Here is a 60704-nt window from a genome sequence, read left to right as displayed (position 1 = left end):
TTAGTATTAGTGCATATTAGTATTGCAGTTATTAGATTTCAAGCGACTCTGGTACATTAATCGTCCCTCTCTAGGTTGGACTTGAATAATTCATTTGCTTGCCGGCGAAAAGCAGCCTGGTGATCAACAGCTCTGCTTCTGCTGAGAGCTGCACCCCATTCCTTCCATCAAGCTCCATATAGTGCTAAACTTGAGTTGCAATCTCAGCCTCCAGAGGCCTTTGTGTGGCGTTCTGTGCCGCCTGGATTAAATGTCTCAGCTCTTTGTGTGCAGCCGCTTATTAAACAGGGCAGGTTTGTGTCCCTGGCCAGGGAGTGCAGGGACTGGGGGCACAGTGGGCTGTCACTCACGTTCCAGGCTATCCGGTGGGTCAGCCATAGGGTCTGTGTGAAGTGGATAAAATGTCTTGAGTGGGATATGGTTTCAAGGATGTTGTTAGCATGATGATCTTTTCTCAAAAAACTTCGACAGACTCCTTCCGTCCCTTATTATCCCCATAATGACAATGCCTTTATCTACCGCTGTAAAACTTAATACGCTACGTTTACGTGGTATGCAAAAGGGTTTTTTTGCATACCGATTTTGAACCCGCTCTTTGAAGGGTACTAAAGATGTATAAATATTCTCAGCGGAATAATATATTGTATAGTAATGCAAAATATACAGAACATATTTTACTGTCAAAAGTTTGTTGGCCTGAAAATACTCTGTTTTGCGTAATCTGTAGAAATGAGGGTCAAAGTGAGGTTATCAATGAATGAACCTTTTTTACATTTTGATTTTTATCAACTGCTTATCCTGTGCAGGGCTGCAGTGGTCCAGAACCCCTCACTCAAGCATGGCATGTAAGGGTTAGGGTACAAATATTCCACTTTGGATATGTTAACATGACTACGAAAGCTCTTGACGTATCTAAACTAGTAAGAAATTTTACTAAAGGTATGAAAAGTAACCAGTGCAATGCAAAATTTAAATATTCAGCATAAATGTGAGATTATTAAATTGTGCTCAGCCATTTTAACAGTCACAAGATATGGCACAGTTATGGGTAGAGCAGCATTATTTAATTTTTTTTGTTTTTCATGTTCTCATTTTACACCACTAATACACACACATTTTCTGAACCGCTTGTCCCATTCGGGGTCGCGGGGAGCCAGAGCCTAACCCGGTAACACAGGGCGTAAGGCCGGAGGGGGAGGGGACACACCCAGGACAAGGCACCCCAAGCGGGACTCGAACCCCAGACCCACCGGAGAGCAGGACCCGCTCCAACCCACCGCGCCCCCCTACACCACTAATAATGGATTATAAATGAATATGTGTGTTCGGAACTTAAAGATGGGAATACTAAGATAAAAACTGGGTAATAAGTCATATATAAATGTTTAGCAAAGAATGGTTGCTCAAATGAGACAACGAATGGATGTGCTAAGTTCCTAGCAGTGTGAAATATTTGAAGGCGAACAGAACACATTCCCATACACAGCGCTGGACACATCTTACACCCTCAGGACCCGTGAAATATCGGCGCAGTATTTACAGTGATATCCAGCTTTCCACAATCACTCATTTGTAATGTAAATCCTGTCTGTTTGCAAAGTGACCTTTCATTGAGTCACTGTAAATACAAACAGCAAAGGGCCCTTTTGTCCCTCAGAGCACCACAAAGCCTTCAGAAGTATCTGCAGCGTCAAAAGCGTAGTGCAGTCTGAACTCGGAGCCGGCTGCTTTCACCAACAATTAGTATCGTTTTTCAAAATTCAGGCAACACTGATGGCTGCGAGATCCTATTGTATTGTGTCTTTTAGCAGGCTGCACTAGGGGAAATGTTGTTTCTTTGTACTGTTGCTGGGAGCCTGCAGGAAAGTTCCAGAATTCCTTGATGAATCATAGCACATCTTGTCTAGCGCCGTACAAACCACAGCAAAAAAAAGTGTTGCATGTCAAAAAATGTGTCGGGACATCGGAAGGTAGTCGGGAGAAGACTCATTAATTCAGCAGCCGTTGGTTATTTAACACTTTCTGTCATCGCCAATGACAATCATGAAAATTCATATGTAGCAGAAATAATGGTCCCGGCTTGAGGACGACTGATGGAATGTGATAACGCGGTAAATATGTGGTGACTGGTGCCTTGTGTCAGTAAAGCATGACCGTGCTGAATGGAAGCACAGGTCAGAATGCAATCCAAGTATCACTGAACCATTTTCGTCACCTGTTACCCACAACATCTTCCTGACGGAAGAAAAGTTAAAATAGTGACAAAAAAGTTTTGTTTTAGGGATTCCAAGCTCTTGCTTAAGAAGAGATCATGTTTTAACTTGGAAATTGATGGCTGTCTTGTCCCTCCATCCTTTTAACCCCAAATGAGCGTATTATGTGACATCTCATCGAACTCCTGCACAAAAATTTGTACCAGTAAGTCCTTTTTTCCACTGGCAGAACGTTTCAGAGCTCAGGCTCACTTGCAAATGTCACCGTTGAGAATCTTACATAGGCCTGTGTCCCTCATGCTTTCATTGTCTCCTTTGCATTTTGTCTGTGCCCAACTGGCCACCTTAATGAGCTCTAATGCAGTATGTGGAGCAATGAGATTTGACAGTCCTCCCCATGTCCCTCACATCTGTACACACGTTTAGAAAATAACACTTACAGAGGGACACAGTAGGAAACACAGCAGGAAACAGTAGGAAACATGGTAAGAAACACAGTAGGAAACACAGCAGGAAATAGTAGGAAAGACAGTAGGAAACACGGTAGGAAACACAGTAAGAAAGAGTAGGAAACACAGCAGGAAACAGTAGGAAACACAGTAGGAAACTAAGAAAAAGTAGGAAACACAGTAGGAAACGGTAGAAAACACAGTAGGAAACACGGTAGGAAACAACAAGAAACAGTAGGAAACAGTAAGAAACAGTAGGAAACACAGTAGGAAACAATAGGAAACGGTAGGGAACACAGTAGAAAACACAGCAGGAAACACAGTAATAAACACAGTAGAAAGCAATAATAAACAGTAGGAAACACAAACAACTGTAACTGTTTCCAGTAACACGTAACCACAGCTAAGTTTAACTCAATGGGCGACATTAACATCCCCCCTCCTCCCCGTTTCTAAACTGCTGCAGTGGAGCAGCCAGTGAAGAATATTAAACGAATTTTCAGACCATCATTATGCAGCCAGAACATCGAAGTCAACAGAAAGAGCAGGTGGCTACAATGAAACTTGACATATTTGTACCACGCTATTATAACATCTGCTACCCGAATATTTTCTCTTTCAGTTCCACTGTACTTTTTTACACCCATTGTTCATTAAAAAACAAACTGATAATATTAATTTCCTTTGTTTTATGAATCTTAAAATTGAATTATGCGATTAACCAAATCGTCCAGCGAAGGCGGACAACAAACTAACCATCCGGCACACTAACCCACAGCTTTGTAGGTGACCAGATTCCATCAGCTCGGTAACATGAGTAGGTACAAGTCAGCATTTGTCACTCGATGCATGAAAGTGCTGCCTGTTTTAGAAAGACACGCTCATTTAGCCCTGAACAGAGTTGAGCAGCCAGAGCTGCCTAACGTGTTATTTTCACATATTTAACCACCGTTCATTGTTTTATCCATTCATCAGTTTTGAAAACCCACTTGTCCAGTGCAGGGGACACCTTGGACAGGATGCACCTGGAGGAACCCACAGAGACATGGGGAGAACATGCAAACTAGAATTCAAATGTACGTCTGTGGTGCAGCAGCACTCCCCGCTTTGTCACCGTGCCACCATAAACTACAGCGGTTTAACTGGGGCACGGTGACACAGCAAGTCGCGCTGCTGTCTCGCAGCGCCTGGGTGGTGAGAGAGGATGTGGGTTTGATCTCCATTCAGTCTGGCTGGAGTTTGCATGTTGTCTGCGTGGGTTTCCTCTGGGTGCTCTGGTTTCCTCCCACACTCTCCGAAGACATGCTGTTCAGGTTCACCCATAGTATGTGAGTGACAGAGAGAGAGTGTGTGTGTTCCACTGATGTATGGATGAGTGACCCAATGTAAGTAGCGTATCTAGCAGTGTAAGTCACCGCAGTGAAGAAGGAGTGTGGGCTGATGACGCTACATAGTATCCATTGTAAGTCGCTTTGGAGAAAAGTGTCTGATAAATAAATAAATGTAGTTATAAGTTATGGTTCGTGATGATGAATCTATTTCATACATTCATAGTTGTATCGTAGCACATTTGGCTAAATTCTCAAACACTCTCAAAAACATTAAGTGTGAGGGTAAAGTACACAAATGTATGAATTTTAAAGTGACTTGTACATTTGTGGTTTTTGAACGTGTGAGTGCAGCATTTTCATCACGTTGCCACCATCTAAGCCCATTTCTCTGTGTGAATTCGTCACGTCTTTATCCTCTGGCTGGAGGAAACACCTGAGCTGTGCTAAGAGGTCAGGTACGTGCCGTAGGATGTCAGCAGCTTTTCTTCCTTTAGACTGAGCGAGGTTTCACCACGGTTCACCACAATTCAGTGCAGACGTGACATTTCAAGAATAATAACACAGAGAGATTTTAGACAAGATTATATATCTGACTAAAATCAACTGCGGGTACTTGTTTTGATACAAAGGAATAAATCCAATAAGCTATGGTCAACTACATTTTTGAGAAATTTGTCATATTTTAGGATTTCCTCTGATGTGGGTTTCATTTTTCTCTGTGGATGTCACCCTTTAATCTCTGCATAATGGGTTTTTCTAGTGCGTTTGTAGAACTATTCTCAGAAATTAATGCGCGCGGAATATGACTGCCTGCATAATGGGGATCCACAGCTGAAAAGTTACATTTTTACTGTTATAAGAGCCACTGTGGTCTGTCGCAACCCCAGGGGGTGAAGTCCCCCGATGTCCAGCAGAGGCGCCACTCTAGATCGACGCGACTACGCCAACGCACCCGGCTTCTATTGACCGCATGAGCAGCGTGCCGACCAACCGGTCCGTAAAAGGACTGAAGACGCGGCACCGGTGTGTGGACTCTTGACCAGCTCTTCGCTGACCTGCTTCCGAAGTTCCCTTCTCAGCGTGCCGTCTGCACCAGTCCTTCGCGATCCTGTCCAGGTCCCCCGTTCCAAGCCTGTCTACGTCACACCTCGGTTCTATTAGCTCCGGTCACGTAACCCTGCTCGCTCGCTCCAAGAACACTGTGTGCATCTCTTTGTTCCATGTTCATCGTGTCACCTCTGCGCTTCCTGGTTCACACTGCGCACTTGAACACACACTAGTCTGCATCTGAGATCACCGCGCTTTATGTCCGCGTCTGGAGGTTGCAGGAAAACGGGATCCGTGTCACGTCCGACGTCCGACGTCGTCTTCTTTTCTTACTCTACGGTTTCATCTTGGCCAGGTTTCTCAAAAAAACTCTGCAGAAACATGCAGCACGTAAGTGCACCGCATTGACACGCGCTTTTGTGCAAGGCCTCCCGTGTGATTCGTTAAAAAATGAATCAGAATTACGTTGTTTACTGCAAAGCAACAAATTGTTCTACCGACGGAGGGGGGTATCAAGCGAGAGGCTGCCTCGTAACCGCGTGTCATACTGTGTCGGGAGCTGGCGGAAGGGCCGCTGGAATGCGGCGGGAGTCACATCGCTCCACCCGTCCCTCGCTTCCCCGACACCCTGAAGGAGAAAGCGGATTGACGAAGACATCAAGCGGAGGAACACAGGTGCTGTCCTTTCTTTCCTGATACGTACCGCAGTGCTGCGAAGAGCTCGATCACGGCGATAACAAGAGCGCTGCGGCTACAATTATGCCGCAGTCGGGCTAAAGATCAAAAACATGGAAGACTATTTTTATACCGCCACGCACGCGCGCGGAAATCCTGGGAGAAATGGGGCACATCGGTCCTTGTAGAATAATAATAAAAAGTAGATAAGCAGTAATTATTCCCCCCACACACTGCTCTTAAGCGCTTCATATTTATGAACGCTGACGCTTTATTGCTGGAGGCAGTGATACGGATGAACGTTTCGCCTTGTGACGGGCCATCTCCGTATGGTAGCATTCACCCGCTTTGTCTGTTCCTTCAGTTCTCCTGCAACGTGGCGCGAGTCGGCGCGATCATCCGACTCGTCTCACGAAGCACTGAAAGTTTTGCCGATGTTATTTTGGATGACGGGTTGGATCAAGCGGTGAACTCTCAAAACGTAGAGCCCACGTTACGCGGGGGACTCGTTTGCTGCAGCCTCGCTGTTTACGGAAAAGAGCGATACCACCGACAATACGCACCAATGATGTGCGTAACCTTTAATTAGGAATCAATAACGAAAGCCGACATTTTTGCTCTCTAACGGAACGAATGATCCGACATGTAAATCAAAGGCCAAGGACCATCACGAAGTTACGGCGGGAAGAGCGATAACCGGCCTGCGATGACATTCTGTCTAATCCCCAGTACGGAAACACCCACCTCCTCCTCGCAGCCGACCTGTGGACAGACACACCGAAGCCCCCCTTTCCTCATCTAGCCGCTCCCCCCTTATGTGGTCTCTCCGCCTCCCACCACGGACCCACGTGTGCTCCCTGGCGCCGCGTGCAAATCCCAGCCGTGATCAGCTTAGAGTTGACGGGGCAGACATAGCAGCGGCCTCTAATCCCACACCAATTTGAAGAGATCTGCAAATGAAATGGACGAGGGCTCCGGGGCGGGCGAAGCGGTATTATCATCACCGATCTTCGTAGTGGGTCTGTGGCACAGTTCTTCCCCTGGATAAAGACCGCAATTACTTAATCTTCACATAAACGGCACACACACACACACACACACACACACACACAATTAAATAAACACCTGCACTGTGTGCTGATGAGCTTGGAGCCTTTACATGAGCTAGTGACACCAACTTGTTTAACCGTTATATATTCTTCACATAGCAAGGTTCATTCATTCCTTGAAATCACCCCATTAGGCCAATTCCTACCACCAGCGGGTCAAATCACATATTTCATAAAGAAGGAAAAATAATATCACGTACCCTGGTAGGGCAGTGAGTAGCACTCAGATAGACTCAGACAATTTGGCACAATGGTGTTCACGATATCTAGAGATGCCCGTGTCTTCCACGGCGCGAAGCACAGGGACACCGTGCTGCTCGAGCGGCTGTTGTCTTCTGTATAAGACAAACCTGGACTTATTGCAGGGACCAGCCCTTCCGACAGTCCCCGGCGCTGCGGGTGGGTGGTCCCGACCCTCCGAAACTACCGCCTGGGGGGTTCCGCCTCGGCACGCCCGACACCGCCTCCCGCTCTTCTGACCAGCTGCTTCGAGCGTCTCTGCCGATGGTTCTCGAACGGTGGCAGCTGGTCCTGAACCCATCAAATAAATACAATATTAAAAAGCAACAGCGGGCTAGTTAAGCAGCTTATTAGTGACATTCTATGAACTTGACTGACCCACACGGTGTGGCTCATCTGACACTCATCCAGGCAGGCAGCGGTTCTTTCGGCACATCGCATTCGGACAGTGGGAATCTCTGGCTTGAAAACAAGTCACACGGCTGCTTTATTGCCGATGGCTGAACGTTGTCTCCCAGCCCCTGAAATATTCTCATTATGAATGTTGACGCTAAAATTCTAGTGAAAAAACAAGCTGAGCTTGTTAAGGAGAGGAGCAACAACTTACTGTTACTTAAAGAAACGTTTTTTCGACTGGATGAGAAATCGGAGCACTCCGAATTTCATATCCTCGGGCACACAAAGATGACAGCGCATGTCTGATGTGTAGGCGGCCGTGTGGCCAGTAAACCCTCTGGGGTTTGGGCAAATGTGCAGTCAGTTTGCCGTTTAGGGTTAGAATAGAATAGATCTGTTGCTGGTTTACCTTTTAGGCTGAATAGGTCACACAGAACCAGAATGATGGTTCTTTCAGATGGTAGTGGTGTGTTACAACAAGGAAGAAGAGATTTAAAGTGGGTAAAAAAAACTAGCCAGCTTCACCAGCAATTATGGAAACATTGATGAACGTGTATTCAAAAGTTTCATTGAACATTAAATTGCAATAAATGGCAAAGGAGTTCACGTTGTTATTCAAACCATTTGCTGCAACATCACTGTACTTTGTCATAACACTTGCGTGACATGGTTACTATTAATAGTCTGTAGTGTGTGCGTGTGAGAGAGAGAGAGAGAGAGACACATTTCCATCATTTTTCTCACAGGATGTTGCCTGGACTCAAGGTTTGCTGAACTGAATACACACACACACGCAGAGTCTGAAACCACTTGCCCCAAGCAGGGTCATGGCGGACCGGGGCCAAGCCCGATGGCACAAGGCGCACGGCTGGAGGGGGAGGGGGCACACCCAGGACGAGACGCCAGTCCGTCACAAGGCACCCCAAGCGGGACTCGAACCCCAGACCCACCAGAGAGCAGGCTGCGGCCAAGCCCACTGCACCACTGTGCCCCCCCACCTCCCTGAACTGAATAGCAGACTCATATTGCAAGAACGAAGGACTGGAACGCGGTCAAGGAAAAGACAGAAAAATAAGGGCACGAGAAGAAAACTGCACAGAACTGATCCAGATCTGAACCCATGTCCAAATGTACAGCCCAGCATTGAGCCCAAAATGAATGGGCTGCTGGACTATCTTCGTACGGCTCATTATTGTTTGACCCTTGACCTTTTAAATCGCCAATGCCAAACGCTTATGGAGCAGACCCTGAATCTACTCTCTGCACAGACATTATTATTTAGAGAAGCAACGGACTGCGGCATTTCATCCCAGGTCACTGAAGTTGCTGACCTGGGCCAGATACACAGCAAACCAGCCAAGTGTGTCATTGCAGGTCCATGTCTGGAGTTCCTCTTGGGCAGCGGCCAGGTTTGCCCGTCAGGTGGGTTCTCCCGACCGTCTGAAACTACTACCTGGGGGGGGGTCCACCTCGGTATCAAACAACTTTGTTGGGTGCACAGCGTGAAGGGCATCAACGCTCAGATTGCGCCTTCGCATCGGGTTCTGCAGGCTTTTCGAGTTCAGGAGGTCCGTAAAGCGAAGGGCTGAGCTCGTCCTACCTTGGTGGGCGGAGCACATTTCATGTATGGAAGAGTGAGCCATTGTAAGTCGTGTATCTAGCAGCGTAAGTCACCACGGTGAATAAGGTGTGTGGGCTGACGACACCACATCGAGTTCGTTGGAAGTCGCTTTGGAGAAATGGTCTTCTAAGTAAATAAAAATGTAAATGTAAATTTGAGCAGGTCGTCTCATCTGATTTCTGGAAGAGTGCAAGTGTAACCGTTCATTACCATAATCAAACATCCACTTGCTGCTGCTCTCAGATGCCTATTTAAACCCCCGGTTCTCAGTGAGAAGAGGCTGACTGATCGAGAGAGAGCAACAAAATACCAGCGTTCCGAAATTCGCAGATCACGGGCGAAAATAAACACGTTGCGCGCGCTGCCACTTGCGGGAGAAAGTTTTGGCTCTTTTTTCTTGTGTTACGTTCAGTGATGCTTATTGTTTTATGCAGGAGTTGTGATTATCGATCATTTTATTGGACTCATGGTTTACTGAATTATTCTTAATTTTTACTTTTTTAAAAGATCCACAGCTGACAGCGTCTGTTGCCTGTTTGACTCTCTTCTGTCCTTTTACCAGAACACGTTGCAGTCTTATGTTCTCACAAATGAACCCTGGATTTGGGCACAGCAAACCTGGGCCCAAGCGTCATCCTGGAAGAAGTGTCACGACCTGTAATGTAACTTCTCGGCAGGTTTCCTGCAGATGCGTACAGCAGCTAGTCTGATGTGCACTTTTTAGAAATTAGAACCTTTTGGGATTCGCTTTTGAAACTTGTAAAAAAAAAAAATTCTATGAGGTTTTTTTTACGTAGGGGGTGCCGTGGCGCAGTGGGTTGGGCCGCAGTCCTACTCTCCGGTGGGTCTGGGGTTCGAGTCCCGCTTGGGGTGCCTTGCGATGGACTGGCGTCCCGTCCTGGGTGTGTCCCCTCCCCCTCTGGCCTTACGCCCTGTGTTGCCGGGTTCGGCTCCGGTTCCCCGTGACCCCCTATGGGACAAGCGGTTCTGAAAATGTGTGTGTGTGTGTGTGTGTGTGTGTGTGTGTGTGTGTGTGTGTGTGTTTTTTTTACGTCTTTGCGGGTTTACATTTCGTGCAAAAAATGTTGTTCAAAAATCCTTTACAACCTCCAAACACTTTTGAACATTGTGTTTCCTGCCATCAATATATTGTAACTCCATTAACAACCCAATAAATCATACCTGTTTCTTTACAAATGTCCACAAATAGTAGTGAAAGGTATTGCTGTCAGAAAAGTATCATTTCTCCAGAAATGTGCTCAATGAATGGAGTAAACGTAACTCACGAGTACCCACCTGCTCAGTGTGGCCTCTCGACTTTATCTTAATAATTTCAGCGTTATTTCTTGATGTGAACATGACTTGTAGCTTAATAAATGAGACTCAAAATGCTGCACTGGTGAAGTGTCGAACCCAGACCTTACTTCAGTGCTGGATGTGAATACGGAGCGATTCCAGCAGGGGGCACTAGCTAATAACTCACTCTAGTCCATTTACCCTGTTTTACACGTAGCTGGCACTTCTCTCCAAAGTGACTTACAGTGTTAAGGTACTTAGCTATTTACCTGGTTATACGGCTGGATAACTTTACCGGGGTAATTTAGTGTAAGTACCTTGGTGACAAGTACAAAGGCTGGAGGAGGGATTCAAACTTGCAACTTCTGGATCCGAAGACAGCAGCTGTAGGCAGTGCCAGCTGACCGACACGCACGCAACAATCGTTAGGACAAGAAACATTCCTGCGGTCGGACGAACCCCGTTCCTCACGGACCCGCACCTCCGGCCAGCATCTCGGAGCCGCGCGCAAGCGCTCCCCCGTTCACATCCCTCGCAGGCCCGTCTGCGGTTGCACAATTATTTTACTTCTCCCAGCAACCCCTGCTCACAACAACTACTGCCAATGAGTGTGTTCCCACTGCAGTATTAATACACTCGTTCCAGGCGTCTTCAGAATGTCAGGACCGCCCAGCTCTCCTTTTTTTAGGTGGAACCCGACACCCCGAGCGGCGTGTCAGGCTCAGATGCTTTTTTTGGTGGGGGGTGTCGTCACGTGTCGCCCCGAGAGCAGGAAAAGTGGCCCGGCTGGGCGGCACTTGGGCCGGTGGAAGCAGCGTCGCCCGTGTGGAAGCGAGCGGAGCCGGGGCTTCATTGTCACTGTCGAGCGCCTGGAGCGACCGTGCGGAGGGGCTCAGCCTTCACCACTCTGCCGTTCTATGTCCTACTGACACGCACCGTCAGTCACCTTTGCAGAATTTATTCACTTTCGTCGTCGAGGGGATATTAGAGTCCCGAAGGAGGCAAGACCATGACGGCCGTCGAGAGTCAAGTGCAGTACACGACCACGTACGTGACGACCACCACGGAGGAGTACATGACCCAGGAGGATGACTGGGACCGCGACCTGCTGCTGGACCCTGCCTGGGAGAAGCAGCAGAGGAAGGTACGCAGTCACAGTAACAGCACGGTAACAGCACGGTGACAGCACGGTAACGGGGTAACGCAGCTGCTCGGTTGGACCCCTGTAAAGAGCCGCACTCATAACCGTTTGGGCAGGGGGGTTCTATCAAACTAAAGGCAAGTTCCCAAAGTGGCTCTACCTTCCTGCATGAGCTTTATAACTAACCCCGTCTGTGATTTACCTGTTTTTTGCTGCTTATTTATTGGTTTGGTTGGCTGTGACCTCACCTGCCCACTGCGTCATGTAGTTGAAACAAAACTGATGGACCAGGAAGCAACGGGGAGGAGGTTTGTTCGTGGCCCGAGGGTAAAACTCGCGCAGCGTGTGAACCTGGTCTGTTGGGTCCATGAAGAAGCGTCCCGGGTCGGAATGAACGAGGACCGGCGGTGATGGAGCCCTGGTGAGCGCCGGTCTCCAGTTTGCTGCGGCTGACAGGCGGGTTCTCGTCCCCGACCGCGGTCCTTCGGGGAACCGACAGCAGTGAGGAGCCGCGACAGATGGCGGCTGTGTGTGTTGTGTGCGTGTGAGGGAGAGAGAATGAGAGCCAGTGCGTGGCGGGTTTCAAACCTCCCAAGACGTCTGTCCTAAAAATACTCCCGTGCTTCTCGAAAGTCCATCTCTTGCAGCTCGGCTCACCCATCAGTCACGGTGGCCCTCGCACCTGCTTTGCTCCACACCTCATTGTGCGTGTGCCGTACGTGTGAACCTATTATGCCTCTTACACGCATTGCAACCCTGTTTGCCCATGTTTTCACCCTGTGCGCTCTTCACGAGCACATCGACAGTAGCTGAAGGAGATGATGTCATTCAGTAAGTATAGACGCTTCCCCATTTGTGGTGAACGGAGTATCAAGTCATTCTGCACCTGTCCTCTGGACGTCCTTAGGAAACCCACTGAGATCAGTGGTCGGAGCTGCGGCGCTGGAGCAGTTGTCGCACTGTAGCCTATGACCTAATGTTTTTAAAGACATTGATCCCGATGATTTGCTGAAAGCACCACATTTAGTAAGTGGGGACGTACGGATCATAACGGCACGGTACACGAGCGCAGACGATAGCGTTTCCGAGAAGATTACAGAGCACCGGCGGGTTTTTTTTTATCAACGGCGCACAGGACAGTGTATTAATCCAAAAAAAACAGTAAACGCTCGACTGTATCCTTCCTGGATGTACAGTACACCTTGAAATTTGTCACGGCTGCTCAAACTTGTTAAAGTGGCGCTGAGCACATTGTCATCGAGAGGCAGCATTTCTTTTGCAATGACAGGCCAACTGACACTGGATACTGGCTGAACTTTGAATTGAAATGTAGCCCGAGGTCCAGTTGAACATAATGAGACCCATTCAGAAGAGCTTAAGGCTAAACGGTGAGCAGGACCAGGACAGGAGCCGTGACTCCTCGGTCGGCTGTCATTCCCTCCCACCCCTTGGCCTCAGTGACACCTGTGGTGAGCTGGTCACCTACTGGGCCACAGGTGACACCTGGCTAACAGTTCTCTCCACTAACTGTGTTACCTCATACGGTGGAGGGCACAGTGGGCACATCTCAGACGGTTGTGTTTGTCGTCACTCCCCCAAACTGGCGCAGGTGTCTTGCTTCAAGGGGTAGGCAAAATAATGAAGTAACAACATAGATTTATATCAGTGTGGATTACTCTGTTCTAGAGTATTCTGCACTCTATTATTCTGTTATTATCACAGTGTAGTAGAGTCACATTCCAGCTGTTTTCATTGGACTAGCAAACTGTTGGCGATCAAGGAAAGAGTCACTTTTCATCAGCACATTTCCTGTCAAATTTTGGTTCTGCTTCTTTGAAACCATTTCTTTTGCTGGGGTGCATTTTATTAAGACAGTCTTGAAACAAAGTAATTGCCATTTTACCAGATGTTACCAGTGTACTGTACTCTCATTACGTACCAAAGTATTTCGATCAAATTCAAGCCCTCTTTCAGAATTTTTCCTCTTCTTGTATATCTTGTTCATGTTTTTAAATTGCTGCAGTCACCAGTTCAGAAATACAGTAATTAGAGGGGTTTTGATTTGCACTGATTTTTACATTTTTTTTAAAACCCTAACCCATATTGGCAAATGAATGCTGTTCGGACTCAAGTCACAGGGGAAATACGTTGTGCTTTTTCAAACAATTCACCAGACAGCTTTAACGTTTCATTTCCATTGTGCAATACTCCTGTACTGCTGGCTGAAGTGTTGGGGTCCTGCCCTTTACCGCCCTCATCCAATATTCATTTGTTCAGCTGGGTCCGTCAAGCGGTGTCACTGCGGTGATCACTCATGTTTACGTTATACCTTAATTCTTTGCACAACTGTGGAATCATCTACATTGTCGGTCTCAATTTTCAGTCGATCTGTTGTTAAAAATGTTCTCTTACAAATTAATTCATTTTAATTAAGCACCTGTTTTATTTCTACCTATATCTATTGTTCTATTTATATTCATATAAACAGTTACATATATGTGCTCACGCATCACTGTATATTTTTTCACATTGAAATAGTTCTTTTGTTCTTTCTTGAAGTGTGTTAATTTTAGCAGTATGGGTTTTTAATCATCTCTCCAAAACTAAGATGCACAGTTCCAGTGTACATGTACAGTGTACTATGTAACATGTTGTCCATGGGGGGTCTAATGGCAGGACGACACGTCTGGTGAGCTACACCTGAAAGATGGATGTTAGTATCAGTCTATGAGCAACATATGTAACCTTTGTGATTTTGATTTTCTTTTTTTAATCGCCTTCCTCCGGACCGTATTACGTTTGCGCCATGAGTTCCTCTGGACTTGTTATGCGTAATAGCGATTGGCGCTCGGCCTTCGAGTGTCGTTGGTGATCCGAGCGTTCATCCCGGGGGGGTGGGGGCGGCGGTGCGGGTGGGGGGGTTCCGTTCCGTTTCGTTCATTAAGTCCCATCAGCTGTCTCTTCTGACCTTCAGTGGTCGCTAATTAAACGGAAAGTGTAACTTCAGCCAGAAGTGTGAGTTTGGGAGAAAGTGCAGTGGCCATGAGTACAGTGTGTGTTCTCATACGTCCTCGGTCACGCGCCACCGAGATACACTTAATCAGCCACTTAATTTTTGCACTTCACGAGGAAAACCTCCCTGTGTTCTCCATCAGGCTACTTCATCCTCCATGCAGTTATTTAAACGTGAAAACAATGAACTTCTGCAGAAATGCGGAGAGACGGAACCCTAAAGGCACACACCCAAAAGTGCCATTATTACAATTCAGAAACTGCTTTTCCAAACATGTAGTGATGAACCAACGAAATGCAGACGCGGCCTTTCAGCTGAAGAGAATCCCTTCCTCCCTTGTCAACGACACAAATTGTCATCCCAAATAAGCGAGCGAAGTGTGAATTATGGTAAAGAAAACTGACGAGTAATTTGTTACTTTTCTGCGTTAAAATTTTTTTTTCTGTGAATTAATGGCAGCAGAGGGTTCGATACAGATCAGTGTTTGTTTATAGTGTGCGGCGCAGCGTAACTGTGGCCCCGACACGACTTCTGGGTGTAAGATGACTGAAGGATGAATTGCTACTATAAGTGCTTTATTTTTTGTGGTAGGACAGTGTGCAGCCATAAGGGTAATTTATTTTTAAACTAGGAGTGTCAACTATTGGACAAGAGCAGCACTCCACCGAAAAGACTCAAGTTGACACCTCGATGCCGTCGTTTCGCACCCTTGTCCTTCAGGGCAACATCATCTGTTCTGTCCTTCAGGAAACAAAGTATCTGCAGGGGGGATTCCGCCGTTTTGCAAATTATTAACATTAACTATTAGTTTGCTGGGGGTGCGGTGGCGCAGTGGGTTGGACCGCAGTCCTGCTCTCTGGTGGGTCTGGGGTTCAAATCCCACTTGGGGTGCCTTGCGGCGGACTGGCGTCCCGTCCTGGGTGTGTCCCCTTCCCCCTCCGGCCTTACGCCCTGTGTTGCCGGGAAGGCTCCGGTTCCCCGTGACCCTGTAAGGGACAAGCGGTTCTGAAAATGTGTGTGTGTGTGTGTATTAGTTTGCTTTAGACTGGAATTTAGCATCTTCCGGAGATGCTAAATTCCAGTCTAACGACAAGGGCCGCGGAAGCCTACGTGACTTGATATTAGTTTGCTTATTTTTTATACACGTCGGTTTAAACATATCGACCCATTAAGTGATTTATGTTACTGTATCTGATGGATTTTTAAAGAACAACCTTGAAAAGATTGTTTTGTGACAAATAAGTACAGGAACATTTGTAACTGATGATCACCCATCACACGTCACATAAATGTGTGACATATTTCTGCAGATCGTCTGCATGTGCTGTAACATAAGGGAGGAACAGAATTTTGCCTTTTTGTTGCATTTTGTCGATATCCTCGTACCGCTGCATCATTCCACCGTGTGCAAAGCGCCGCCCTTCACTTTTCATTCATCGCACGGTGTCGTATCTGCGGGACGCACTCGGCTTGTGTTGGGCATCTCCCAGCAAAATGCTACTTGTCAGGCATAAAGTGAGACTAAAAAGGTGTGTAAGGGCGCAGAGCGCAGGTGCGCTGTGCGAGGGGAAGACACAGCGTAGAGGAGAGAGGGGCAGCGAGGGGGACAAGCCCGATCAAGTGGCAGTTGCTATTCCAGAAGCCGTGTCCATGTAGGGCAGAGTCTATAAACTGCACTGTGAGAGCAGCGAGAGGTGAGAGGCCGTAGGGGGGATGGAAGTTGCGGGCGCCTGTCAAGATGGGAGGTCACGCAGGTATTTGAGGACCTTAACTTGGATATGATTAGGTAAGGGGGAACCGGTAGCGTCAGTCCTGGGAGAGCGCGGCGGCGGCAGCGGCGGCGATCACATTGTAACACGTGTGCAAGAGATTTCTGCAGTGCTCCCAATCTGGTCCTTCCGCCACGTACTGGTTGCGTGGTTTCTCCTGCCTTTGGGAGACGTGACTCGGGGGGTTGGTGAGGATGATGAGGATAAAGTCAGCAGCGAATGACACCCTGACCTCATCCAAAAACCCGTCTTCGCGAGTAGGAAACATCCCCGATCCAAGAGCAAAGGGGCGATCGCTCGTGTCCAGCGTCACGGGGCCACCTGTGCTCCCTGCCGAACGTGTACCGAAAGTACCGAAAGAAACACGGGTGTCGTTCAGAGCTCATCGGATGTCCACTGGATACTGGGGGACGCATCCTGCGGCGGCACGGCTGTCAATGTGACACGGTGTCACGGGCCCGGATCCTCCCCAGCAGGGAGTACAGGGAAGGAGGGCTCTTCTTCTGGACGCCTGAAATCGAACCCCGGGCTCTCAAAATACACCAGTTGGGCCGTCATAAATCCTCCCTTCCTTCCTCAATGGCTTTTTCTCCCCAAACTCGCTGCTGCGCCACGGCGGTGCCAATCGTTGCATGTTTGTTTTTTTTTGTCCTTTAAATTTACTGCGCTTTGCCCAGAATTTGAATTTCTTACACAAAGAATTTGTTCTCAAAAACAAAAACGTGCCAAACTCGGTTTCAGGTTTATGACACTGACTTCAACAGCCTGGAATTGCAGGTCTGGTATCTTCATATCAGTATGAATGTTTCCACATGGAAAGCAACACTTTGCACCGGCACTAGGGACCGATGACATAACTACGGCATCGGATTCATGTTTCCTGTTGGCTGGGTGCCGTCGAACCCTCGAGAAACACGCCCTCTGCCGTTTGTCCCTGAGAGCAAGAGCTACGCGAACAAACAACGTCACAGCAATGTCGAAATTGTGCTTTTTTTTTTCTTTCCTCATTTACAATGTTATGTCTTCAGTTGTTTTACCTCTTTGTCATGCCGTTACCGCTCATGGTGGTAAAGAGAAGAATTCCTTCCTTCGTTCGGCGAAGTCTGAAGCGGCCGAGAGTCACTGAAATCCTACAGCCGAAAATCACACCCGCGCAGCTCCAGGCGTCACGGCGACGCTCACCTGCGAAAGCACACGCTCCCTTCTGCTCGTGTCGGGTTCCACTTGTGCTTCAGCGCGCCGGGGGGCGTAGGTGTCATTAGCCCCCCAGCGAGGAGCTGAGAGAGGGAGAGCGGCCGCCGTGCCAGGGCTGTGTCCGTCTCTCGACAGCCTCTTACAGGAATAGGCTCCTCTCCATCCTGTAAAAAGAGGGTGGGAGTGCGGGCGCCGTCCCAGAGGGAGGGACCCTTTCGAACGTCCACTCCACACAAACGACTTCGCCAACTCTAGGGCCCCGGTGCGTGACGATGGAAGCGAAGTTTAGCCGCTCCCTTCTATCATTTATTTCATTTATTTCCAAATTCCCGGAAACGTCTCTTCCTGCGCAAGAAGCTGTTCCTTAAATTCTGAAACAGTTGGTTTTTACACAACGCAACCATCTGTGAACTGATCCGTCACCCGACACGAGCAGAAGGGAGCGTGTGCTTTCGCAGGTGAGCGTCGCCGTGACGCCTGGAGCTGCGCGGGTGTGATTTTCGGCTGTAGGATTTCAGTGACTCTCGGCCGCTTCAGACTTCGCCGAACGAAGGAAGGAATTCTTCTCTTTACCACCATGAGCGGTAACGGCATGACAAAGAGGTAAAACAACTGAAGACATAACATTGTAAATGAGGAAAGAAAAAAAAAGTGCGAGTCCGACCGACGTCTGTGACAAAGCACATTTAAAAAACACACACACACACACACACACACACACATTTTCAGAACCGCTTGTCCCATACGGGGTCACGGGGAACCGGAGCCTAACCCGGCAACTCAGGGCGTAAGGCCGGAGGGGGAGGGGACACACCCAGGACGGGACGCCAGTCCGTCGCAAGGCACCCCAAGCGGGACTCGAACCCCAGACCCACTAGAGAGCAGGACCTGGTCCAACCCACTGCGCTACCGCACCCCCCACATTTAAAACAGTATTTAACATTTAAAACACAGTATGAAGCAATAAAAAATAATACATCTTAAATTCTAGATTTTTCACTACGAGAACCTGTGTGATGCAGTGCATTGTGGGAAAACGCCTTTATGGTCTTGTGTCCCATCCCTTTTGGTGCTGATGTTCTACCCAGTCTTTCTGCACGGTGACACCAAACTCAGCTGTGGGTCCGGCGCCGTAAGGGCAAATTCCACAGGGTTAGGACACGTCGCCACGCCGGACCCCTTGTCTCTGCGGGCGCTGATCTAACCCCCCACGGACATGTGAAAAAACCCTCGGAATCACTTATCCTTCACCAGCAAATGCCCAAAAAAGCAGAACCGGCTAGATTGGTTCTGCTTTGCAATATTCTTACATTCGAACGGAGCCGATTACCCTCTGGGTCTCCTGTTGTCCAGCCTGTCCGCTACTTTACACACTTGTCAGCAGAGGGTCATCTCCATTCTCAGTGGTTTGAAATCACAGCATAGACAAAAACAACCAAAATGCGCAGTGCTGAACGTTGTACTGAGTACTGAATATTGTACATCGTATGATTCGTGGAGGGAACCCGACCATTGCTGCGTCTACTGTCATTCCAAATAGGTTCTTCTGCAGAATCCAATATTTCCCACAAGGCAGCGGGCGACGCTGATAGCGAAGCAGCCGGAACAGCTGACGGTGCCCGTCTGCAGTGCGCTCAGATGCAGAGAGACTCCCAAAATGAGAGCTTTATATTCTGCGACGGCGGTCCTGCAGGTCACAGAGCAGCGGCCCGAGGATGAGAGCGAAGCCACTTTCCGTTTTCGTCCCGGTTTTCGCCCTCGATCCAAACAGCGGTGCTGCTGCCTAGAGGCACATCGAGATGAAGAAGAAAATGTAATTTCTCAGTTTTACAACTTTGACATCTGGTTGTTGCTCACGTTAAACTGAGCCCAGCGTCATGATAAATCTTCACAGGAGACACTACAGATACGGTTTATTCGTACACGGTTTGAGGGGGTACGGTGGTGCAGGGGGTTTGGTCGGGTCCTGCTCTCCGGTGGGTCTGGGGCTCGAGTCCCGCTTGGGGTGCCTTGCGACGGACTGGCGGCCCGTCTTGGGTGTGTCCCCTCCCCTTCCAGCCTTACGTCCTGTGTTGCCGGGTTAGGCTCCGGTTAGGACAAGTGGTTTCAGACGGTGGGTGGGTGTGTGTGTGTGTGTGTGTACACATGGTTTGTATTTGTTCACTTATTTTGGAAACACATAGTTCTGCACTGATAAAACAAGCAGAACCGTGTGTGTGAGGGCACCACACACGACTCACAGTGTGTCATTAATGCAGCTGTTTGTGTCAGCACATGGGGGGGGGGCTGATGGGGGGAATGTTGCCTTGTCACGGTGCGAAGGGTACGAGCCACGCATTCCCGTTCCCTTAACCATTATTACGAGCTAACAGGTGGGGCCCACGGCCCAAACCCCTGGGCGGAGAGCCCGTTAATACAACAGGGATGCTTGTGAAAGGCGATAATCCCCGTAGAGTTGTGGGTGAGAGGAACGTCGGTCCGAGGCCGCAGATCCCGCCCTCACGCCTCACACCTGCAGCAGATCCGGGAATTCGCCCAGGAACATGGACCCGCCAAGAGCGCGTGGCATCGTGGAGGCTGCGTAGATGATCGAGAGGGTGGCCAGAGTGGTTGAAGGTGTGTTTCAGTCAAGTGCAGGCCCCCGTATTCATTAGCGTGCAACAGAACCTCCAACATGATGGACGGAGGCAATGCAAGAACTTTTCAATGCTCTGTGGGACAGCAGGAAGAGCATGACCTCATGAACGATGTTCACCACAACAGCACAAGAGAAAGCCATAAAGCCTGAGCTGATAACACACACACACACACACACACACACACACACACACACACACACACAGTGACTGTGTGCAATGACCTCACGCTGCCAGAAGGAAGGTGTTCCGGTGTTCTCTTCGAAGGACCCCGGTCCAGGACTGGCACCTAACAGCATCCCTGGTGTCCTGGTTCCGCAGCACCTTACTGTCGCTGCACTTAAAAGAGGGTAACTGATAAAGTCCAGTGTGAGACAACGTGGGCGAGGACAATTTCGTTCAACATAGATGGTTTATTATTCTTCCATTTTAATCGCTTATTTACTTGTTGCTGTCTCCTGTCCCATTTTGGCAGTGTGTGTTATTGTTACCATGGTAACCGTTTTTATACAGAGTTTAAAGACTTCATGGATGGAATTTGCTCCAATATGTATCAGTTCAAGACTTCAAACTGGGATTTAATGTTCTAATTTTCACAAAAGGGAACAGTAGTTGCACACAACCAGTACTGTGTTACTTTACTCTGTACTATATTAATATACTCTAATAAAGTTTTATACGCTTAGCTGTGTGTGCTCTCCTTTTTAAAACTTGACTTTCAGGTCGTAAAGTTGTGGCGTGAGAATTCATGACATCATTTTCTTTTTTGCTGGCATTACCACGGTCTGTATTACTTTACTGTATTAGTACTCTGTATTACACTGCCTGCTGCGTAACATAAAGACGCTGCGAAAAAGGGACTCAGGCAACAGAATCTGTGCTCTCGTGAACAGCGGCCACAGTAAAGGTGAAGCAGGTGTGGCCCGGCGCTGAGCAGGTGACCTGTGGTAGACCCCATCCGCCCCCCCAGCCCCCAGCCCCCAGCCCCTGGCCGTCAGCCCTCCCTCTGGGCCTGTGAGCGTCTGCCTCAGGAATCCTGCCCGCTCAGCTGTTCGCTGGTGTCCCATCGCTCCCCGATTTAGACTCCTTTACTGCTCCCACCTTTGCCAGCCCCCCCACCCCCATGCCCCAGGCTTGTGCCTTTGCTCTGTATTGGGACCCTGTCTAAATTTGGTCATGTGAGACGGGTGGGGTGGGGGGTTGATTTGAAGGGGGGGGGGACACCTGCTGCTGCAGAGTCTCTCCTTCCAGTCTTACATCAAATTACATTGGGCCGGAGCATTCCTCAGCCCGCTCTCTCGCTCGCTCGCTCGCTCGCTCACTCGCCCCAAGCACCACCGGCCTCATTGCCTGTCCGCCTGCCCGCCTGCCCCCTTCACCTCCCCTCCCCGCCCGCACTGGCATTTACACACCCCTAAACTATCATACTTGAACCTCAGTCCCGGGCTTGAGCGATATTCACTACGTTGGTCTTCCAAGTGTTGCCTGTTCCTTCCTTGTATTCATTCTCTTCTCCACTTGCTTCTTTGAGCTTAGCGAATCTGAGCTCTTATGTCCTTCTGAGTGACCCTGTTAGCGCTTCGCATACTGTTCTCCTCATCATGGCTTTTCTAACACCGTGCTTTCGGTTCGTGACGAGTGACCATATCGCTGGTGCTCTCCAACAACTGCTGACTCTCGAAGGCGTTTAAAGACGTCACCGTGTAAAGTCTTTGTCCCCATTTCCTCGGCAGACCTTCACCGCCTGGTGTAACTCTCACCTGCGGAAGGCCGGCACGCAGATCGAGAACATCGAGGAGGACTTCAGAAACGGCCTCAAGCTCATGCTTCTTCTGGAGGTTATCTCAGGTGAGAGACCCCCTGCCGAGGATGGGCCCCCCCCCCCAGGACGTCACGTGGACACAAACACAGTGAACCACGTAAAGCACCAACACTGTACTCTACTCACAATATAAAAGGATGTGTTTACTGACACTGGATGGACAGAAGGTACGATTACATCTCTGTGCTCATTTACATGTCTGTGATGAGAGAAGATCAGCTTTTAGAGTTCAGGTAGATTTTCCTTGTTTTGTTCATTTAAGACACTGAGATGCCATAAGTGAAATAGAGGTACCGCGGTAACTTTGTATTCGTCTGTATTTTAATATAATGCTACTCCGTCCCCCTTCCCCGTGACAGCGTGAGCTGCATCGCGCACATACACACTTCCTCTGAGCTGCTTTTCCTAGGGCTGCGCTGGACACGTCCTCTTTCACAAGGACTATATGTCAGTATGGTGACACGGCGCAGAAGTGCCCTTAGTCGGTTTGTTCAACGTGTGTCAGTATCAGCACACGCACAACCGCGTCTCGGAAAGCTTCGCGTTACCCGTCACCTCGCTCAAATCTTGCAGCGTGCTTCCAAGAGGCAGTTTACAGTTCGACATTGTTGCAGACTCGGACGGACACGCGTGGAGCCGATGTCAAACTCACGAGCGGTGAATTCAATTTATTTGTGCTCATGCCGACAACCTGAAGGATGAACAACCTCTCATGCGGTCTGAATAGTGGAAGAATCTCGTGATCTTGGTCGAAATCTGAAATTGCCTCCAGGCAAAATAAAAATAACGGCAGGATGGACTGTCAGAGCGGGGAAGTCCATTTTACCATAGATTTCGAAAAAAGAAAAAGGTACTGAGGCCGCCGTGTTCTGCTGTGCCAACTCGCTGTGACCACGTGAACCCGCTGTGCGATGACAGGTGAGAGGCTCCCCAAGCCCGACAAAGGCAAGATGCGCTTCCACAAGATCGCCAACGTGAACAAGGCCCTGGACTTCATCGCCAGCAAGGGGGTCAAGCTGGTGTCCATCGGCGCTGAGGGTGATTCTCCGTCCTTCGCAGTGTGTCGCATGAGTCCCTGTCTCTGCTTTGGTCTCGGGTTTGATTCTGTGCTTCTCGGATCCGCCCGTCTGAGAATTGCGTCCTCACGTCCCTTAGTCGCCCTTTTGTTCCTGTCCGCAAAGCCCGTTACGTCTCGCAAGCCTGCTTGGCCGTTTGTCCTTCCGCTGCTGCGTCTGTGCGATTCTCTCAGGTGTGTGTTGTTCTCGGTCCCTCTCGGTGCTGCTTCTATGTGAGACGCTTCAGCCGTCCTCACCGACTTGTTGCGAATCCTGCTGCAGAAATCGTGGACGGCAATGTGAAGATGACACTGGGGATGATCTGGACAATCATTCTGCGTTTCGCCATCCAGGACATCTCTGTTGAGGGTGAGGCACTGCATAAGCGCTCTCTCTCGCTCGCTCTCTCTCTCTCTCTCTCTCTCTCTCTCTCTCTCTCTCTCTCTCTCTCTCTCTCTCTCTCTCTCTCTCTCTCACACACACACACACACACACACACACACACCTCAGATTCCTTGTTTGCCTTGTTCCTCTCAGTCACTGTACACATGTTTATTCTGAAGGTTATTTCCTAGGGCAATTTCCACAATAAAAATGAAATGAATCATTCCTTTCTGAACCCCTTTCTGATGCTGCTTTCCTCTGTTCAAATAGATATGATGTTGAAGCAATATACTGTGTATTTTTTGCCTTCAGTGCCAATGTTTCAACCTTTAGCTAAGATAAATTATACAACAGCACCGAGCGTTCCGCTTTTGAATTCTTTAGCGTCAGCACCTTTATTCTTGAGAATTATTGAAATGCTGTGTTCAAATCCCGTCGGAGATTTTCATGACCAAGTGCGGTTCATTTCACAAGACTAACGGGTAGTTATTAGGTCATTTATGCAGTAGTGAATTTTTCATCTCCTTCATTATTTAGCCTTTCCTGCCCCCTCACCATAATCAATGCCCTTCGTAGAAACGTCCGCCAAGGAAGGGTTGCTCCTGTGGTGCCAAAGGAAGACCGCTCCTTACAGGAACGTGAACGTTCAGAACTTCCACATTAGGTGAGTGTTCAACCCCCCCTGCTGGACACGCACCCTGCAGCTCTGCTGAGGGAAAAAAAACGCATCTAAAATACACGGGCTTCTCAACTGACGGACACAGCTGGGACCGGAAGTCTGCCTTTAACTCAGATTGAAAAATCTACAGAAAGTAATAATCTGGACACAAGAGGAAGCACTAAAACCAATAAATAATCCATGCATCCATTATCAATAACCTCCAATCAATCCAATACAAGGTCATTGCAGTTTCAACCCTATCCCACAAGTATTGGGCACGAGGCTGCGTTCACCCGGAATGGCTGTCAGTGGAACGCATTTTTGAATTGGGTTTGAACTACATTGGAATTAGTGAAAATAAGAAATTCCATCTTCACAAGCTCCTGTACAATCCCCATTACTTGCCAATTCGATCCAACACGATGTGAAGTGTTTGTCAGCTTCTGAGCGCTCTCAGCTTTCTTTGCAATTCCTTAGACAATCAATAAAATGTTATTAGGCAACGTCTTGAATGTGGCTATGACAAATGATACTCTTTTGTAAAACTTCTCAATGCAACGTTAACCAGCACTCAAGCACCAGATACGAGTTGTAAACACTGCGGAAGTGAGTTGGATTGAGGCTCTCCAACATTCCCATCCTACTTGAGTGTCTTTTCCTGCCAGTTAATGGTTGGACAGCGAAATGCAGGTTGCGTTTGCTCTGCAGCCGACAGAAATGTTATCAAACAGAATGGTAAAAAATGTGTAAAAACAAGGGAAAGTATCCACAACGATGTGGACTTTGATGGACTTTTTTCCAAACTTTATTTGGATATCTTTTGACTTATCCCTGTAAATAAAAACTGCCTCCGCTGTTGCTGTCGATGTCATTTCTCGTAACCTTAGTTACATTTTCATGTGTTTATTTTCTCCTCCTTTCCTTTGCTTAGTTCTCTCTCCCTATTTTCCCCGGTCTCCCTTATTCTTCATCTCTTTCTCTCCCTTTTTATGCTTCCCTCTCTTGCCCTGTCCTGCTTCCTCTGCTACTCTCTTCAGCTGGAAGGATGGACTGGCCCTGTGTGCCCTCATCCACAGACACAGACCCGACCTCATCGACTACTCCAAACTGCGAAAGGTGCTCTCGCCCAGCCCAGCCCCGTCTACCCGTTATCACTTGTGCTCACTTGTCAGTTGTTGGGTCCTCCATGGACTCGGCTGCTTAACCAGCATCTCAGATCTTTTGTACGTAGCGACACCATATCGATTACGTGACCTGTGCGTTCCTCGCCGTTTTCTCCCCCTGGTTCTGATTCCTTCCCTTCTTGAACAGTTAATGTCTGTAAAGGGAAAGCATTTAGAAAAGCTCTTTAATAAGCCCCTGTAGAGGATGAGAGCTGGTTACCCAGCCATGAGTCAGAGCACCGAAATCCATGGTGACTAAAATGGAAACATGTTTGTTCTTAAAAAGTCTGTTATGCCTTCATGCAGCATCCTGTGTGGTACACAGTGCAGGCACATAACAGCTCATACGGGCTCTTCGGGAGCTCACGTTTCAATTTTGCTTGAAATTTAAGAATTTAAACATGTCAAGAATTTAAAACCCATTTACGTCAGTTGTTGCACTTCAAACACGTTTATATTGTCTCCAAAAAAAACATCTTACTTTATCCAGTAATATCAAAGTTTAACCAATAATCACAAGATGTATCATAAAGGCACGACTACAATATTACTTACAATTAATTACACTAGTCTGGCTTCCTGCTGGAGGCGTCCGCCTTGAGGCAATCCGCTGTCTGCTGTTTTGAGGACGAACTTTCCCATTTAAATACTTCCCATTTATAAATGCAGGAGGGGAGGTGGACGTTTTTGCAGACACAAAGGCCGGTTCAGATACAAGACTTTCTCTTTGATTCAGCACGTCAGTCTGTAGAGAGCTGGATGCCGAGAGCCCCTTTTCTACTGGGACCAAAGGCATTCATCTCTTACAGCCTTTTGGTGTCAGCAGCATCCCGTACCCATCACACAGCCTGGTGTAAATTGTGTTTTTACTCTTGTAGGATGACCCCATTGGCAACCTCAACACTGCTTTTGAAGTTGCTGAAAAGTTCCTTGATATCCCCAAGATGTTGGATGCTGAAGGTGAAGAGGCAGAACACACTCCTCACTGCGTGTTACTCTTAAAAGAACATACTAGAATAAGATCAACATGTGGACGGTGTGGAGCATGTTGACTTTCACACATCACAGTCCTTGACCATGATATTTACAGTATGTAATCTAAATTATTAAATTTCATGATCACATCTTTTTAGTCAAGCTCTGCTCCTAGACCCAGTGTCTGTGTAGGGAGCGCAGGAGGAGGACTATATGAACGGGACATGATCCTACATGTTGTCCTTGCAGGTTACAAGGTTCAGCAGCACAAAGCATGGTTTTATGGCTAAAGATGGTTATAAAGAGCCTTTTCCCCTAGTTTTCACACTCCGCATTTGTTTGTTCCTTTAGGACACAATAGTAAAATGTGACTTTGAATGTTGCTGTTGTTTTTACGTCCTCCATGTTTTTTCCCAGACATTGTTAACACACCAAAGCCCGATGAGAAGGCCATCATGACCTACGTGTCCTGCTTCTACCATGCCTTTGCTGGAGCAGAGCAAGTGAGATGACAATATTTGCCCCTTTCTTACATCTATAAATGTATGCCTTTACTGGTGTTTGTCCTTCATGGAAATCTCTTTGCTAAACGCTCTTCTCCTCCTCTCTCTCAGGCTGAGACGGCAGCTAACAGGATCTGCAAAGTGCTGGCCGTGAACCAAGAGAATGAGAGGCTGATGGAGGAGTATGAGAAACTGGCCAGCGAGGTAAGCTTCCCCCTTAGTGCACACCATTACTGCTGTCTTGTCATCTTCTTCTGCTTGTGCCTCCCATACTCATCCTCCTTCACCCAACTCATCCCCACAGCTGCTGGAGTGGATCCGCCGCACCATCCCCTGGCTGGAAAACCGCGTGGCGGAGCAGACCATGCGTGCCATGCAGCAGAAGCTGGAGGACTTCAGGGACTACCGCCGTGTCCACAAGCCCCCACGTGTGCAGGAGAAATGTCAACTGGAGATCAACTTCAACACCCTGCAGACCAAGCTAAGGCTCAGCAACAGGCCTGCTTTCATGCCCTCAGAGGGCAAGATGGTCTCGGTAGGTCCTTGGTTTCTCCACAGTTTTCTCCATTTTGCCTTTCCAAACACATCAAATAACAAACTCTCAAATGTAGACTTTTCATCATCCCCCTGACCAATTTTCCTTAGGATATTGCCAATGCCTGGAAAGGTTTGGAGCAAGTTGAAAAGGGCTACGAGGAATGGCTGTTGACAGAGATTCGCCGCCTGGAGAGGCTGGATCACCTAGCTGAGAAGTTCAAGCAGAAGTGTAACCTGCACGAGGCCTGGACTGCAGGTATACTGCAAGGAAACGTGTGGTGGAGACTTTTGAGATAGAGGCATTGGAATGGGCGACCATCTAGACCATCTAAGCGTGCAGTACAATTGAAGAGTTGAGTGACAAGCCATAGAGATAAGATGAATATTGAGAATATTCATAGAATAGAAGTGTGAATGAGGAACTTCCCTCAAACCAGATCAGACTGAGTGGGTTCCAAGAGATAATTCCGTTATTCTGGTCTACAGGGAAAGAGGACCTGCTGACACAGAAGGACTATGAGTCAGCCTCCCTTATGGAGATTCGTGCCCTTATGAGGAAACATGAAGCTTTTGAAAGTGACCTGGCTGCCCATCAAGACAGAGTGGAACAGATTGCTGCCATTGCCCAGGAACTGAAGTAAGGGAGAAACAGAATCAGGAGGAAATGGTAAATAAAGAAATGTTAAGCGATTTACTGCAGAGTTTGATTTGCATTGCTTTATCCCTGGTGGCCAGTGAGCTGGATTACCACGATGCTGCCACTATCAACGCTCGCTGCCAGGGCATCTGTGACCAGTGGGACAACCTTGGCACTTTGACCCAGAAAAGGAGAGATGCACTGGAGGTATAACCAGAAGTCGATGGGAGGAAAGGATAGACGGATCCAATTCCTATGCTTAGACCGAAACACTTTCTTGTTAAAAACGTTTCCAAAATCGATGTTAAATATTAGAGTTATTAGGGTGGAGGATTTCAGGACATACTTGGTTGATTCTGTTTCCAGCGTGTGGAGAAGCTGTGGGAGACCATTGACCAGCTGTACCTAGAGTTTGCCAAGAGAGCAGCGCCTTTCAACAACTGGATGGATGGAGCCACTGAGGATCTGCAAGACATGTTCATTGTGCACAGCATTGAGGAGATCCAGGTACAGTATGCAGAGCTTCAAATAGAATCAACAAGCTGGTAAAATGCTGCAGGACAAGTTTTATGTTTGCAATGTGTCTCTCCCTGCCTGACCTCCACTCAGAGCTTGATCACAGCTCATGACCAGTTCAAAGCAACTCTACCTGAAGCTGACAAAGAACGCATGGCTACCATGGGGATTCAGAATGAGATCCTGAAGATCGCTCAGACATATGGCATCAAGCTGTCTGGCATCAACCCATATACCAACCTCTCCCCTCAAGACATTACCAACAAGTGGGAGACCGTGAGTAGAACCCAGCCTTAGATTGTCGGTTGATATCAAGTTCTGAATCATGTGACATATGCACTCTGTCCTTGTCCATCCCATGCAGGTGAAGCACCTTGTTCCCCTCAGAGACCAAATGTTGCAGGAAGAGCTGGCGAGACAGCAGGCCAATGAAAGACTTAGGCGTCAGTTTGCAGCTCAGGCTAACATCATAGGACCCTGGATTCAAACCAAGATGGAGGTACTGCCAATCAAGTGTCTGGCACATTTGGCATGTTTTTCAATGCAAGAGCATCCATCATTGTATGCTGGTTTTCTAGGTATGGCAAATCAGTGTATTTATCAAAGGCCAGTTCAGTTGTCATCATTGGGTTAAATATTTACTTCTCACCCTTTCCCTATTTTGTTCACAGGAAATTGGACATGTCTCAGTGGATATTTCAGGGTCTCTGGAGGAACAGATGAACAACCTGAAGCAGTACGAGCAAAATATCATCAACTACAAGTCCAATATTGACAAGCTGGAGGGAGACCACCAGCTCATCCAGGAAGCCCTGATCTTCGACAACAAGCACACCAACTACACCATGGAGGTAAAAATATACACATCTAATACCCCCAAAGGATTACAGTATACTTCACAACTTCAACCTTTTTCATTCTCTCTACTGGGCTTCATCTTACCTCAGTAAATTCCATAATTACCATATGTAATTATCAACCTTACTTGATCTGGTCCATGGAGATGCAAACCAATATCTACAAGAATATTAGAGTTAATATACGTCATGAGTTCCATTTTGAACCACTAAACCACAAGGAGCTCTTAGCTGCATGTTTTTTAGTTCAATCTCTAACAATATCTCAGTAGCCATTGGATCATTTTCCTCCCCCTGCCTCTCCGCTTCCAGCACATCCGTGTGGGCTGGGAACAGCTTCTTACCACCATCGCCCGCACCATCAATGAGGTTGAGAACCAGATCCTGACCAGAGATGCCAAGGGAATCAGTCAGGAGCAGCTGAATGAATTTAGGGCCTCCTTCAACCACTTTGACAGGGTGAGCATGGGATGGAAGGCGTTCAAAGGGGAAAAAAACAAAAATGGGGTGGAGGAGCAAGAACAGCATTCAGAATATTTGTAGGACAGTTTGACTGAAAAAGTTACGACCCTAAATATGAAGTCGAACCGTTTTTAAGTAATGAAACTAAGCATCTGCTAAGCTTCTAAAGAAAAAATCTTGCTTCTTGCAGAAGAGGAATGGCATGATGGACCCTGACGACTTCCGTGCCTGTCTGATCTCAATGGGCTACGATCTTGTGAGTGCAGAGTTCGCTTGTTACCTGTATCTTAAATCTGCCATGGGGAGTTCCATGTAAAGTCAAAGTCAGAGGAGGTTGAGTTCATTGGACCTATCACCTAGTTGATGTGTACTCACAACTTCTTCACGTCTGGCCTTTCTCTGCTTGGTCACTATCAGGGTGAGGTGGAGTTTGCTCGCATCATGACGCTTGTGGATCCCAACAACACAGGCGTCGTCACCTTCCAGGCTTTTATTGATTTCATGACCCGCGAGACTGCCGAGACCGATACCGCTGAACAAGTCATGGCCTCCTTCAAGATCCTTGCCTCTGACAAGGTAATGATTTCCTGTCCTAATGCGCTCTCTTTCCCAGAGTATAACGTTACCTTGGGTCTGCATCCTGGGGCTTTACATCCCAGTAGTGGCCCAGTTCTACTCGTTGCTGAAAGAACAAGGCACCCTGACTTTGTCCCTCTCACCAGCCATACATCACAGTGGACGAGCTGCGCAGAGAGCTTCCCCCAGAGCAGGCCGAGTACTGCATTACCCGCATGACCAAGTACATCGGAACCGACATCCCTCCCGGTGCCCTGGACTACATCTCATTCTCCAGCGCCCTTTACGGAGAGAGCGACTTGTAAACAGTCCCCGCTCTCCACAAGCTCCCTTATCTTCACCCCCTCTTACCCACCACTCCCTGTTCCCCAGAACCCTGCATCTCCCAGCCCTGAAACCTGCCCCAGGGGAGTGGGAGGCTTTGCTCAAGCAGCACCTCTTCAGGTGGTTGTATTGTCTGTTTAGCCTTTGAATGTGAGGATACAGCTCAGCAGTTTTACTAGCATTAACAACATGACATTGATTTCTCACACATTGACCTGGCTGTCCAACGTGACATCTCTCCAGCCTGCCAACACTGGACAACTGGGTCTCTTTCTGGCTACAACAGACTCTGCAACCACACGGAGGCAAATCTCTTGTTTTGACAGGGATTTAATGAGCAAAGTCACCCCCTGTGCCTGTGCTCAAGTGCTTTGAGTAAAATAGCTCCTCTTGAAAACCAAGTTATTCTTACAGATTTCTGCTGTGATTATTGTAGAAGCACTGTCCATATGAGCATTCATCTCCCACAGTTACACCATATTATCGTGTAGTAAAGGTCCTCTGTGCCTCTTGGCCCAATGGTTTAGATCCAGTTTACAACCAGATCCTCCTCCTAAGGGAATCCCAAAAAAAAAAATTTACCTGTATAAACTCATTGTAAACCATTACCACTTTCCCCGGTTTTGCTGGAATCCCAGTGTGCATGTGTATTATGTATTGCTTGAGGGCAGCGATAAGAACGGAATTCTTATGTTACACAAGAAATGATGACACATCGAAAGGAAAAGGCTGAATTCAATGTACTATATGGATATGAACCATATACTCTATAGTGTCGCCATGAACAAAGTGTAGCCTGGACGTCCCCATGTGAAGAAGTGATCCAGTATTTCATTGAAAAAGGGACAGGATGTCTTTGACAGAAAAAAACATCTGGGCCTTTACTCCCTGGTGGCCTACAGGCTTCCTGAAGTTACACTGCCAACTTCCTGCTGTCCCTTCATGTGTTGTGTTATAGAAAATAGTAGAAAGGAGGAAATCACATCAGGTATATTGATGTGCAAGTCAGGATGAAACAAATTAGGTATGTGAAAATCTCCTGGATGCAATTAACATGGTTCCATCAGCTAGAAGCCTGTTGATGTAAAATTCGGAGTGGAGAATCGCACAATAAAGTCAGAGCATTTGGGCAATGTGAAGATGCTTAGCAGTTAATGTCGGAGAAGTTATTAGTTTGTATTCCCTAAAATAAGGTCTGAAGATCACGTGTGTTGTTAGGGTATGGAAAGGTTGTTAATGAGTCTCACACTCTCACACACACCCCCCCCATTCCCTAACCCTGCCTCTCTGATGTGATGCACTTGCTTCCAGTGTCCACACAGGAAGCCTCAAAAACAAACTGTTTGGAATGGAAACTGGGAATGACACCCTTGGAGCAAAAATAAAAAGATATTTTAATATCTTGTAAGCACTATTTCTACATCATGCTGCACACAGAATAAGAGAAGGATGTGACAGCACTGATACTGTCGCATGACTGCTGTGTTCTGAATGGCAGCAGGAAACTCAGGACTGAGACCAAACAGCAGAAGCAGCAGATCATCGGTTCCCTCTCCTGGCAGAGGACAGGACACACAAGGAAAAACATTTCTATCTAGTTCTGTACCACGTAATGTCTCCAGACAAAAAAAAAAAAAAAAAAACTCATTTTGCCCTTTTTTGAGGGTGTTTTGGCCATGGGGGTGGTGCATAGTGACGAAGAAAACACACAACACGCTACAAATTAATACTTTACTTAGTCTTAACCATTGGACAATAGCACAAATGGGTCAACTTTTTAATGAGGAAAAGAATAACAAAGCTATACTTGTACAAGCATTTCTTTCATTTGACAATATTTAGGCATCACTGCTGTACTCTTAGGAAAACACTGATGAGTGCGAGTGGAGAAAGAGCATTTTCAGAATACTTGCCCCACATTAACAAGCCTTCATTAATACTTTATACAACACTGCCAACAGGTCAGGTTTCTTGTTCACAACCAAAAGCTCAAGTGTCTCCAAAGAAAGTCATCGGTTTCAATACTAAAGGGGCTGCTTTTCCCGTTAAAGACGGAGCCCAGTCTTGGACTAAACTGCTTTGTCATCGAGGACTCTGGTACAAACACCATTTTGATCCAGGACTAGAGTAATCCGTTTCCGGTAACCAGCCCGGCGTCGCTTTTCAATAACCCGCGATGGGGGTCGAACTCAGAAAGGCGATATCGTGGTAACTGCACGCATCGTACTGTGGACCCGATTCATAAAGTTACTCTGCTGTGGGTAAAGTTCTCTTAATGTAACAAACACACACGACGGCTGGATGGAGAAACAACTTTATGAACTCAAATTCCGGAAGAGGAACAAAGTCTGACCCACAAAGACAGGTGTTTATAGAGGAGCGTTTGTAAAGGGAAAAAGACAAACTAGCTACTCTACGATACAATGAGACACGTCTCTATAAAACATAGGGTATGTGCACAATGTTATAATAAAGACACATTCAGTTGTTTTCTTATCAAAAACATTAAAAACATTTAATATTTCTAGGAATATAACCTCCATCGTAATCAGACTGATCCACTTCCCGCTTGTCGCTCAGTAGCAAAAACTCAACACCCTTCACCCTTCTGCAGCCACACCAAGCTCGTCAAATCCCAAGACGAACGGTAATCTCACCTGGGTTTCAAACGCGATAGGTGGATATACGGAGAGAGCTGTTGGACACCGTGGTTCCACAATAACGTTTCCACCACGGTACGTGTACCTAGCAGGTCCTGCCTTAGTCACGAGAAGAACAATGCAATTAAAGGCATGACCGACACTATGGGTGGGGCTGTAAAGAACATTTGAGCAGTGCGGAGAAACGCCTTCAGTGGACGGGAGACGAGAGCAAGAGTGTCAAGCCGACAAAAGTCGGCGCCGGGGACGTTTTCAGAGAGGGTGGCGAGGGACACCCATCACCGCAGGGCTTCTGGGCAACAGACAGGGTCCAGCGTGGCGAACCCTGCAGAAGAGCTATTGAACAAACTGACCTATACAATGAGGCTTCTTCCAAAATGTGTTCAACCAATCAGACGGAGGATTCCTGTTAAGGTAACTGCTGTCTGTAACGGATACGTTTTAGGCACCTAGAGAATGAGAAGAGCAAGATACAATATAGCATAAAAATTAATTAACCTGCGCAATTGTTCTGATGCAACTACAGTGATTCATTGTGGAGAAAGGTCACATTTTATTACTTATTTTACAAAGACATGAAATAAGACTCAACTCGTGAGCGACACGGACACCATTTCTCCGCTCTTGCAGAATGCCTGATAGGACTGTACAGCACACGGCACTACGTACAGCATGTCTATATTACACAGAGTTAGCTGCAGGAAACACACTCCTGTTGGTGTGCTTTGGCACAAGTCATAATGTCATGTCATTTAAAACTGAGCACACTGTTTTACACCAATGTAGGCATTACCTGTGTCAATACTGCCTTCCTCTGGATTACCCATCTCAGAGCGTGAGCTCCAGCTGGAGACCACGAGGACACACCGGACACACCGGACACTGCCGCGAAGCAGTGACTGCACAGCGACACCCTTAGTGCGAGCACAGCACCGAAAAACACGTCCTCTCTCCGAAAGCCGACCGAATTTACCGCGCCGCCCACGCAGCTTTTCGCCGCTGTACGGTAAATCCCTCCTGCGTCAAACACACGCTAAACTCCTCCTCACTGAACAGTCACTGTACAGAGTGGGTGAGATGGCACAACTTTTACACCGATTTTAAAAACCACATTAGAGAACCCATGCATTAGTTCCCGGTTACTGACTATCCATTAAACGGCTTTCACGATTACGCCATGAACGGCTGCCTATGCGATACAGGTAGCTGGTTTCTGCTTCACACGAAATACTAAAATGCCATCGAATAATTAAGTGCATAGCAGAAACAGCAGCCAAGGCAATAGCTAAAAAACTAACACCAAATCTTATTTGCTGTATAAAAAAAAAAAAAAAATAAAAGATGAGCCCAAAATGTGTAATAGCAACTGGAAAGGAGAAGGAAAAGAAAAAAAAAAAAAAAAAAAAAACACAAAGCTCAAGCATTTCCAAACTTTTTTGCTATATACCCTTTTAAATGCGAGTCACCCCTGCCCAAAAACAGCTCTTTGGTCCCTAGCAAGTGTCCTCTGATGACCTCAGCGGGAACATTATTTATTAAGTACTACTAAGGATGCCTCGTCTTTAAGGCAATTTGTCTTTGTCTCAAGATTACAGGATATAAACTCACTAAAACTGAAACCCTTGTCCACTTTGTTGTGGCAAGATGCGCATATGCTGCTCTCCATCTTGATATTTCAGAGGAATATTTAAAAAAAAGAAAAAAAAAAAAAAACACACTAATGTGGCGACCAGCAGTAAAGCACATGGCTAATACGTATTTAAAAAATAAATCCAAATACATTTACCGACAGCTCAACAACCGTGATACAGCTCACAAACAGGTAACATGTAGGGTTTTCTACTACTGACTAAAAAAAATATATATTAAATATATATATATATATAAAGATACACTAGAACTCGGAGAACTTGACCAAAAAAAGCCCCGCTGATTGAGCTTTTCGCTGGGAAGAGGGGGTTTTAGGACGTCACCGACCGCGTCACTCCTTTCCTCCGGGGCTTCGCTCTAAACTCGTCTGTAGTGCGCATAGTTCTTTTTGCATGAACAAATAAGAAGGATTCACCATATGATGATTGCTGAAGCAGTCCAATGTCACATTTATTTCGCTGACGATGATGTATAGCAGTACTCGTCTTCTATTGTGCTACACTTGCTCGGTCCCCCATGTGACCACCTACACTGCGACACCCAGAGATCGCCTGCTAGCCAGCGTAACGCACGCCTGTCGAAAAAGAAAAACACACAAACAAAGGATCAAACCTCAAAAGTGAGCAGAAAAGAACGGAGAGGCCCGCCCTCCTGGTTGGTTCTCGGTGGCTAGCAGGGCGTCCGGGAAGCGTCCGGGAAGCACTGCGCGGCAGGGACTGTGTGCTATGGGTGGCCGTCGCTTGGCAAACGCATCACAAGCGCCGGTCCTAAGAGGAGGCCTTTGTATAGCCAAAGAGTCCAACTGGAAGGTACTTCACGTGCGTGGGCCACTGAGCTGCCAGCTGGAAGAACTTGATGTCATTCCACTCTACTCCATCTATGGAAACTGAGAAACGGGACAGGAATTCATCACACAGACGCATCAAACAATGTGTCCAATACTTGCCATCTTAACACCCTCTGCCATCTGTCCAGTCCCTTCCTCCCAAGTGAAGAACGCATTCTTGAACATCGAACCCTCTTTTCTAAACAACCCAGATGAGCTTACTGGACTACTATGGTGGATTTCAAACAAAACATTTACAGTAGATGTTTGCCAACTGGAAGGGGGCGCGGTGGCGCAGCGGGTTGGACCGGGTCCTGTTCTCCGGTGGGTTTGGGGTTCGAGTCCCGCTTGGGGTGCCTTGCGACGGACTGGCGTCCCGTCCCGGGTGTGTCCCCTCCCCCTCCGGCCTTACGCCCTGAGTTGCCGGGTTAGGCTCCGGTTCCCCGTGACCCCGTATGGGACAAGCGGTTCTGAAAATGTGTGTGTGTGTGTGTGTGTGTGTGTGTGTTTGCCAACTGTTCCTCGTCACACATAGAACCACTCAAACCCTTGCTAAACCCCCTCGATCCATCAATTGACCTCAAGCAAGCAAGTCTTCTTGGGCGTCCAGCACCTTAGCCCCTGAAGAGCCACATGCGCCCTTCCTTGTACCTTTCAGGATGGTCTGCTGCTGCTTGGCAGAACAGATGAGCCTGGTGATGCCCTCAATAACCTGGCTCTTGGAGTCCACGTCTTTCTCCTTGGGCTTCTTCCCCAAGAAAATAGTTGGCACTATGAGGTGACCAAAAGGAGAAAACATCACAATGGCAACTAATAGTCCAAAATTACAGGTCTCCTACAGAACTTGTGACACCACGTCTGTCCCTTGGAAGATTCGGCTCGCTCCACCGAACCACATAAATACCACCTTGTTGTAACGCGAGGCAATGTAACTGTAATGCCCAGCACTGAACTGTTCAAGCATGTATCTGTCCACAAACGTGGTATGCGTGTGCCAGCGTGTCGCTCTGCCGCAGCAGCGATGATATGGCCTCCCTCACCTTTCTTGTTCTTCTCCTTGGTTACCACAGTCATAGCCATGGTGTTAGCCTGGGGCTGGCCTTCGCCGGAACCTCCTCCCGGGAGCCGGCTCACCTGGAGGGAGCGGAAAGCGCTTTTCAGGGTGTTCTTGGAGCCGGTGTCGCGCCTCTCGCCCTCCCGCCGCTTCTCAGCCCCTGGGGCTACCCAGTAGTCCACCTGGAGCCCGATGGCATCCACCCCGTGGGACATGCTGGGGCTCCTGGAGGAGGAAGAATAGCACAACTTATAGAAACAAAAAGATAACTGGGGGAGGGGGTGAGAGCAAAGGGCAGCTCGCTCACCCCAGCACTGGTAATCCACTGCTCATGGAGGGTGAAGAGGGGGGTGTGGCCACATCCTTGATCCCTGATGTGGGGGAGCCATGAGCCGGTGGAGAAGTGGAGGGCACAGCCAAGCTGAGCGCCAGAGTTTCTTCTGTGTCTCCGCCTGCAGTAAAGGAGGAAAAGAGGGGAGGAGGGAAGGGTCAACAGCAGAGCGCTTTGCTTTCCTGGTCACGGACGCATAAGACAATAAACCTTCCCAAAGAAATTCATCTTTATACCCTAGTAACCTTTGCATTATGAATAGCTAATGGAGGGTACTGCAATGCCTGCATACCTGCAGATGCTGGGCTGTGTTCGATCAGTCCCACCTTCACCACCTACGAAACAGACGCTTTTAAACACCTTTTAGCCTTTGACTTGAACCCACAACCACGAAGCTATGAGGTGGAACACTAAGCAACTGTATCACCTGGGAATAAAGTTATTCTCTACAATCATTTCCCAACCTCAGACAACACTTACCCCAACAAAAGGAATAAATTTCTGGTAGGAATCTTCATCATTCCTGCATGCGGGATGATCAAAACACACAGAAAAAGATGAAAAAAATCTGACCTCTTAAGACAACGCAGGAGTGCAAAGCTCAAGCTCAAGGTGGCTGAGCGCTCAAGGCTGGTTCCACTCACAGTCTGTGCTTGCATGTCAGCATGGCCTCTGCGATGGGCAGCTGGTGGGTGACAGCAGCTCCACCGATATACTGGGCGATGCGGCCCGTCACGTCCAGCACCTCTGCGCAAGGACAACGAGACACGTTTCCCACATGAGCCCCTGCGAAAGAGTCGACCGCTCTCCCACACACCCGTTTGTTCGGTCGCTGCGAGAAGAGGCGGATTACAGCCACGGGGCCCCGCGTGCACTCGACTGCTCTACGCTGCCAGCGCCGTGGCGACTTCCTCTAATTAATGACGTCCGGCTGCCTCATATCGCACACAAAGCTGCGGGGGAGACTTAAGAGGCAGCTGGTTCAGAGATCAGACCGAGAAGGGAAATCCCAGCACTGCGTGCTCTGCCGAGACCGCCGCTCTATCGATTGCCATTTAGTTTGCTTTAACTTATTTACGAGGCAGTTAAGCAATTAACCGTTCACTTTTTTCGAATTAATAAATCACTTTCAGGTGGGATTCCTGCCGTCCGTGGTGTTACCGCCCTGTCCGTTTCGCCATTTACTCTATAGCTCCGTGCACTATTTTTTGGAAAAACCCTACAGTCACACAGATTGACTGCGGTGAACTTCGTGAGAGTCGGAGTCGATGGCGTACCGGTCTGTGGCGGTTCGGAGCGGCTGAACAGGTCCCTCCATGCGGTGTCCAGGAAGGCGGAGCCATAGCGGTTGTCAAGGGCAGCCAGGTGCTTGGCTACGGGATGCGAGCCTGTTGAAATGGCGGTGGAACAGAACTCCAGGTCAAAATACGGAACACCATGACTCATGTTATCTGAAGTAGCACGGGGCTAAGTGGGCAAACGGTCAAGGAGGGGGGTCTTTCTGATCGGTACAAGGACACGAAATGGACTGGCAAGCGCTGAAGGCCTGGCATGCCATTAAAAGTAAAGAAGTGGTGTCTAATTTAGCCACACACCAAAGCAGGACAGTCACAGCACGTCTAGCTTCGCTCACCTAACGGGACCACCAGGAACCTGATGTGGCCGAGCCAGTCGGACGTCTTGTTCGCCAGCTGGGAAACAAAAAAGCGCAGGATGGCGCCCAGGTAGCTCTGCCCCCCGACCACTGCCACCTTCACCGGCCTCGGCATGGAGGAGTTACAGTTACAGCTACAGGGGTTCGAGGAATATCGGGGGGAGAAGAAAACAGGAGGGTGACAGTAAGGCTGTGGATCAAGTGAAAACGAGAAGAGGACGGAGCTCGGAGCGTCAGGTCCAGGACTATGACACACTGGACCTGGGCTACGAGAGTTCTCGTGACTCAACGCTAGCGACGAGACTAAATTTTCTATTTATCCAGCTGTACAAAGTGGAAGAGGGGTTACGGAAGAGGCATATAAGGAAGCGGTCGACTCGGATGCAGAGGTGCTAATGCAGGCACTGCGAAGAGCTCACTGGAGAACCAGGCCGTACTCAAGGACTCACAATTTCTGGATACGCGTCAAGACGGCGGAGAGGACAGCCTGGATTTCGGCCGTGGAGCAGGTGGACACCACTGGCTGTTTCTGAGACTGCAGGAGCTCCCCGACATACTGCAGAGGGAAAAGAGGAGGAGTCTGCAACACAGAGGCCTCTCGAACCGTACCGTACACGTAACCACGGTGAAGTGTAAACTGCAGTACTCCGCCTGCCATTCCCTGTAAACACCCCTGAGACATACAGCCATAGAACAGTTTATTATACACCCATTACACATATTCTAACACCTCAGAATGTGGTAAGAGAAAACAGGGGCAATTTAGAACAGATACATGTGCTACAAATAGATTGTTAAACAGTCATTTATTAATAATGTGTCTGTTATTAAAAGTAAACAATAATATAAAGAAATACAAACAAAGAGGCAGAACTACGTAGCCTATTGGGCCAATAATCTTTTCTCAGAAAATCACACAGACTACAGACACTGTTAAAGACCATGAATGACAGCGATGAGGGGTGAAGGACAGCAGACGTCCGGGAATCGCATTCAGCCTGCGGGTTCGGCACCCTACCTGCCCCTGCCAGTCGCCGCCATTGACCAGGATCAGGCTCTCGGGGAGGGCCGCGTCCGACACAAGGACCTGATTCAGCTGGTCATACATGGCCCTCCTTGGCGCCTGCGCCTGCAAGCGAACCCCAGGAGACGCCGCGTCAGCAGGACTCGGAGAACCGGAGCAGCATTTCTACACATACGGGCGAAGCGCATTGTTCACGGTACTGCTGCTGGACACCAAAACACACTGCTCTTCTTTCCCTGCACATGTCACACCTCAGAGGAAGGCAGTACATTTCAACATCTACATTACATAGGATGCTCTTTATTTATTTATTCATTCATTCTGTGTCTGTGTCAGCTGTCTGTCATGTCTATTGTCTAATACTGAAAGCAGCAAAGCAAATTCCTTGCGTGCGTCAGCGCACTGGGCAAATAAAACCTCATTCTGATTTATGCCTTTACATTTATTCACTCGGCTGACACTTTTCTCCAAAGTGACTTAGTGTTAAGGTTACAGTCATTTACCCACTTATACAGATGGGTCATTTTACTGGAAAACTTTAGGTAAAGTACCTTGCTCAAGGGTATTACAGCTAGAGGTGGGATTCAAACCTGCGACACTTGGATCCAAAGGCAGTAGCTCTAACCGCTATGTTACCGGCTGTCCCTGCATTTCTAGCTTCGGCATTCGTTTCTCCAAACAAACTCATGGTGTTTGAAAGAGCATTTCATGACAAATTTCACAAGTAATTATCAAAATAGGTAGATAACAGCAGATTGTGGTGAACCGATTTACGAAAACGTGAGGAGCTCAGAAGCGAGTCCGAAAGAGATGAGTTTTCAGACTCTTCTTGAATCCTAGGAGGGATTCAGCCATTCTGAGGGACAGAGGGAGTTCAGTCCTGCACAGCAGCACCCAGACTGAGAACTGAAGGGCTTTAGATTTCGGACCAGTTCTGAGCAGCCCGGTATTTAACATTAAATAACTGGTCAAACGACGAGTGGGAAAGCAGAACAAAAAGTTGCCAGCAACCACGGTGTTTTACCTCTGAAAGGAGTACTTAACCTGGATAGAATCAGTTTAAATCCGTTCAGTGCGTAACACTAAGCCGTGTTTGTCACTGCATCTACAAACATGCCCCGTGACAATAAAAAGAGCAGCTTTGTTGAGCAGGGTACAGTATGAAAAAGTAAAGCAAGGTACAACAATCGCAGCGAGTCCTTCTTGGTGACCCTGCTGCTCTACATGGACGTCACGTGTTACACAACACACACGACTGGTAGGAGGCGTTAGTGCGCCTCCATGATCCAAACCCAGACCTGACAAAGCAGCACTAAACACATAAAGCTGAACTCGCAACTTCACCGAATGCTGCTCTGCTGATCCTTACCTGCGTCTCCAGGGACAGCAACTTGCGGACAAGTAAAACACAGTAACTCGCCCAAGGTGGACGAGCCAGTGTTCACTTTATAGAAATCGGTGAAACGGAAAGGAGACCAGAGTCTTATCGCAACGTAGAATAAGGAATAAACCAAGAGCGGCGGAAACCACAGACTCGCCGATTGCCGCCGGTTTTGCATTCCCAGAAGGCCGAGCGCGATTACCTGCGTCGGGTGTCCGAGTTCAGGCGACCGCTCGCTGTCGGAGCTGTTGGTCCTCTCGCTGAGGGGCTTCGAGATCTGCCTCTCCTTCATAGGGGTGCCGCGCTTCTGCCTGGGCGTGTGGCCGCCATCCAACCTAACACACACACACACGCTGAATGCGGAGACTTCCAGTGCTGGGACACAGCTGCTTGGGGGGGGTAGTCAGTAAACGCAGAGACGCGCAGTTACAGATGTGTGACAAACCAGCGGAGGAACTGAACGTACTCCCCCACACTAGGATGTGTATGCCTGTGTAGGTGTAAATCTGTGTTTTTCAGTGTGCGTGCGTGCGTGCACGTGTGCGTCGGTTGCTGCCTGCGGGTTCACGCTGACCTGGGGGAGGGCATGCTCTGATACTCGCTCTTCCCGCTCTTCATTGGGGTTCTCGGCTTCTCGGGGACCGAGACAGTGATACACGGACCCACTTCTCCGAACACCTCCTGCTCGTTCAGCTCCTTGGAGTCCAGAGAGCCGAGGTTAAGAGACACGGTAAAAGTACACTGGTCGGGCCAGCGAGAGGGCAGGAGCGCCCCCTACGTGCAGCAGCCCTGCAGCGCGACACCTACCAGGGTGTCTGTCTCAGAGAGGGCCTCCTCCATGTTGCGACTGCGGGAGCGCTTCATCTTTTCCGACGGGGGGTGTTCTCCCTGCCGGACACAGCGAGGACGCCGGTCACTGCGGGAAGCTGCTAACTCCTCGCCGTACCGCGCAAGACCTCCGAAATCCCTCCAAACGTCCGTTCTTTCGTTTAGCCCTTGCTTTTCTCCGGCGACATTTTCAATGCCATGCTACTTATCGTGATCTATCTCGCATGCACGCACACACACACGCACGCACACACACACGCGGCTGGGTCATTCTTCCTCTAACAGCTCTGGGTTAGTACCCTGTCCAGGGGTACTGCAAACAGCAGCTGGGATTTGAACCAGGCTCCTTTGAGTGCACAGAGGTGCCTCTACCCACTACCACCTGGTACCACCAGCTTCAACCTCAGTCTTACGCCAAGCTCTTCCAAACGTACCACCGTTTCGCCGTATTTTCCCCTTTGCTTCTTAACTGTGAAAAGTCCGCCACGGTGGGCCTTCGGCGACCCCTGCTGTGGACACACCCTGCTCACATCGCACAAATGCTTTTCAGGCTCTGTCCTCATCCTAGCGTCCCCGCGAATGTCCGCACGTCCACACTCACGGGACTGAAGTTGTCTCTGCTCAGGCTTCCCTTGCTGTTGAGGCTTCCGAACTCAGTCTGGGAGCTGGACTGGGACATTCCCTCAAAGAAGGGTCTGGATGACAGAGAGAGACATACACACACGGGGAGAGGCGTACATGGTGAGACCATTCTGTCTGGAGGATGCAGACAAGTTTTGAAGAAAACATCTCTATTTAGTCCCGTGGTTTTACTCACGTTCTTTGCCCATTAAATCACTGCAGACCAAAGCAAGTTCTCGCTTCCACCAAGAAAAGACTGGAGGAATTTTACAGAAATTAACACATAATATTACTCACTGAACTAAGGAGTTAATTATTAGTGTGTTTGACCAACAGCTGTGTGTTTTGTCAAACTGCAGGGTCATTTGTGCCTTGAGAACAGAACCAATTTTAATTAATCATACTGTTTTACCTCAGTGAGCAAAATTAAAGCACCTCTTGCCCTCATAACTATTGCAATTATAACTTTATTATACAAAGTCGAAATGATCTTGAGGGGGTGCGGTGGCACAGCGGGTTTGACCGGGTTCTGCTATGTGGTGGGTCTGGGGTTTGAGTCCCGCTTGGGGTGCCTTGCGGTGGACTGGCATCCCGTCCTGGGTGTGTCCCCCCCCCCAGCCCTATGCCCTGTGTTGCCGGGTCAGGCTCTGGTTTGCCGCAACCCCGCTTGGGACAAGCGGCTTCAGACAGCGTGTGCGTGTGAGAAATGATCTTGAACTCAAATATGGGCTCAAGAGCCTGAAACCACACAATAAAAATCAATGCAAGTAATTATCAGGAACTCATTTTCCATCCAAACAAGTCACTTAAGAGGCACCTTGATGACTCATGTGTCTCAAAGCAAAGTTTTTACCCATGGGACTTTTTTTGATGAATGTAATTTGTGACTCATTCACGCATCTGTAAAATGTCAGTAAAGTGCCCGTCTCCTCATAACGCATTTCACACACAAGGTTAGATGGGGGGGGGAGGAGGAGAGGGGTGTAGCACAGCAGGTAGAACTGCTTCCACACACCGCCACTTGGGCCGTTTGGGCAAAGGTTCGAATACAGCTCAGTCTGTGCGCAGCTTGAATGTTCCCCCATTGTTTGCATGGGTTTGGTCTGGGGGCTCTGGTTTCCTCCCACAGTCCGAAGACATTGGTTTCAGGTGGATGGTAGCTCTAAATTGCCAGTAGTGTGTGAGTGTCAGAGAACGAGTGTGGGTATGGCCACGCTACATCTGGTCCAGGGAGAACCCTTCCTGGCTTAGGGCCCGGTATTGAGGCTGAGACCTTAACGGTCTCGCACCTCCATCCATCCATCCATCCATCTTCCTCCGCTTTTATCCGGGGCCGGGTCGCGGGGGCAGCAGTCCGAGCAGAGTACTCCAGACTTCCCTCTCCCCGCACACCTCCTCCAGTTCCTCTGGGGGAACCCCAAGGCGTTCCCAGGCCAGCCGGGAGACATAGTCTCTCCAACGTGTCCTGGGTCTGCCCCGAGGCCTCATATATTGTGATTTGGGCGGTGGTCGGGGCCGAGTGCCCGGCCGACCCAAACCTCGGTCTCGCACCTTCACAGTAAAAATGAGGGAATGTGGTGCTTCACAGTGACTGATGCAGGATCCATCCAGTACTGTCCCTCTTACACATTTTCTCAAGCACCAATTTGTCTGCTTGTGTTGCTTCTCAAATCTCCATACACTTCCTGCTGGATTCTTGCCTTGTTTATTATAAGTGACCTAAATTGAACGGATTCTCAATTCCACACGGCACAACAGACTACTGTTATACAGTTCAGGCCACATCTATTTTTAGCTTTCTCTATATTGGTCAGGCTGCCCAGCAAAGCGAACCCCTTCACTGTGAGCGCGTTCACATGGGAAACATGGTACGTTCGGCCCGGGTTCATGCAGTTTAACAGCACAATTTATTATTTTCTTTTTTTTTTTTTTTTTTTTTTTTTACTTAAAATCTTTTTTTAAAAAAAGAATCATCTTCATTTTAAAAGCCAAAACTGACCAGTCTGGCCATGCAGCCTGTAGAGGGTACACTTCCATTCTGCCACATTATACTGAAGACCTGAATATCCCATCTTTTTCTCTTCACAAACCAAAATACACACAGTTGAGGCAAGGATCCCATAATGCAATGGGCTCCGACCCAAGCGGTGCCTTGTCCCGTATCTTACGAAGCGGCCCACTGCACGGAACACAGGTGAGCGCAAAGTGCCATCGGGGCTCTTACTTAAGCTTGGGCTTGGGAGTGCTGAGGATGCTCTCCGTCTCCTCCATCTCCGGCCCGCTGTCGCTGGGGTTGTACATCTCCAGGCTGTCGTAGAGCTCATCCAGGTCCTCCTCAACATCCTGGATCTGCTCCCGGGACACATGCTCCAGGCGGAAACCCACCTTTCCGGCACACGAGACCCATTAGCCAAACACGCACGCACGAGTGCACTTACGCATGTTGTACACTGAGAAAGGGGTGGGGGATGAGCGGGGGGGTGCTGCAATACCAAGAGAAGAAATAACGAGATGTGGAGAGCAAGGAGAGCAAAGAGCTAGTCAGTGGGAGAGGGGGGCTCATGGAGGGGGGTTGGGAAGAGTGTGAAGGGGAGAGTTATGGTTACTGAGAAGCGGGCTTTTACCTCATCTGAAACCTTAAACCTCTTCAGCAGGGCGACAAACTTTTGCTTGATATTTGGTTGCTGGGGGCGGGAGGGAATAAAAAATGAAGGATGAGAATTTGGCTGCGACTGTCAACAAGCAGATAACGGCGTCAGGCCCACGCAGCGATCAGACAAGGAGAACGTGACACACAACCCCCCGAGTCGCAACCTCCTCCCAGCAGAAACCATTCAAGAGCGCAGCCCTCCGCAGCCGAGATCTTTAACGAGCTTCTCGGCTCCTGTCACGCTGACACAATTGGGGGGGAAGGGGGGGTCAGACACAGCACCAGCACACCAGCCCTGTCACTTAATATCCACACCAGGAAGCCACTGCAAGGCGCACTGATCCGTTCTAGAGCGCGTGCAGGCGTGTGTGTGTTTTCCCAATGGGTGGATACGGAGTGAGCTGCGCAACACCCAATTTCTGTTTGCCCTTGGGCATCAGCATCGCACTCTCAGTCAGAGACACTCGGAGGCTTACGTTAACTCGGGCGATGGAAGTGGCCGAGGCGAGCTTGCGTCGCGGCTTCTTCTTCCTCACCTCGTCATCTTCCTCAAATAGGTACTGCAACAAGAAGGGCTTTCGTTCTGTGCTCATCACCTCTCAGTACAACAGGCCACTAGCAGCACACGCTCCCTTATTCGCTTTTTCACCTCCCCTTTAGGGCTTCATGCCACGTTTCATTTCCTTACACACCTTGCTGACACCCTTCGCCCCTCCCAAGATTCTGCTAAATTCCTTCGTTCCTATTTCCCTCCAGCTGTGCACCCTCTTACCGCACCGCCGTGGACAGGGTCATCGCTGCCCTCCTGTTCAGAAGAGAAGCTCTCCTCTTCTTCCTCGGAGTAGTTATCAATGTCTGGAGATCGATCTGCAGAACAACAGATTGAGAAGGGAGAATAAATTGAGGAGTGGGGGGGGGAGGGGCGACAAAGGATAGCGAATTGAACAGTAAAACCATAAATCTCCTGGCAGAGGCAACTATAGGAGGGTGATGTTTCATGGTTCCCTGACTTTTGAGTTGCTTGCAGTTTTCCACGCTACGTAACTGCTGCAGAGTGTTGCGGATGTCGTTCCTACTCAAGTCCATCTTTACATGGCTTTCGGTTGCAGCCACGGCGGACGGCCGCATATACCACATCTTGGTGGCCTTTCCCTCCTTACCGGACATTTTGGCCTTGGGCCCCTCATGGTCAATGGGTTGGCTGGACAGGGAGTACACCCGGATCTCGGCCACAGGGACAGCAGCGTCCTTCACGTTGCTGTGAAGCCCCAGCACCTGATCCCCCTCGCTAGGGTGCTGCATCACCTTGGGTTAAGAGACGTGCAAGATGGAGACATGGACTGAACCCCAAGCTAGTTACCACACAAACTAAAAACTCAACATCATCTCCCTGATGCACCGCACTTTGCTTCAGCTAAAGAAATGGGGCAAAGAAAACTTAAAAGGCACTCAGAGCTACAGAACGTCCCACGTTGTTCAAAGGAACCCCACGCCTAATAATTTGTCTTTTTCAGGTCAACAATACAGGAAAACTGAGCCGAGGACACCTCCGATATTCAGCTTTACGTCTCCAGCTCAATGCAATTCAATGCACCCTGTGGAACGAGGAGACGTCAAGAAGATACGAACAGACATTGTCAATGCGACCATGACGCAAATGCAACCAAGACATGTTGCCCTTGACTATTTGGCTCTGCTGCAGGGCGACATTCTGGGACAACAAAGTTAAAACTTAACTGTTAAAGCTCAAAGAATGAGCGTACTGCCCATCAGCGTCACATACAGTCCAACAGCAGTGCCTGACACTAGGACCTTTGAGAGGAGTCTCCACTAGGTGTTGCAGCCAGCATCGCTTACAGGGCCCAGGAGCACATAGTGGGTGCAGTGCGCAAGATAAGGTACATGGCTCATGGGGATCCAGGCATCAGTCCAGTAAAACTGTGGTAAGCTAGTCAGATTCAGCAAGTTTCAATGGAGAGATAAGGGAAATAAGCTGCTCGTCGCGACGCGTCTTTGGCCCTTGCCATCTGCTGCTCTGCGATTATCTCTTTCAGCACCATGATGCAGCAAAAACATCTCGGTAAAAGGAAAGTGAACCTTAAAGGCATTTTCTCCATTGACTGGCAAACCCAACATGACCAATGGTTTTCATAGTCTTACAGCACGTTTATCGATATCGCAATGGAGCCGCTTTACCTCCGCCATATTGATCAAGCCCAGCGCAAGAGTCTTGTAGCCCAAGATGGTACGGTTCTTGTATCTCTTGCGACGTTGCAGCATGATCTGCAATTTGTTGGCATCTCTCTTGAGAAAGTGAGGGTACTGTGGAGAAGAAGAGTTCCAAAGAGAGAACCATCAGCTTCTCACGGTTACGTGAGCAAAGGCTTGGAAATGTAATTTCTTAAACGCTACGATTGAAACGCGTCGGCATGGGATGTGCGAACTCCCCCAAAAACGTGACGCAATTCAGTCTATTCTCTTCGAAAACATTTACACACACACATTTTCAGAACCGCTTGTCCCATACGGGGTCACGGGGAACCGGAGCCTACCCGGTAACACAGGGCGTAAGGCCAGAGGGGGAGGGGACACACCCAGGACGGGCCGAAAACATTTACTACCATTTAATTATTCATTCGTTGACCTGATGTCTTTTCCAAAGCAACTTACAGCGTTAAGTCGATATGAAGTTACTTAGCGACATTTACCCATTTCTACCCATTTATATTTTATTCTCTTCTCTCGCGCACCTGTAAAGAGAAGGTGAGCTGCAGGTCTGTCTCCGTCGGCCCAGATGAAGACAGAAGGATCTCGTTGGACCGCAGGATGCGCTTCGATCCCTTCATTGAAACATGGAGAGACCGTGAACAGAGCAGTCAACCCCGAGACCGGCGAACGTCACCGACAATAACAAGAAGGTCCGTGTGAAGCGTGCTAAGGACAGGCACCTGAAGCTTGACGGCAATAACAACTGACGTCAGGTCTTTGTCCAGCTCCTTCAGCATAACCAGCTTCTTAAGCGTCAGACTGAAGAGCCTGACAACAAAAAGAGAGGCGGGGGGGGGGGACCTTTCAGGTTGCATAGACAAATCATACAAAGAGCAAATTTCTATTCAAACACATTATACTGCATCTTAATGGAGTCTGTAGGAACATGTCGACTAGTATACCGCTGTAAACGCTGACAAACGCCCTTGTGTACCGCGTCTCATTTTAGAGCACCGCCATGGTAACAGAGGGACAATAGAACACAGCCCATTATGTCAATCACGAGTAAACACAATAAACCTTAATAAAGCCACAGAAAAAGCAAATTAAAGTGAGCGCAGACCCTCAACGACATGGTACTACTGCATAAATCATGTAGCAATTGTGAAAGCTTTCTAACAAGGAACAAAATTATCTGGCGTGACCCTCAAAGCTGCCCATGCGCTCTGTTTGCGGACCGGGATTTTAGAGGTACGTGCAGAAAACCACATCTGCGATAGAGTGGTAGACCAAAAGGTTTGGGGGGGGGGCAGCTAGGGGTGCAGTGATTAAGGGCCCCATGCACCATGCTCAGCTCCACACAAGTACTGTCCTTGGGTTCGTGAGCAGGGTACCACACGGTAACCCATTTAGTAAGACAGCACTGTAAAGTACCACGATGATGAGCCATTCACTACAGGGTCACTATGAAAATCCATTTAAGAGACGCAATTCATTTCATTTAAGTGTCAAAGGCAGAGAAAGAACGTCAGGAATGCAGGTCTTTGGTCACATCGCAGAGCTGCTCTGGATCATCGCTGCCAGTCGTACGCAAGGCCGGTCGCATTATTTTTGTATACCTGGCGATGACCGACGGCTCCGTCTCAACGCAGGCGGGTGGGTACCATAATCGTCCAGCGCTTTCAGTACAGCGACATTTCAATAACCAGAGTCTTCCAGGGACACGAACCTTTGTTAAAGAACCTGAATGGCTTCTCGAGTTCGATGAGTGTAAAATTACCACCTTGACACAAATGCACAGAAAGATTCATTCATCATTACATCTACATTTTTTCATTTAGCTGATGCTTTTCTCCGAAACAACTTACAACGTCAAGGTTACAATTAGATACAATTAAGTTTACAACTATTTACCCGTTTATACAGCTGGGTAATTTTTACTGGAGCAACTTAAGGTATGTACCTTGCTCAAGGGTACTTCAGCTGGAGGGGGATTCAAATCTGCAGCCTTCTGGTCCAAAGGCAGCAGTCGTAACCACTACGGTACCGGCTGACGACCACCTGTCCTTCATCTGAACTCTTAAAAAAAGCTCAAGTAAACAAAAACTGCTAAAAGGTCATTTTGATAAAAGAATTGTGCAATTAAGCACCCCCCCCCCCCCATACAGATGAAAAGGCTGCTGTCCCAGGGAGGATCCCACATCCACACCATCAAGTCTGCCTCAAATGTGTCCATTTCACAAACTTTGATTCTTATTTAATGTTCTCAGTCAAACTGGGCGCCGGACCTCCCTCTTGCCGCGCGACTCTCAGTCTTGCTGCCGGCTCCGTTCCCCCGGAGCCATTAACGGAACGCCCGCAAGCTGCGCTTTTAAACTTGGCTGCACCGAACCACAGAGCCGAGAGGAGGATTAAATGCTTTCGAAGGTCGGGCTGGGAGGAGCCGCTCGCATCTGGCGTGCGAACAGAGCGCAAAAGCGCCCAAACGCGCCCAACATGGCAAACAATTGCGAGCGCATTAGGAGGAAGGGCTTTGACTTGACAAAAAGCAGGGAGAGATCCGTCTGCAGACGCAGAGAAGGCTGGAGGCGCCTATTCCTCGCGGTCGCGTTCGCAGTCAGAAACGGACGCAAAGTCTACACGAGGACAGCCGGCCACGTCCCCGACCACAAGGCGACGTCGGGTCGGGTCGGGTCGGGTCGGGTCCGGTCCGGTCCATCATTCGTTACGTACTCGCTGGGCTGGCGTTCTTCTCCACTGGGTGCTGCAGTGGGTCAGATTTACTGTATCAATTCAGAGTAAATACAACAGCGGCAGTGGGACCGGAACCAGGACCTTGGAGCGCAACATGCAGCACAATCCATCATATGTACATTTACTCAGTTATCTGACACTTTTCAAAGCAACTGCCAGTGATGAGTTACCTACAAATATTTACCCATTTATACAGCTGGGTGATTTTACCGGCGTAATTCAGGGTAAGTACCTTGCTCGACGTATTACCCACTATGCCACCTGCTGCTCAAGAAGGATGAGGCTCAATGTGAAAACTAACACCACCAGGCATGACAAGAGAAGGCGGACGAGCCACGAACGTCACCGTGCAGGAGCGAAACGACCACGGCTCAGCAGCCGGGTTCACCTCCACGTTCTGCCCGCCGCCACCTGCAACGAGTCGGGTTCAGCCCTGCCGGCGGGATCCCGCCAGATCTATGGCCCAAACTGAGAAATCCTTGCTTTTAAGCAAAGGCCATTTTCAGTGGTATCGCCAGGAGCCACAGCGATTAGACAGCATGTGGAGAACAGCACATCACCGCTGACCAACACACCGGCAATTCTTTGCAAGAAGATACAGGAAACAGTCGTCTGCGGTTGGTCCGTTTGAAGAAACGGCCCAGCGCTCCTGTGGCGGCGCACCCAACGAGCCGGACTCCCCGATACACCAATTCGGTGGGCCGGACGCAGGAGTAAAGCGCCGTTTCATCAACTCGACACTTCATCTCCAGAGACACCCATCCTCAAATTGATCTTGGCGTGCGACATCTCCGAAGCGGTGGGGGAGGGGGAAGTAATGGAGGGCGCCGCGATTAGCATGCCGCTCACGGCCACGGGCAGACGCGGCGACGTGGGACAGCTCAGAGGCAGACTCACCATGCCCACAAATTTGTTCAGCTCCCCAGGCCCCGCTCGGTGGTGGTAATGATGTTCCCGAGAGGCGGGGGGGGGTGTGTGCAATCGCCGTAGCTGGAAAAGAGCCCTTAAAGTTCCCCACCCCCACCTTTTCAGGCCTACGCTCAGGAAATTGCCAGCAGTCACGCAGATACTGACTCGTCTTGTAATGCCGGCCACTAACGGATAAATCAACTCAAGAGTTGTGCAACACACAGAACATTCATGGGCTGGGGTACCGATCTTCATTTTCCCAATTATCATCAAGTACTTCTCAATCACTCTACATCAAGTCAGACCAACGAGTAATGAGTTGATCTTCTCTGTTAAATACTATAATGTACGGTTTACTTTCGGGGCACAAACTGTCACGATGCAGCTCAGGAAACACACCTGTGAAACATCAGAAGATCTCGGAGCTTCTGAACATCGTGCAGTTTCCTTTCAGGATGAGCAAAGCTTTTTCTCCTATCCATCTTCAGACACGTCACATCTCAGATTACCACACTGCAAGAGCACAATGAAGACTATTTATTAAAGAGGGCGACTCCTGTAATGAAAAGCAGCAGAGAAAGGAGGAACCCAAGGTCTGGGGCTGGAAAGGCCTCCAGCGAAAGACTGCTGGGATTCTTCATTTTGAGAAGCGGCATTACGGGACAATTTTTGGGTTGACAACCTGTGACAACCTGGTGGGTTGGATCGACGTCAGCCGGAAAAAGCAGTAGGAGGAATAAAAGGGCTGAGAGGCAGAAGATATGCGAGGGTGAAAGTTGGGCAGGGAGATAAGAGCGCTCCAGAACGCTGCACTTGATGTCGCTACCATTGACAGTATTCTTCTCTACTGGCCTGGGATACAAGCCAAGCTCAGGCTTCCATATTCTATTTATAATAGAACTTAAGTGATTCACTATTTCAGGGAAAGGGTAATCAGATATTCTGAACATAGCGATTCCCCTCTTTCAGGAAAACTCACCAGTACGAGGTACAGCTCCCTGTGGGTTTCAGATTTCATGCAGACAAGACGTGGCACAGAGTGAATGGGGTCAATAAAGCATTTTAACACCAATAACACATTACATTTAATGCAAAGGTCAGGAAACGAGCGCTTCTAAGGACACCACCAGTCAGGTAAATGATCCTACAAGTAAGAACTGCACTGGTTCTGGTCCCCCTTTCACCATCTATGCCAGTCAATAATTACACTCCACAAAAGCTGGAATAAAGAGGATTCCAGCCCAGAAGGACCATCTGGTCACAAATCAGTAACCGACTGGTCCTCTCCATCTATTGTGTTGGAACCAGCATCTGGAACAATAAACCAACATCAAAGTCCAACGTCAAAAATACTTTGAACAGTCAAACGTTTGGTTCGCGACCACAATGCTTCCTAAAGAGGACGACGGACGGACGGACGTGCCAGAGCAGAAGCTGACTCTGGGTGACCATGTGCATGGTGTCCGAAGTAAGGGACACACTGCCTTTACCTGCTATGCCACCACATCCTTCCCAAAAGAGAACCTTTACAATTTATTGCCTTTTTATTTTGCTGATGCCTTTCAGCTGCTGATACAATACAGAGGCTGTAAAAAATTGATGATATGGGAGCGTCTGACCACAAAATGAACAGTGCAAGACCCAATCCAAATTGTGAGGGAGCTCGGTACCTTCTACTCATCTTGACCAGAGGCTGGCAAAGCATGGAGGCAGAGCAGCAGGCGGCCACATGACCACATCTCCGCAGCGTTTAAAAACACAGGGCAGTGGAAGATGACACGTATATGTGCGATATATAGAATAAATGTGTGCAAATGGATAGATTACTGACACGAAGCTGGGAAATGCTGGGGTGATGCTTTTTTGCTGTGCGAGTCCTTGCCATCCATCTAGAGATCATTCTTTGAAAATTAGAGAAATTTATATTTTGAACAGCTAGTCCACGTCAGGTGTGGAAATCTCTAGTTGTCGACAGCTGTGGGTTACCGTTACCCACACCACCTCCCCTCTTAAATGCTAATTATAATTAAACATCATAATTATCTGGATATTTCAACAAGTCAGCCCACCTTGGGCACCGCTTAAAATCTATTATGAATTCCAAGAAAAGTTATTGTCACACCCTAAAAAGGAGCTGCAGGCAAAATATTAGCCCCCCCCACCCCCCACCACCACACCGGGGACATGAGGGTTGAGCGTTAGAGCAAGGCGTAGCTGACAGGGATATTGCGAAATGTGTAAGAGCACCTTTTCAAGGCACAGAAGCAAAGGACTTTTGCCGTTACGCTGCAGAATTATTCTTCCTGCACGATTTCTTCTCCCAACACCAGGAATAATTCTTCACTGACCACACCAATTCAAGGTCCAGTTCTGTTACATGAATTACTGCAGTTATCGTCTTTGGCCGTCAAGTCACGAGCAGATATTTAAAGGTACATTATACAACACAGACGCTCCAACAAATGATACGTTTCAATAGAAAAGAGGCCAGATGACCGAATGGACACTTTGAGAAATAACTGGCGGAAATGAAGCGCGACCCTTAGGAAAGGGCTCAGCTGAAATTCTCATCTGTGAAAACGGACAGACGGTTTACGATAAGGTGGCCAAATAACACCTCCCGGGACGCCAAAGCAAGCTGCAAAAATGAGCTGTTTGGATACACGTGTGCAACTGGTGACTCTAGAAATAAAGCATCTCAAAGCAATTTCACCTCTAAGGTACACATCGGCTTCTTGGGGGCGGGACCAGTTGACCCGCCCTCTCCGGCCGGTAAAATGCCGGCCAAACCCGGACAATACCGCGTACGCGAGATGAGTCACAAGCCCACCCTTTCGACCTCAAGAGCGGCCTCTCCGGGACACCGTGAAAGATTCAACACGCATTCGCTTGCTGGTCTTTTCACCTCGGCCCACCCCGGCACAAGGACTCACGAGCGGCGCCGCTGCCACCGCGACCTCATCCTGTCGGCTACAGAAGAGCGCAGAGGGAGCTGTCCGACGGCTCCGGAGTTGAAGTCCTTTCTTACCGATATTCACGTGATCAGCCGACACTTCTCCAGAGGGACGGGGAATGTTCAGCAACCGAAAATTATTTAGTCCGATCAGCTGGTAATTTTTACCGGAGCAACCGAAAGAAAGTAACTTACGGCCGCGGTGACATTCGAACCTGGGTCCGTGGGGTGCAAGACAGCAGCCACGCCTACTAGACTACCCGCTGCCCCCGTTGCTTTACTGCAATTTTTACACTGCTGAACAAGAGGATCAAGCAGGATGCCAGCTCAGTTTTCTGGAACAGCTGAGTTTTAGAAATTCTCCGAGCGCAAAGACGAGCGTCGCATTCCAGGAACTTTCTCCCGAAAAATTACACCGCGAAGGGCTTGTGGTTTCACTTTTGATTTCGTACGTATTTCTCGTGTAACACGATGGCGGGACCGGAAGGCTGCCGACACCATCGCCGTAGCCCACGGACAGGAACCGCACTAGTCGCTGCCTTCGCCACCCGCTCACCGACTCGCAGTGACTCACGGCTCCAGGACTGGAAACTTTCACGGCTGAACGAGTACAATTATAAGGTGCGACAAGACAGAGGAAGCCGATCAAGGGATTATCATCTGAAATTGCTGAAATGTTTTTACGCTACGGTTTTGCCGTTTAAAAAAAGACAGCGGCACAGTAGGTGCTCCTAGTGCCTCACAGCATCTAGGCTGTGGGTTTGGCATCGAACTCGGCTCAATCCGTGTGCAGTTCGTATGGGTTTCCTTCTACAATCCAGCGATGTGTTTCAAGAGACCCGTTCACTCCAAATTGTCCTTTGTGTGTGTGTGTGTGTGTGTGTGTGTGTGTGTGTGTGTGTGTGTGATGGCCCTGCCATGGGCTGTTATGCAGCCCAGGATGTACCCTTCCTCACACCCTATACTTCCAGGATAGGCTCCGGACCACTTGATCCTGGGTAACTACCGGGTTTTTGATAAGAGAAAAACAGCGAAAGGAGGTTTCCAACATCGTCGCCGGAACGAGTGGCTAATAGGAGCCGTGTAGAGGGCGATGCCCCATCGCGCAAACTCTGACGGCCAGTGCATTTGGCAAGAGTCCGAATCCACACGCCAAAGATCAGAATCAGAATGAGCTTTATTGCCAGGTATGTTCGCACATACAAGGAATTTGTCTTGGTGACAGGAACTTCCACAGCACAGACAGAATGACAGTGGCAGGATAGATGAGAAGATAGAGTATGTGAGCAAGGGATGAAAAATATATAAAAATATACAGTACCCAATATTATATAGAAAAATAGTCACTAGTTACAAATGCAAGGGAGTGTGAGTAAGAAGCATGATGTGATAAAAAGTTATAAATATAAATAGCATTATGTATTGCACTGGTGTACTCTCTGGGGGGGGGGATTTAGCTGTTCATGAGGTAGACGGCCTGAGGAACGAAACTTTTGATGAAACTGTATAAGGTCAGACTAGTCCAACCGAACCTCCTGCCTATAAGACCACTGAACAATGGAGTCTGTTTTTCCCACAGCTGTGGAAAGAGGTGCCTGCAGGCAGCGTTTTCCTGCCAGACAAGGGTTCCTTCCTCTGGGATGGAAAAGAGACCAGTGGCCCTGTGGGTAACTCACTTGTTTGGTTCCCATCAAGCTTTGCCCCTTCAACTTACCCTTCCTCCGCTGAACTGCAGGGTTCAGAAAACACTAAGCCCAGAAAGAGCAAGGCAAAGTGAAACCTGAACTGCTTGGGCAGAAGTCTACGGTTCCTCAACTTGCACACGACCTGTTCCAACCGGTGTGCGTGTGTGTGTGTGTCGTAAGTCACACCCACTTGCACTACGGAGTCATTCGTACCCGGAAAACACATCAACTTCAGTAACGATGCATTTTCCAGCAGAAGGGAACACCTTGCAAAATGAGTCCATACATCAAGATTTTGACACAGGCGACAACGCCCAAACCAACAAGGTGGCACCGATTCCCACTTTAAAGCAGTACAATAAAGTCAGTTCAGATGGAAAACACAAACAATGATTCAGCCTTGCACGCAAAAGCGAAAGGATGCGTTGAACACCAAAGGAGAGCGTTTCTAGAGCCCTTGAATACTTTCCACTTGAATTGCGTGCAAACTGAAGGAGGAAAAACAGCGAGCAAACAGTTTACACTTGAGAGATTCCTCTTTCGAGTGCCTGTTCTGGGCCTCCCGAGGGCCACGTTCCAACACGAAGTTTCCACTTCACTCACGGCTCCTTTCCCGAACTAAAACACGGTAGGGGTAAAAATGCAGACCCCTTTATCCTGAATAATGATTTCGCCTCTACATTAAACTCGTCCACAGACGAACACCCCTGCTGTCACCGTTCTCCTTCTCAAGCTGCTCTCGACATCTAATCCACGGCTCTCCGAGACACCGGTGTGACAAACGCAGCTCACAGGCGGCCGTCCCTCATCCTAAGAGACCGCTTGAAGCTTCAAGTGATCTTCTATTCCAACCCCTTCTTGGTCTCCATCTCCATACTTGCACTCAACGGCTCAGCGTTAGAGTCGGGTGTCAGTGCTTCCGCTGAGACAAAAGGCCCTTTTTGCAGCGGTGCTCGGTCACCTGGGTCACGCGAGTCCCATCCTGATGATGTTCATGACTCTCTTCACTTCCCGAAAGAGGGCTGCAGTCCTGAACTTTGGAATTACAGCTACTTAGCTTCGAGTTATTATACGCCGTATACACGCACTCGTTGATACGTTGTACATCACCGTGGGATCGGGATCAAACGGAGCAGAGCGCTTGCACCGAGGACCGAGGGCTCTTGCCGACAGCCGTAGTGACAACGTGACGGAATCGGTGCCAAGCAGCAGGTAACAGGATTGCCGACCGAGGAAAAGAACTTGGCTGGATGAGAAGGCGCTCGTCATTCTTATCTTCCTACGGGAAACCAAGATAAATTAACTGCATTTTTTCCCCTTCTCTTCTCTTCGATTTGTATCGCCAGCAGCGTTTTTGCTGTCGTTACTGAAGCCAAAGTGAAAAGCTGCTCTGGAAAAGTGAAATTGTGCAAAAGGACACAAAAATTGCGCACGAATGCGTCTCCTGCACAACACGGCGCCGCCCTCCTCAACTCCAGTGTGAAAGAAAACACTCTGAAGAAGAGCACAACAGGGTACAAACAGGGTAACTGTGGATGCAGGTGGAAATAACAGGAGAAGGTGCTCCGGAGACTCCCCTCAGCAGACTGCGTGCGTGCGAGAGAGAGAGAGAGAGAGAGATCTGCATCCCTGGTGTAAGAATTATCAGTAGGTGCGAGCACCACATGGCCCCAGGTTCACGTCACACACCGAACGCCGCAACGGCTGATGGTACGATACTCGGCCTTCTGACTTCGGCCCATTTCACACAGAAACGGGGGGGGGGGGGGGGGGTCCGAGACCTTGGGCACAGTCACTTCTCAAAGGGACACAATGGCCTGCAGGAGCGGCAGAAAACACACACACGGAGGATGCGGCGACAAGGTGAACACACGCACGGTGTTCCGACGAGCTGTCAGCTGAAGCAGCGTCTGTGTGTGTGGCCTCAGGAGGAGAATGTAAAACGTGCTGCTGCTGCCTGGTGCAGATTGAACGACGGGAGGTGGTGGTGGTGTGAGAGATGGAACGCAGGCCTGCTGTCTGTCTCTGTGTGTGTCTCTGTGTGTGTGTGTGTGTGTGTGTGTGTGTGTGCGCGCGCCGTGCCCTGCCCAGACGTGTGTGACACGTTCACGCGCCTCTCCTCGCTTTCGGAGGGAGAGAGAAGCAGGAGGCTGGTCCTCACCCACCCCCCCGGACCGTGTCCGCGACGCTGCCGTTGGTTCCGCGCACCTCCTTCCCGCCCAACATACAGTTACCTGCATCTTTCTCAGGTGCGAAATTAGCGCGCGCGAAAAGCGGGCCGCCCCCGCGCGCTCCATCATCACATCATCATGATCATGGAAGCAGCAGCGGCGGCGGCGGCTCAGTCCACCACCACCAGTCTCGCAGAGGCGCGAGACGGAACACGTCGCTCTCCAGACCAGAGTGAGTCGAGAGCGTTTCGCTTTCGGAAAGGGCGCCGCGCGCACGCCGCCGCCACCGCGGCGCTGCTGGTCGCTTCGTAAAAAACGCGCTTCCTTCTTCTTGTTCTTCTTCGCTCGGCTGCGCTGCCGGGCGGGTTCTGCGCTTCGCTTCCCTACCTGGGCACGCAGCTCGGCGACGAGCGGTCCACCTCCCACGTCGCGTACAGGTTCATCTGCACCGGGCGGTTCGACGGAATCGCCACCGCCGGCTTCGGCGGCTGCATGTGCGGGGACGGAGAGCCTCCGCTCCGGGGGAGCCCTCCTGCTCCTCCTGCTCCTCCTCGCTCCGACATCACGCTGCTGCTGGGGCTGGAGGTCCGCACACGACTTGGGCGTTAAGGCAGCCGCGCTCGTCCTCCTTCGTCCTTCCCTTCTTCCCTTCTTCCTCCTCCCCTCGTTTACTGTGTATTGCTCTTCTTTTTCACTCGCTCCGCTTCTTCTTCTTGGTTCCGCGTCTCGCAGCACAGCGCCTCCCCGGAAAGGCTGCGGCGCGTCGCTAAGCGCTAATCCGGTGGGTGCGCGGAAGGCGCTGCGCGCTGCTGTTGACGGAACTCGGTGTCGCTCAGTCACGCGTACACACACACACACCCCACCCACAGTGGGCGGTCACACGACACTCGCCTCCCCGCAGAAAACACACACAAAAAGCTCGCAATTTCCCCAGGACTTTGGCGTTTGTCGAAACAGGAAGCGGAAATTTCTACCGCGAGTGGTGGTGGGGGGTCTCTGTCTCTCTCTGTCTCTCTCTCTCTCTCACACAAGGCGACGCTCGGCCCTCCCTGGGAGAGGTGCACATCGCCCCCCCCCCCGGCCAGTGTGCCGTCACAAAAAGTTGGAATGACACACAGTGACGTTTTCTTCACTCTTCTTTCCTTCACCTCCTTCTCGCAGCGGCCCGTTTCCACGAACGAAGCGGACAAGACGGCGCCTTTAACTCAAAGCCCTTTAAAAGTGACTGGAGGTCAGACGCGGTCGCGGTAAAGCGCTTAAAAGACGGACGCTTTTGATTTGATTACTTAGGTTGTTTTCAGTTCCGTTACATTCAATTATTATCTCACTTGTCTGAACGACAATACCTGCATATGACATATCATATCATAATGCAAAAGATATGTCTTTGTGCCGGGCCTCACGTTTGCATGTTTCATTAAAAACACTAAATCTTAAGCTGTTTATTTTATATTAAAAGTGCTCCATATTTTCCAGGCCTGGAACACATGTAATTAATATACTGTATTTTCTAGCGATATCCAGTACTCGTACTAATTGTACTCGTCAGGGAGAACAGTTGAGTTCCGCAGTTTTTTTTTTTTTTGTGTCATAACAGTTTGTACCCGGTTTTGTTTGGACCGTGGCGTGGCTTTATGTGAAATGTACCACAATATAATGATATGAAACGCGAAGGAACTACGTGCACCACGTGCACTTTGGGCTCGGAGTCTTTCCCTCGTCGTTTCGCTCGCATTATTTACAGCCGCCGGATTTCCGACGTTACAAAGACGCATCTCGTGAGCGCGCGGAGAACAGGTGAGGTGGTGCGGCGCGTGAAACACAGCAAAAGGTCTGATGGGCGACAGAAACTCCGCCGCGATGGAAAAGTCCTTCATTGGTTGGAGCGAGCAGGGAGAAGCACGGGTCGGGGTCATCGCTGGACCCTTTTCAGTTTTCTCGCTCCGTTCCCGCTGTACTGGGCTCCCCCCACACCCACACCCCACCACGTGGTTCCTTTCTGTGCGCGGCAGAGCAGCCGCTGGTGTCGCTTGGCAAACGCACGGGGACATGCATGGCGATGGCGATGGAGATGGAGATGGTGGCGGAATGTGGCCCAGAAAGAAAAACAACGCGTTGGCTGCGCAGGTCTTGTTAAGACTTGTTCGCTAGAAGCTTCGCTCGTTTCCTCCCTCAGACTCGCAAACTCAACTCCCCGCGGTCTTGTTGCGGTTCAGGTCACACATGATGAGAGCAATGTTACGTAGCGCCGCTGCGCTGCGGGTTCGAGGCATCATCACTGCTTACTTTCTTTTCAGTGTTAACTCATTTCTACTATTTGGGGGAGGGAATTTTTTTTTTTAAATCATGCTGCACGTCTATGTATAATTTCTTCAATTTAATTATTATGGTCTAACTCTTTCCACTTTACCCCCTCTACTTTTCTCAGATAAGACAACGTTCACACACTGTTTCATACCACACATTCACATTTATTTATTGAAGGGATGCTTTTCTCCAAAGATATTTACAATGTTAAGCTACTTACAGTTACTGGACCACTTTATGGTAAGTATTTTGCTTAAGGGTGGTGGGATTCAAACCTATGACCTCTGGGTCCAATGGGTCTAACCCATACACTAGTACAGCACTATTGTCCTAGGTTAAAATAGTTATGTAACAGCACGTCGTTCTTCAATCACTTCATATCAGCATTCAGTAATGCGTACGGCTTACTCCAAATGTGACCATTTAATTTAAATCA

The 60704-nt window shown here is 48.9% G+C and overlaps 2 protein-coding genes across 3 annotated transcripts; one reads left to right on the top strand and one right to left on the bottom strand.

Moving 5' to 3' along the window:
- The first annotated feature begins 11153 nt into the window (after positions 1 to 11153).
- On the top strand, positions 11154 to 31741 carry LOC108934359 (alpha-actinin-3). Its single transcript, XM_018752032.2, has 21 exons — positions 11154 to 11521; positions 21864 to 21978; positions 22871 to 22990; positions 23290 to 23376; positions 23968 to 24055; positions 25090 to 25168; positions 26094 to 26175; positions 26608 to 26693; positions 26805 to 26897; positions 26998 to 27228; positions 27339 to 27486; positions 27717 to 27867; positions 27966 to 28074; positions 28234 to 28374; positions 28477 to 28659; positions 28748 to 28882; positions 29055 to 29234; positions 29553 to 29699; positions 29893 to 29958; positions 30120 to 30278; positions 30425 to 31741. The coding sequence occupies exons 1-21, from the start codon at positions 11387 to 11389 to the stop codon at positions 30581 to 30583; spliced, it is 2694 nt and encodes an 897-aa protein (XP_018607548.1). The 5' UTR covers positions 11154 to 11386; the 3' UTR covers positions 30584 to 31741.
- Positions 31742 to 32082: 341 nt separating this feature from the next.
- On the bottom strand, positions 32083 to 59447 carry pacs1 (phosphofurin acidic cluster sorting protein 1). Of its 2 annotated transcripts, none has more exons than XM_018751979.2 (24): positions 58349 to 59447; positions 48230 to 48317; positions 48032 to 48121; positions 47478 to 47603; positions 46442 to 46586; positions 46054 to 46148; positions 45758 to 45841; positions 45256 to 45315; positions 44856 to 45016; positions 42612 to 42705; positions 41990 to 42070; positions 41757 to 41878; positions 41385 to 41517; positions 39796 to 39906; positions 39227 to 39333; positions 38757 to 38911; positions 38401 to 38511; positions 37768 to 37870; positions 37604 to 37646; positions 37416 to 37458; positions 37100 to 37244; positions 36779 to 37017; positions 36390 to 36509; positions 32083 to 35798 (listed from the first exon to the last, which is right to left on the bottom strand). In XM_018751979.2, the coding sequence occupies exons 1-24, from the start codon at positions 58522 to 58524 to the stop codon at positions 35680 to 35682; spliced, it is 2751 nt and encodes a 916-aa protein (XP_018607495.2). In that variant the 5' UTR covers positions 58525 to 59447; the 3' UTR covers positions 32083 to 35679. The 2 variants fall into 2 exon arrangements, with proteins under 2 accessions (XP_018607495.2, XP_018607494.2); XM_018751978.2 differs by lacking the exon at positions 58349 to 59447 and adding an exon at positions 51552 to 52419.
- Between the last annotated feature and the right edge of the window lie 1257 nt (positions 59448 to 60704).

The sequence above is a fragment of the Scleropages formosus genome, chromosome 4 (genome assembly GCF_900964775.1).
Source record: "Scleropages formosus chromosome 4, fSclFor1.1, whole genome shotgun sequence".
Lineage (NCBI taxonomy): Eukaryota > Metazoa > Chordata > Actinopteri > Osteoglossiformes > Osteoglossidae > Scleropages > Scleropages formosus.
The sequence above is the reverse complement of the archived record's forward strand: the minus strand, read 5'-3'. Positions and strand labels throughout refer to the sequence as shown.

What these genes read in the sequence shown, in the direction of transcription:
- LOC108934359 (XM_018752032.2), top strand. Translation starts at nt 11,387, where the DNA reads ATGACGGCCGTCGAGAGTCAAGTGCAGTACACGACCACGTACGTGACG. An exon ending in ACAGCATTGAGGAGATCCAG is followed by an intron (nt 28,375 to 28,476) that starts GTACAGTATGCA and finishes ACCTCCACTCAG; the next exon opens with AGCTTGATCACAGCTCATGA. An exon ending in AGATCCTTGCCTCTGACAAG is followed by an intron (nt 30,279 to 30,424) that starts GTAATGATTTCC and finishes CCCTCTCACCAG; the next exon opens with CCATACATCACAGTGGACGA.
- pacs1 (XM_018751979.2), bottom strand. Translation starts at nt 58,524, where the DNA reads ATGTCGGAGCGAGGAGGAGCAGGAGGAGCAGGAGGGCTCCCCCGGAGC. An exon ending in TCGCCGAGCTGCGTGCCCAG is followed by an intron (nt 48,318 to 58,348) that starts GTAGGGAAGCGA and finishes TTTTGTTGTCAG; the next exon opens with GCTCTTCAGTCTGACGCTTA. An exon ending in AACTCGGACACCCGACGCAG is followed by an intron (nt 39,907 to 41,384) that starts GTAATCGCGCTC and finishes GTTCGCTTGCAG; the next exon opens with GCGCAGGCGCCAAGGAGGGC.